At 40.6% G+C, this 53,332-nt stretch overlaps 1 protein-coding gene across 8 annotated transcripts; it reads left to right on the forward strand.

Annotated features, from left to right (window-relative positions):
* The first annotated feature begins 952 nt into the window (after window positions 1-952).
* Window positions 953-47,736, forward strand: N4BP2 (NEDD4 binding protein 2). 8 transcript variants are annotated; one of them, XM_076336125.1, is made up of 20 exons: window positions 953-1,120; window positions 9,860-9,974; window positions 10,269-10,441; window positions 12,620-12,776; window positions 16,062-16,401; window positions 18,275-19,505; window positions 20,331-20,455; window positions 21,655-21,743; window positions 23,531-23,607; window positions 25,436-25,591; window positions 26,760-29,074; window positions 30,499-30,584; window positions 31,312-31,354; window positions 32,357-32,601; window positions 34,233-34,351; window positions 35,709-35,847; window positions 35,953-36,138; window positions 39,911-40,079; window positions 41,915-42,038; window positions 42,885-47,736. In XM_076336125.1, exons 5-20 carry the CDS (start codon window positions 16,185-16,187, stop codon window positions 42,928-42,930), a joined length of 5,367 nt encoding a protein of 1,788 aa, XP_076192240.1. In that variant the 5' UTR covers window positions 953-1,120; window positions 9,860-9,974; window positions 10,269-10,441; window positions 12,620-12,776; window positions 16,062-16,184; the 3' UTR covers window positions 42,931-47,736. The 8 variants fall into 8 exon arrangements, with proteins under 8 accessions (XP_076192240.1, XP_076192238.1, XP_076192241.1 ...); XM_076336123.1 differs by lacking the exon at window positions 12,620-12,776; XM_076336126.1 differs by lacking the exon at window positions 12,620-12,776 and having other exon boundaries at window positions 10,356-10,441.
* The last annotated feature ends 5,596 nt before the right edge of the window (window positions 47,737-53,332 follow it).

Below are 53,332 nucleotides of genomic sequence, written 5' to 3' on the forward strand. Positions count from 1 at the left end.
AGCATGTCTCTCTTCCCTTTCATCTTTCCATGATCTTCCATTGTCCACCTCCATCAAATGTCCGTTGCTTGTTGCACATAATGAAGCCCTCTCCCAATCAGTTGCTCCTCTATTCTCCTGTTGCGGCTCATAACCTCCACTGCAGTCACTGATGCCAGATCCCACCAGACTCTCCTCAGCTTCCTTAAAAACTCTTGGATCTGTTGTCTGCCGCTTACATACCATTTCTCCTCCAGCATCAGCCCGCAGATCCACTGCATCATTCTGGACTGTAGGAGCTTTCTCTTATGCTGCGGCGTTAGAAATTGCTTAGCACAACAGGGCAGCGGCACCAGAAATTAAACATTCATCCTTTTTGTTACAAATCTGAAACCTGTCACTACATGTCTAATAGATTTCACTATACTCTTCTCGACCCCTGTAATCTCCAGTTGTTTGCTGAACTCACCTACGTCCTATAGCTAGCAATGTGCCCTCTACAGGCAAGGTCTGTCTTTTCACACTGGTTTTCCCATACCGGTAGAGCATATAATTACCCCTTCCGAAGGTGAACACGTGAAGCCGTATCGACAGTCGGTTTTATCGGTAACCACTGGAAAAGGTGGCGAGGGCCGCCTCCCGGGGAGGAGAGCTGCCCTCAGCCGGTCCACAGCCGGGCCGGGCCGGCCCTTAGCTGGCAGGAGGCGGCACCCCCCCCCCCACGCTCCCAAGTTTCTTCTTTTCCTTCTGAAACGACCCCTTCGCAGCGGGGGCAGGTGCCGGCCAGTCCCCGGAGGACGCTAGAGGCAGGGCCCCGCCGGCAGCCCGCCCCAGCCGCCCGGGGCACCCGAGGCCGGGAGCGGCCCCTGCCCCCGCCCACTGCGAGCCCGGCCTCCGGGGCGTCCCCTCGGGACGCGGCGGCGGGTGCGGCCCAGCGAGGCGCGCCGGGACGGGAACCGGCCGGGGCGGCGCTGCGCGGAGCCTCCTCCCGGGCTGTTCTTCCCCGACCGGACGGAGAGCGGCACTGTGTCCCCGCGGCGCACGCTCCACCGGAGCCTCCCCCTCTCCCCAGCCGCCGCCGAGCAGCTCCCCAGTCCCTGCGTCCACCGCCGGCGGAAGCGAGCGAGCCGAGCGGCGGGAGGTAAAGGCCGGCGGGGTCTGGCGGGAAGCGGCGGGACCGGGGAGGAGCCTCGCCCTCCCCCTGCTCCCGATAGGGCGCGGGGCCCGCGCTGTTCGCCGCGGCCTCCGCCATCTCGGGGGCGGGAGGCAGCCGGCCCCCCGCGGCGGTTGCAGGCAGCTTTCTCCCGCCGGCGGGCGTGCGGGGGTCCCCCTGGCCGCGTCCCCGCATCGCGGCGGGCCCGGTGCGCTAAGGGGCCCGTCCTCGGGCGTCGCTGGAGAGGAGTTGCCTGGGGGTGGGAGGGGAGGTAGCGGGGCGGGTGCTGCGCGGTGGGCCCGCCCGCCAGCCAGGGGCTCGGCCGTGGGTCACGGGCCCCCGCTAGCAGGTTCCCTGCGTGAGGAAGGGGCCGGGAGAGCGTTGTCGATAGCGGCGGGTGGGCCCTTCCGCCGCCGGGCTGCGGCCGCCGCTCGGGCCTGCCCTCCCCAGGGGCCTTCCTGTGGGCCTCGCGGCTGGAGGTGCCACTGTGTCGCCGCTCCCCGTCGTTGTGGTGAACACTACGGGCGCTCCTCGGCGTGAGGTGCCGCCTGCCTGCCCTGTCCCACCGGTGGCTCTTCCTCGCCCGTCACCGTGTAAGCGCGCTCGGCGGCGGCCGAGGTGCTCGGCCTTCCTCTCAGAAACATTGAGTCCTGCCCCCGGCAGCCGCGGGGAGGGCCCCGGCCTGCCCTGCCGGCAGCTGTGGCCTGTGTGGTGGCACCGGCCGCTGGAGGAAGGGTCAGGGCTGGCAAGTCGGTGGAAACGCTTTGCCCGTTTGTCCCGAGCAAACGATATGGAGTGCACGTGAACTTGAAAAGCATCTCCCAAAGAGTAGAGCCCCGCAAGATAAATCCACCCCGTGCAAAATTAAATCAAAAGGTTTTTAGTACTTTAAGGGGTTGTTTTGAACAGTTGAGAACTGCTGAAACGTGTTTATCGTGTGGTTATTTGTGTCCTTCGTAGTGTAGTATTCCCACGTGCTTTGGACACGGTCTGCAGTTTTGCTGATCAAGGGCCATAAGGTCACTGGGGTTTCAGAGGAGCCTGACTTAAAAGGAGAGGAAAAAAAATACATATTTACTATTACTTTTCTTAACTCTTGTTCTAAATGACTAAGAACAGTTTGACTCTTAAATGACACTTAACATGTTTTTACACAGTGTCTTGACAAAGTTTAGTATGCATCTCAAGCCTTTCAGTAGGACCTTCCAGTGAAAAGATGAGAATAATTCATATAGAACTTATGCAAAAAACCTCCAAAAGTATTTTGGATATTTCAGGTAAAGCAAAAGAACAGAGAAGGTAATCAGGTTGCTCTCCATCCATGTCACCTTCACTGGAATAAGAACTTCAGATAATATGTCTTGGGATGTGATTGGAGAGCCGAAGGTTGAGATACAAACCTGAAACAAATTAAAGAAAGAAAAATTTAAGTATGGTATACATTTGTAAGCATGAGAGTTTTAGCCCTGATTCATCCGGGTACAGTCACCATGACTAGGGCAGGGCTTGCTTGTGTCATGTGTTTGCAGCACTTTCAAGTTGCAATAGTTTGTGTTCCTACAGATTATGTGAAGAGCTTGTGAAGGAAATTTGACAGCATCAAAGCACCTCTTAAAAATCCTTTAATTTCTTCTTTCTAGGCTTTCTCCCGTTGTGTTTTGTTTTGTTTTTAACTGTGGAAATGCCCTGTATTTTTTTGTGGTCTTGTTTACACTTTTTTTTTTTTTTTTTAAGAACTCTGTTGTATTAACATTAATGCATTTCAGCTGGGGAAGGCACTGATGTAGAGGGAAGCAAGGTTCTTAGTGTTACCAGTGTGAAAGTGCAGTAGTACCTGACAAAAATGTTAGCCTAGGCATGGTGTTAGGAAACATCCATGGTATACTTACAGCTATTTCACTTTATGGTGTAGATGGATTGTTACCTGTGACCTTGTCCATTTTACAAAAGAGAATTATGTTGTCTTGAATTAGTGTATAAATATGTTGTAATAGGGACTTCGGGGGGTTGTAGTTCTGAGATGTTCCATGGTCTCTTGTCTTTCACTCCTACCTGTGTACTGATCTGTAGTCTATGCTAAATGGCTGACATAATCAGTCTAATTATTATTTTAAATAGAGTTCTTCTGCATGTGAATTTAGCTCTGGTAAAAGTTCCTGAATTATTAATCATTGAGTTTTAGGAAGTTGCTGCCTTTGTTTTTCTTGCAGAGGCTCTGCTAGTATAAAAATGTCAGTAGGGCATTAATTAGCTGTCGGTTACACTGCCTCTCAGAATTAGGTAAGGCCGTACATTGATATTTTCTCCTGAATCCAGCTGTGGTTATGGAAGAGGTTAAGTTTTCCAGCTGTTTCTTCTCACGACTCCACTGGGGATTTTTGGTCTACCTGTGGGTTGGTTTATGTAACTGATCTGTGTTCCATCTCAAAAATTGCCTGTGTTAACTCAAACTACCATTTAAAATTATTTCAGTGGAACTGACTGACATTTTTTACAGTCATTTAAGGTGAACTCATGTGAACTACTTTCTGAAGATAAATGACAGGTTTAAGTCTCTATCGAGTAAGTAATGATAGTCATTCGGAGGCCATAAGCTTTTTGTTGATGTAGCTAGATCAGGATGAGGTCATCTATCTGTGGTTTACATTAAGCTCAAAACAGTTTTTATCTTTTTAAGAGCTGTGTAATGGCTGTATGTGTGCTATGTTCAACTGGCCTAGTGGCTTCAGCAATGGAAGTGCATTTGAATGTATGAAGTAGATATAATTGCCTTGATAAGTCTGTGTAATGCAGTTTCCAGCCTAGGATCTGATATGTGATTCCCCCCCCCCAAATATTTAGGATGTCTACATGAATAAGCTGCTCTCATTCCTATCTTGCTTTCTTTATGTCATTTGGTTTCTTGCTTTCTTTTTTAAGTTGTAATTGTATGATGCAACTTGAATCAGTGTGAGTTGGCTAAGTGTATTATGTGTCACTATAGTATGTTCCTGTTTGGGAAATTCTGGAGTGGTTCTCATGTTGCTGTTGTAAGTGGACCACCAGCAAAGTTCATAAACTGCTTTATATCTCTTTCCAACCTGACGACTCAGCTTCCTGATGTGGCCGTGTAGTGGTTTAACCCCAGGTGGCAACTAAGCACCACACAGCGCTCACTCACTCCCCCCCAGTGGGATGGGGAAGAGAATTGGAAGAGTAAAAGTGAGAAAACTTGTGGGTTGAGATAAAGACAGTTTAATAGGTAAAGCAAAAGCTGCGTGCACAAGCAAAGCAAAACAAGGAATTTATTCACTCCTTCCCATTGGCAGGCAGGTGTTCAGCCATCTCCAGGAAAGCAGGGCTCCATCACGCGTAACGGTTACTTGGGAAGACAAACACCATCACTCTGAACGTCCCCCCCTTCCTTCTTCTTCCCCCAGCTTTATATGCTGAGCATGACGTCATATGGTGTGGAATATCCCTGTGGTCAGTTGGGGTCAGCTGTCCCGGCTGTGTCCCCTCTGAACTTCTTGTGCACCCCGAGCCTGCTCGCTGGTGGGGTGATGCGAGAAGCAGAAAAGGCCTTGACTCCGTGTAAGCACTGCTCAGCAGTAACTAAAACATCCCTGTGTTATCAACACTGTTTTCAGCACAAATCCAAAACATAGCCCCATACTAGCTGCTATGAAGAAAATTAACTCTACCCCAGCCAAAACCAGCACAGGCCGCTTACTGTTCTGAGGGCACTGGTTAATAGATAACACCTTGATGAAAAATACGGCTTATGTTCCAGCGCACCTTGTGCTGTGATGCTCTGGCAGTCATGATCATCTCATCAATCTCCTGTTCTTGCAAGTGCTTTCTGCAAACCTGAACACGTCTTCATTTTGTTTCTGTATTTGAGCCCATGCTGAAGTTCAAAAATTTCTGGTGCTTCAGTTTTGTCCCAGTGTGCAATAAGCCTTCATTTAGAGTCACAGAACTGAAAGCTGTTGATGCTGTTAGGAGGGAAGTGGCAGCTGGGGATCACCAGAGTGCAACACTATATGCATCACGTACTTGAAGGTCTTAAACAGACCTTCAGGTAGGAAGAGATGATACTGCAGAAAGTTGGCCAGGCAGTGCTGCCTTTGATTTGTTCTGTGTATCACACACAAGGGAAAGGTGTGGAGCTGAGAAGCCTTTGTATGTGGAAGCACCAGAACCAAGACCTGGTCACATTGCAGAAGCCCTGTTAGGTGTCTACATACTTCTGAAGATTGATGCTCTGGAGTCTGAGTCTTTGGCAGCCCTTTGTTCCCAGGTGTGTTAGAGTTGCAGCATCATCCATAATATCTTTAATATCTTTATCAATGATCTGGATGAGGGGATCGAGTGCACCCTCAGTAAGTTTGCAGACGACACCAAGTTGGGCGGGAGTGTTGATCTGCTTGAGCGTAGGAAGGCTCTGCAGAGGGATCTGGACAGACTGGATCGATGGGCCCAGGCCAGTTGTATGAGGTTCAACAAGACCAAGTGCCGGGTCCTGCACTTCGGCCACAACAACCCCATGCAGCGCTACAGGCTTGGGGAAGAGTGGCTGGAAAGCTGCCTGACGGAAAAGGACCTGGGGGTGCTGGTCGACAGCCGGCTGAACATGAGCCGGCAGTGTGCCCAGGTGGCCAAGAAGGCCAATGGCATCCTGGCCTGTATCAGAAATAGTGTGGCCAGCAGGAGTAGGGAAGTGATTGTCCCCCTGTACTCGGCACTGGTGAGGCCGCACCTCGAATACTGTGTTCAGTTTTGGGCCCCTCACTACAAGAAGGACATTGAGGTGCTGGAGCGTGTGCAGAGAAGGGCAACGAGGCTGGTGAGGGGTCTGGAGAACAAGTCTTATGAGGAGTGACTGAGGGAACTGGGGTTGTTTAGCCTGGAGAAAAGGAGGCTGAGGGGAGACCTTATGGCTCTGTACAACTACCTGAAAGGAGGTTGTAGTGAGGTGGGTGTCGGTTTCTTCTCCCAAGTAACTAGCGATAGGACGAGAGGAAATGGCCTCAAGTTGCGCCAGGGGAGGTTTAGATTGGCTATTAGGAAAACTTTCTTCACCAAAAGGGTTGTGAAGCATTGGAACAGGCTGCCCAGGGAAGTGGTTGAGTCCCCATCCCTGGAAGTATTTAAAAGACGTGTAGATGTGGTGCTTAGGGACATGGTTTAGTGGTGGACTTGGCAATGCTAGGTTAACGGTTGGACTTGATGATCTTAAAGGTCTTTTCCGACCTAAACGATTCTGTGATTCTATAAGAAGAAAGCAAACCTGTCTTCATTTGCTTCAACAGCTAAAGCAAGCCAAGATTTGGAGAAGTAGCATTTGCATTTATTGCCAGCCCTGACTGCTGCCAGTGCAGAAAGCTCTTAAGTATTCTTTTAATGTTCTGCTTTTCCTTCCTCCATAATGCCACCTGCATGTGTGTGCCCATAATAATAAGCATCACCCGTGATCTTCAGTAATACTCCTCTTTTACAGTATCTTCTCATCTTGATGGAACCAGTCCTCACCCTTGCTGCTGCCCTTTTGCTGGCTTTTCAAGCACTAAAATAAATGCTCATCCTTTGGCCAGGGGAGACTGTGACTTTTTCAGTCACAGAAAAAAACCCTCCCAAAAATCCTTAAGAAACAGGAAACAGTAATATAGCAGAATACATTAGTATTAAAATTAACCTCATTAGGAGAGTCTGCTCAGCTTTATAATGTTATATTTTCCTTTTTTTATCAGCCTCAAATATTTTGTGCATTAGACTATATCGTAGCTTCTTAGCTAGATATTGCCAGAGTTGCAATTTATAAAAGATTACAAGCTATTTCCAGCAACTCAGAGAGGCATCAAGTCTTGAATTACAAAATCCAGACACTGCTGTCTGTATGACAGCTTTTCAGAGACAGGTATGAAAGTTCATCTGGAGAGGATGTGAAAGGAAATTCTGTTCTGCTGAGGAACTGTAATTCTGCTGAGACGTGTTACTTTTATTCACTGCTCTTCAGCCTGACTTTTGGACAGATCCTCTGGAAACATGATGTGGGCAAGTTACCCACAGCTCCTGCGACATCTGTCAGGAGTTCTCTTTTCTCTTTCCAAATACCTCTGTCTCTCTTGCTGTTTTATAATGTGGAGCAGGAATACAATCTTAAGCAATAGTACTGATTGCAGGTGTGAAACTGCAGGAGCACCACCATAATCACAAGTCTGGTCTCCTTCGTTGCGGCCTGTTACATTGCTCTGGGGGCCGGGCATAGGTCACAGCAAAGCAGCTGAGCTATGTGGGGTCTGCACTGGGGACAGCCCAGGTAGCCTGAGAGCTCTGCCTCCTGGAAGATCTCCCCTCAAAGCGGAGTTCAGCATGGGCATGGGTAGCCCTTACTTCAGCATGCTCGAGCAGGGCTGTGAGCTGTATGGGAGGCTACCAAAGAATGTAGGAGGGAAGCTATAGAAGGATTTGATATCTCTAAGCTCTCCTAGGGCTGGAAAGACATTTTGCAGATACTCTTTATTTTCTGGGGAAAAAAAAAAAAACAAACCCCAAGCAACAACCCTTTCCACCTAAACAAGGAAAACAACTTTTTCTAGCTTGTCAGGCTGTATATAGAAGCTATAGAAGCTATAGAAGGATTTGATATCTCTAAGCTCTCCTAGGGCTGGAAAGACATTTTGCAGATACTCTTTATTTTCTGGGGAAAAAAAAAAACAAACCCCAAGCAACAACCCTTTCCACCTAAACAAGGAAAACAACTTTTTCTAGCTTGTCAGGCTGTATATCTGCATGCTCCATAATCCCAAGGCCGCTTGTTTTTTGCCACGTCCCAAGCTTTGACCTTTAGCACACAGCAAAAAGAAGGTGGGTACAAAAGTAGTTCTTACCAAGCAGACCTGGTGCTGGAGAATGTGCTTACTGGTGGCTTTCCTTCTCCTACCTCACTCCTTTAATCGTGCACCCAGCAGGAGATCTGCCCGTCTTTGAGAGTCCACCTTTCTGGGAGCTTGTGCTCACCTGTACAGAGGGCCTCTAGCAAGAGCAGCTTCCCAGCTTAAAAGGAAACCACATGATGTGGAGTTCGACAGCTTCTGTTGCCTGTCGGACATCAGCTGACTGCCACTGCAGGTTGACTTCTTGTGACGTGGCATGTGGAGAAGAGCCTTTGAGTCCTTCCTAGCAAATAGGGCTCTGCTCTTCCTGAAAGTTGTATTTACTTCCCAAGCATCTACTTTGGATGAGTTTGTGCTGGTTTTGTACTATTGAACTGTGTGTGTAGTTGATGGGCAAAGTTTTTATTTCATATTCAAAGCAAGATTTATTTTTTGCAGCTGCCTCAAAAGAATCTGTCTCTGGTCCAGGCCATACACAAGGCTTAAAAATCACAAAAGTGGAAAAAAACCCTAGCAAAGCAGATTGCATAAAGCAAGTGTATTGAGACGTATGTGTCAGTGTTTTGCACTTTGACAGAATTTGATGTGAAAAAGACGACCTTCGTTAAAACTGTTGAAATAGCCAAAGCCATTGGAACAACCAGTGGGAATAACACTGAGTGGAAGAAGGAAAAGGGCAGAAAAGATGCTCGAGGTGTTTTTAAAAGTGCTCTGTCTCTAGCTGGGTATAGATTTTCACATTCAATAACAAAGTGTTTAGGTGGCCTGTTCTGTTGCTGACTGCTGGCAGAAATGGAAGAACGCAAAAGGCTCCTGAACTGTCGTCTTTTGCTACCCTTATGCTTATTGAGAAAAATCTGCTGGAAGGCATTTCCTTTTTTTTCTTCCCTTTTTTACCTTCTGGTTTTTAGAGAGGGGGCTCGAATGTTGTCCAAAAAGAAAAGCTTCTTGTTTTACAAATACAGCTAGAGAGTACAATGATTTGGTCTCAGTTTGATTTCATTGGCTGCTTTTTTCTCCTGTGCTTGTATTTAAATACTTAATTGTTTTGCTCCATTTATGAGACTTCAAAGTGCAAGTGAACAAATGTGGAAATAACCTTTGTATTTTAATATGCGTGTTAGTAGAGCCTGATTCAGAAAGCAGATATCTGAGTAGTGGAAATCATGTAGCATTACACTGTTACCAGGTACACTTCAGCCTTTTCATTCTGTTCTAGGCTGAATTTATATTCAGAGATGAAATGTTCTGTAAAATTGCTGAATGGCTTTTCAGCCTTTCCTGGTGTGGTTTTTTTGAAGCCACATGTTTGAGAGTGGGGTGAAGAGTGTTCTCTGCCTGCAGCCTGTCCTTTACTTTGTAAATTTGGATTCTCATCATCAAGTTCTTGCTTATGTGAAGTGCTCTGTATGTTTTGATGGCAATTCTAAATGCTTTGGAGCAGTGGAATGAGGTTAGATACAAAATGGGAGACAGGTTTCTCCATCTCTTGTGAAGACTACTATAAAGTAATTGAGCCATCAACCTGCCATGTTAGGAGTGTGACAGAACATTTGTTCCAAATTCTTTACCTGATTTAGGTGTGTATGCTCATAGCCTGTGGGTTGGGTTTTTTTTAAATTTATTTGATTGAAAGCACAAGACTGTTGTCAGGAAAGTGAGCTCTAGGCTAATACGTACACTAGCATTAAGTCAGGCTTTGGGTAGAGCTAACATCTTCGGTGTGTACACAGTGGACTAGGAGTTTGCAGCCTCTCTGATGAACAGAAGTGCAGTTTTTTAGCATCGGTAGGGCATTGCAAATTAGTGGTGTATCTGTAAGTAACATGTTCTGATTTTGATGTACTAGGTTTTCTTCGCCTAATTCCCCACATGGTGGAACAAATCTTTTCTTGACCAGCATGGATATGTAACCCTTTTCAAGATGGTTAAGAACTGTGGTGAAGAACCAAGTGGAATGACAAGTGAGGAAACTTACTTTTACTCTTAAGTAATTCTGCTGCCATTATGTTATTTCTTTACCTCATGTAAGTCAGCTTTTTTAGATGAGAAATCAATAGCTGAAATCAAGTAGGTATTCTTATCCTTAGGAAAACTTACATTTGAACTCAACTTGGCATGTTGGGTAAAATATTAGCTGTGCTTAATCTACTAAAAACAATTATATGTATTGCTCAGTGTTAAAACTTTGCTTAAAGTTGTATGGTCTGTGAGCAAAATACCAATTCTAATTTCTGTTCTGATCATTCCTTTGTCAGGAGGGAGCATCCACTTCTGTTGACGTCTAATTTGTGTGTTTGAAAGTATGGTTTCCTGACAGAAAAGTGCATTATATTTTTTAACAGCGGATCTTTATTAAATGTGCCATCAGTGGTGGTTTTGGAAAGATGAGAAGGGACCTACTGCGGGGCAACTCAGTGAAGCGGAAAATGTAAGTTCTATGCCATTACTATTTTATTTGAATTGCAAATACAGATTTTTTTTTTTTTTCAGTCTCCAGCATGTCAGTATATATGTGTGTTTTTTAAAAGCCAGAAGATTCAAATGACCATTACATGATAAATATTTTATGTAGTTTGAAATCTAAACATTGTTTAAAAACCCCAAAAAGCAAAACCAAAAGCAAACCAAAACAAACAAAAAACCCCCAACCCAAACCCAACCTCTTTTATACGTATGGAGTTAACTTCCTTAAATTGATCAGAGAAATTTAAAAACATATACAAATCAGGCAGCTTTGGTCATATTGGTTGAATGTTACATTGTGTCAAGGCTGGAGGCTTTCTTTGTCCTTAAAAAAGGAAGAGAAGTAATATTGATAACTTACTTGTCCTTTGAACTTGATCACAGTTAAACCAGAAATGTTGCATGCGGCTGTAAACCTTGAGTAGTGGTTAGAATGTTTTTCTGGTCTGTTTGCTTAAAAAATAAGTTCTCGTAATGACTTTGAAAAAATATATTTACTGCTGATTGTTTCCCAGTGCAGTATCTCTGATTTAAAGAGCTTTGTGAATACTTTGGTATCAACCATCTAACTCACTTAAAAAGCAGTTTAGTATATTTCTTCCTTTATTATGTGTTCTGTCTCTTCTTGAATACTACCTGTTTCCTTCTCTTCCTATACTTGAGATTGTATGTGTAATGGACTTGCAGTCAGTCCACTTGAGAATTTTGACACATCTTGAAAATGCAAGCTACCATGTGTGGTTTCTAAGATGACATCTCAGTGTAAAAGACGTATGAGATGTGTCAGGTGTTAATCAGATCTTTATTCAGCAACTGCAGATACGTTTTCATACTACACTGAAAATAAAACAATAATGCACATCTCAAGCCTCAGACTTACATTGCTTTTCCAGAAATTTTTGAACAGTCAGATGGTGCCTAATACTGTTTTACAGTAGCTTTTGTTTGATTTTGTAAAAATACAGTTCTTCAACAATATATAGCGGTTCTTAGAAAGCAGGGGGGAATTTCTAGCTTTTGCTATGGAAGACAAAAGATGTTTAGCTGGACAAATTTAATGTAGCCTCAGTGTAAATATGACTCATGCCTTTTAGCTTAATTTTAGAAAATGTATTTGTAGCCTGATTTTTTTTAATTTCTTCAGAGTTCTAGGAGAATTCTTCACAGCAAGTTTGCTGACAGAACAGTACTGGTTAGCAATGTGATGGCTTGTGTATGACAAGTCTATGTTAGCAATTATTTCCTAACATAAATGAAATCTTAGAACTTTTAAAAATAACAGATTTGGTTTTGGAGGGTCTTGGGGATTTTTTTCCCCCCTTAGATTTTTTTTTTTTTTTTGTTTGGATGGTTTAAATGTTTTGAATTCTTTAGATTATATGTCATAAGAAAGAGTACACTTTGAATTTTTCTAAGGACAACTTACAATTAAGTTAAAGTAAAGTTACAGTTTGCTTTACCTATGTTGGAGCCTGGAGGGTTTGGGTTTTTTTTTTTATATTTTTTTTCCCCTTAATGTGAGGAGTCTGACCAGAATGACTATTATACTCCCGCTATTTTGGATTAATTTCTTTTATGGACAGTTGTATTAATGAAAATAAAATGGACCCTTTTGGAACATGTGTCTGCAAGGGAATGACTTGATTTAAATTCACTCCATGCTTTATGGAAGAATTTTCTTATATATTTTCCTTGGACTGTAATGCTGTATCAATTAGTTTATCAATTTAGTTACCAGAGTGCAAAAACTGGAGAGAGAGGGGGAAAAAAAGCTTGCATATTTTTCCTCTTCTGTATAACCGACAGACACTTTGTATTTGTTGGAAACATTGGTCATCTTTCTTCCTTCCCCCTAGGAAATTATAAACACGTTCTTAGAACTCGTTTATGAAATGTTTGGTTTTCCTTTCACTGGAAAGGAAAGTTGAATGTTGTTAGTAAGATGCTGGGATTGAGACTTGAGATCTCGGTCCGTCCTCTGTGCCAGGTCAGCCACTTCTCTACACTTCATTGTTCTGTCTGTCAAACAGAAAAGAAGAATGTGTTGCGTTAGGTTGATTACATCGGTGCCTGCCTGTTTCTGTAGTGACTGGCTTTCCTGTAATGGATGCTGATCTCTGGCTATGTGTGTCTGTGCCTACAGAATGTCTGCGATGCATCCATTTAGTTCCTTAGGGGTAGCAGTACTGGAACAGGCAACAGCTGAGGCTCATAATCTACCATCAGAAATAAACTGGCCAGCTAAAAAGATGATGATGTTAAAGCACCCTGACCTGACAAGTCTACTTTTTCTCTTCTAGGTTAGTAGGGTTTGAAAATTACATTATTTTGTAGAGAATGCCGGTATCTTAATAGCTCTTTTATTTCTGAGATTGCTTAATTTGGAAGGTAATTTTCATACGGGCAGATTTTTGTACATATGCTTGTTTGTGGTAGTTGAAATAAATTGGGAGGAGATCCTTAATGTCAGGAGATGTATATTTCTGAAGAACTGTGAGTGAAGAGGTGCTTGTGGGTTTTGTTTTGCTTTGTTTTTAAAGGTGAAGTTGAGACTGCCACAGGAGTATTGTTTTTCATCAGTGCTGAAATGAAACAGCTGTTTGCTCTAATTGGATGTGTGTCCAACAGCAGTACCCAGAATTGACTAGCGAACCTCCGAGTATATTGCAGCCTCTGGCTAATTGTCTAGAATTCCCTTTCAGTGTGTTCAGCAGAGCCCTGCTCTTCTAAATCATTATGTTATTACAACTCAATTTTCATCTTGGGGGAGAAAAAACCCCCTCATCCACAGCAAACTACAGGCTGATTCATATTGTGTTATCCAGAACCAATGAATATAGCTGACCTGCAAGTCTGGCTATTGGGTTATTCCAAATTATTTCCTCTTAAATAGTAAACTAATTTTCAAAAAGAGAAACTTGAATATCTGAAAAGGTAAGTCCCTAGATAAAATCCTCTGTAAAGTTCAGGGCATGCTCTTAAAAGCAAGTGAAAATTATTCCTTTCAGTTGAGCATGTTAGTGTTCTCTCTTATGTAATACAGTACAGTGTGCTTTGTATGTGCGCAGGCATCTATTTTTATATACTTTTATTGGGCTTGGTAATATCAATGGAAGATATCGCCCAGGAATCTGTCCAGGATTTTCATTGAAAATACTGTGGTAAACAAAGGAGATTCTGCCAAAATATCTGTCTGCAATACTGGCCATGGTAAATACCTTTATTTAAATGAAATCCTGGGCAATGCTGATATATCTTTTTGATACGTTTAACAATTTCTATAATTTTACTAAGACTTTAGATGGAGAGATGGGACAAAAGGTGGATCTGTGCATTGCCTTAGCAAACATGGATGTAGTGGGAGTCTCCATGGTTTTGACCTGTGTGTAAATTCTGAGGTGACCTATGTCTTTTTCCCTTCTGCCTTCTTTTCCCTTCTGTGATTAATTGTGATAAATAGTTTAGGCTTCAATAATCCTGAAGCAGTGCAGTGTAAATTCACTGATTGACATTCATGCAGACTGAAGTGTGTGGCTTCGTTAGGTCATTAGAGTAAGGCATCCTAATATATAGTGGGATACACAGCCTAATGCAGGAAATACTTCACTATAGGATATTCCCTTCCCAATGTAAGGCAATTGATTGTTGAAAGTCCTAGCTACAGAGCATGTTTTTCAGCAGCAGGTCCTTACAGGATTGATCATTATAAGAGAGTCAGTTTAAAACATTGACAACACTTGGAGTGTTCTGCTTAAAGTCTCTTGGTGCTCAGTAATGTCAAGGTGCATGAATACCTTTCTCCCTTGCAGGATCTTTTCTTTGTCACTGAACCTGTTTCAGTGAGGAGCAATCACATTTTTTAGCACTGACACATTGTGTGAAGTTAGGTCTCAACCTGTTTTACTGGCTGGAGGATGAATCAATTACATATGAGTTTGAAAAACATGACTTGTTACAACTTTTTTTTTAATTGTTTTGCTTGAATACTTTTTCGTGACAGCAAATGGTGTAAGGATGGCTAATGAGAGAGGTGAACCAAAAAAAGTGTAGTGAAAAAAACCATCTGTGATTGTCCCAGCTCAGTCTGGCTAACTAGCCTCTTCCACTGTTGTTTCTCCTTTATTTTTGGAAGTCCACTTCTTCCTTTTCCTGTGTATTGTTTTCCTTGTGCATTTCAGACTTCCTTGACCTCTTCATTGTTTCAGACATCTGTCTCGTTTGTCTTTCTAAGGTCCATGTACATATGGTAGCAACTCATGGGATCCTGGAGTTGTTTGTTTTTCTTACATAAATTTCTATGACTTGGGAATGTAACAGTCCACGCTTTTCTAAATGATACTTCTCTTGGTTGCTGGAAGAGATTGCTAGAGAATAATGGAGAAGTGCTGTCCAAATCTGGCACTGATGTGGCATCGTCATTTGTGTGCCAGTGATCTAGGGAGGGAAGGAGTAAGTGAACTTGGAAGTGCTGCCATTGATTTACCTGCACATGTTATGAATTGGTCATGACTGGCAAAATGATCTTTATATAGAAACAGGTATTTTATGGCCTACTCGGTAACTGTTATCGCTAAATAGTGACTCTTTGCTATAATTAACTTCAGATTCTCAGCCTTATCAAGGTTTGCTAGTCTTCTGAATAATTATTTGTAAAAATTATAAATTAGTTTATTATGAGCATCACTAGAACACAACAGAGCTTTCATGTTATTTGATAAAAAGTGAGTTCACGCCATACCCTGTGCTTTTACTTCAATTAATAATCACTTTCCTTTTCTATACAAGATTAATGCAGTAATTGCAGTTATTATAGATGCCATAATGTTTTGACTAGATGTATTCAAAGGCTTTATGGCAGAAGTGGTGGGGGGGTGGACAGAAGCCTCTTCTTGCTTTATGGCTTATAAAGCTGTAAAATGTTTTTAACAATTTAAAAAAACCCCACACAGGCTGAGGTTGTGACTTCTGGATGTCATCTGGTTCAACCCACCTGCTCAAGCAGGGTCACCTTGAAGCAGGTTGCTCAGGGCCATGTTCAGTCAGGTTTTGAGAATCTGTATGGTTGGAGACTCCACAACCTCTCCGGGCAACCTATGCCAGTGTTTGAACATTGAAGAATCCAACTGTTTACTCTTAAAGACTCGGGGGGGGAGGGTGCGAGTCATGAAGGACTTCTGGAAGATTTGGAGATGTCTGTTATGTTTTCCAGTACTTTTGTAAGAGGAGCAAAATTTCTGAATTTTAACAGAATATAAGCGTTCCATAATGTTAACTGTTGTCAGTAGGTGTTAGCAGAGGAATAGTTGTGAACTGGCTGCCTTGCATTGCTTCCTTTACTTTTCTGGATTTTTCTTTTAAACTCCATTTTATTTGTTCTCTCTTCCAGATGCAGATTCAATATCTAGTTAGTTGGAAAATAAGGCTGCTATTTAGCTGTCAGCCATTTGAAAAGAAGAAAGGCAGCCTTCTAGAAAATGCCTTCCTGGATGCTTATGTATTTTTTTTATCTTTTAGCTATCTAAATAGGAGACATGGAAATGTGACTGTGTATTTTCCTAAAATTTCTCTGTTCTCTTTTTTTCCAGGTCTGCTATTTCTGTTATGCGTATCCCAGATATGAGAGGTTTTTTTGTGATTTCTGAGCTTGGTGCTATCAGCCTCATGTGAACAAACTAAAACGAAAAGCAAGCTGATTTTTAGAAAACAAAATGCCACGGAGAAGGAAAACTGGTGGGAGTCCTACTTGGAAGAATGGCAATTCTGACAGAACTGCTGTTGCTGTATCCCAAGGGGACCCAAGCTGCTCAGTGTCACCAGCAGTGCATAGTGTCAGTAAGGAAGAGCTCTTCAACAGCATGTCAGAAATGTTTTCTGACCTAGATCCTAGTGTGGTTTATATGGTTCTGTCTGAATGTGATTTTAAAGGTAAATAATGTACAGTTGGCATTACAGTTTTGTTCCATACACAGACAGCTCTTAACTAGGGTGACTCCAGAAAAGTTGGTGTGGGTGTTGCAAGTGTATTTGTGACTTCAGCTTTTAATGTGTAGGTGAGTCATAATATTTTGAAATTTTATAGCTCTTTCCATGCAAGATTCTCCAAGTTTGACAACGTTTCTGTGAGGCTGGTAATTTGCAGTAGCAGTGTGCTCCACAAATGGAGGTACAGTTTAAGTGGCGTGTTCTGTGACACAGAGCAGGCGGTTGTAGAGTTGTGAGGAGAATCTGTTTTTTCCAATTAGTTTCTGTGCCATATCTGCTAGATGCATAAACTGTTTCTTGCAGGAGAGGTATTTTATGTTCTAGATCACAATTTTTTAAGACAATAGTACACCGTATGCGGTCCTGGCAGCATTTGCTTTTCCTTAAATACTTGAATTGAGCTTTTGTTCTACTTTCTATTTTGCACTGTTGTCTTGTCATCTCCACTGAGGATTAGTTTTTGCAGGATAAATTGTGTTTGTCATGTTGAATTCTCTGCAGCCTCGCTTGGACTGTGTTTCTACCCCTGTATTCTGCCAAGCTACATACCCACCTCTCCTGACAGATTGTTTTCATGTCTGTGCCCTGTCCTTCCAAAGCTTTTGTGGTTTTGAAATTCTTCTATATACAAGTTCATTTGCTTATAATAAAAGTAATGGATGAGATGCTGGATAGCAACATCTGAGGAATTATTTGGCAGAGGAATAAGTCATATATGGAGCATTTTAATCAATCTGTATTCATATGATCACATGTGATTAGCTGAGATTTTTCTAGGACTATTGGCAAAGAAGGCAGAGTTTGGCATTTTTTTATATGTATGAAAGCTAGGTAGCCATTAAAAAGGACTCCTTTTATTGCCGTTTTTATGGCAATAAATTGTATGGAGTTTATAACTTAATAGCTCTCTCATGTTTGTTGCTATGATTGTTATTCCTCTTAAAATTGAAATTGATAGAAATACTGATTCATGCTTTTAACTCAACAAGATTTACCTTTATCAAAATAACAGATTTATCTAGAAGCTTATTGGAGAATTCAGTAAACACGCTGAGTTCATTATTGTGTTGTACTATTAATAATAGTTTAAAAATTGAAAGATTAGCATCTTTTCATATAGGTAATAATAAGTTGCTCATATAGTAGAGAAGATCGAAGGACAAGGAAGATTTTATTTAACGTGTGCAGAAATAGTTGCACTTCAATGGACTTAGACTTTTTGCTACACTGTCTTTCAGGAAAACAGAAACATAGCTTTAGCGCTCAGATGATACTTGTGCCAGGTTTTCATTTTGTTCATGTTGATCACAGGCAACCTATACTCCATTTAGTAGCTTTACAAAGAATTAACGCAGATACTGGATTTTTCAGACTATATTAGGTGTGACATTTTCTGTTGGGCCTAGCCATAACGAACGTATTTTGCATACTTTTATTTCTTTACTCCAGTAGTGTTTTTCAGTTCATTTTACACTATTTCGCCTATATGAAATAGGTTAGAAACGAGTATCCATTTAAACACTGAGTTCTGATTTTTTCCAGTTAAACTTAATAATTTTTAGACACTATTTCCTTAGTAATTTTTATGCTTGTTCGGTTATTATTTTGCCATATGTCTGTACTGAGTTCTGCCTTTACCTCTAATGAGGAACAGATCAAGGAGTTGCAGAAGGTGTGTTAAAAGATGAATTGGTGAACTGTCTTTTGGTTGTCTCTTTAGTTGTGATAAATACTCCTTCAAGTAAAAAAATTGCATTCACATCAGCTTGTGTGTGTTCAGTTGACCATGCTTTATTCTCTTTACCTTATTCAACAGTAGAAAACGCTATGGATTATCTGCTAGAGCTGTCCACCCACGCCAAAGGAGTAGCATCTTCAAAAACCTTGGGTTTTGATTCAGTAGCATCATCACTAGCTCTTGTTAATCAGGAAAGATCTGTTGCAAATGAAAGAATGGGGGAAAGTACTGCAGAACAAAGTAATTCTGAAGAAGAAAAAGAAAAGGTCCTACCACCTGATGTGCAGCTGACTGAAGAACTGGGTTCTTTAATAGAAAATCCCTTTCAGAGTTACAGCTTGAGTGATGAATTGCCTAATTCTGCAAATTACCAAATAGTACATAAACACTCTGTGGAACATGATGGCTTTAATGAATTTCCTGAGTGGGAAAAATCTGATTCAGGTTGCAATGTCCTACTTTTTCCACAGCAAACAGGGGCAAATAATGAGGTTTTAGAAAACTTCTGCTGTTCTCAGCCACCAGTGAGTCAGCTGAGTGTCCAGACAAGCTCACCAGCTGCATCAGACACTTTTGCACAGATATTGGAAGATTCTGATTTGTCAGAAAAATGTGTTCAACATGATGTAGCTTCAGAAGTCTATAAACAATCGAATGGAGAAATATCACGTGGAAATTCTGAACAGACACAAGATACTGTTTTGGATCAAAAAAGTGTGACTGCTGCTTCTGGTGAGTCCTCCCAAAGACCTCTGGAACTTGGAGTAGCTGTCGCTGGAAATCCTAATTCAGGGTGCCTGGAACAGCACGAAGAGGTAGTGACTGCCTTTAACAGCCATGAGAGCACTTCTCTTCCAGAGGCCTATGTCTCTCTTGAAACATCCAGTTTCAAAACACCCAAACCTGCAGATTTTCAGCAAACTCAGCAGGGTTATAACTTAAATTTTTCTACACTATCATGTCAACCTCAACAACACTGGAATCTCATGGCTCCTGTGTTTTATCCATCCAGTGGAAGTCACAGCTTTGTAGCTCCTGTGGTTGTCAGTCCAGGGCAGTGGAGACCTGTTTCAGACTATAGGACTTTGGAAAAAGGACTCTTTTTTTCCTCTCCAGTGGTTTCAAATGCCTGGGATAGCAACTCTTCTCTGAAGGTATGGGGAAATCAAGATAGAAACTCAAAATTGAACCTCTCGCAAGCACAGCAGCCACCTGTTTGTCACATGATGAAAAAAAAGATGCACCTTATAGGTCAAGTACTTGTTCTTCTCAGAGGTGTTCCAGGATCAGGAAAATCATATTTGGCAAGGTAGAACATCTATATTGTAAGCTTCTAAAAGAAATCGCTTAATTGTGTACAGGATTTAGTGCAGGCAGAGGCAATTTTCTGACATTTGTAAATAGTTATGCTTATACCCTAATTGCCAGCTACATGGTACATGCAGCATGATGAGTAGTAATAATTGCAGAGAGCTGAGTTGCTTGCAGCTCCTTGACCTCTAGTGGAAATTGAAATAGGAGGGGTTAGCTTTAACTTCTGTCACTAGCCAAAGGAGTTTATGTCAGCAGAGGATTATTGCAGTAGTATTACATCTGCTGTGTTCTTTCAGTCCCTGTTCATTTCAGGTGTTTCCTTCCAATAACATGGATGGAAATATGCCAGCTCTTTAAAGGCAAAAATTCCCCTTCCACTGTTGGATTTCTTTTGTGTAAGTAGTACGTGTGGAGCTTCTTGGGTTGAATTCTTGATTTCTTTTCTAACTCTCCAAAAGCCTAGATTGAGCTTAGACTCCTTTGGCTAGCACCTAAAATATTTTGTGCAATTAAGACTGTATGTGTGAAAGTATGTCACTAGATGTAGATGGAAGAATACCTCCCTTGTTGTTTTGAAATGAGACTTGTAGGGAACCTCTGTCAGCTCTTTCCCCTAGATATCCTCAGCCTTTGGAAATGGAGTGAAATTATTATACTTTGCCTGGAGGGTGATTTTTTTTCCCCTTACCTAAATTTGCTGCTTCCATTCCAAATAATCTTGGTTTTGTGCAAGAAACTAAATACATATATGTATGGTAGCAAATATCAGTGCTGGGGAGGAGAAGGGGGGAAAAGCTATTTACTTCTTGATCTTTCACAGGACTTTGCTTGAGGATAACCCAGGTGGAATCATTCTTAGTACTGATGATTACTTTTATAAACATGGACAATACCATTATGATCCCGATTGCTTAGGGGAAGCACATGACTGGAACAGGAAACGAGGTGAGAAATAAATAAGGGATTAGCTTGCTTGTTTAAAGTTCAATGCTTGTGTGCTGTTTAAAAAGCTGCCTGTCTTGTAATGCCTGTGTCACAGGACAAGCATTTATCCCATCATAGAAGTATTTTTTAATATGTGTGTGGAAAAAGAATATGAGCACAAACTCAGCAGTCATCTGTCCGTTGTGTGTTTTGCAATTAAAAATGCCAGTGTCTTTGTGAAAAGATTGTCCTCAGATTTTGTCATGGTATGTATTATGGGTTGTGTCCCATTTCTGGAGTGGTAATCTGTACCATCTCCCAGAAATATTTCTTCTGAGATGAGCCATTATATATGCATATGCAGTAAGTAATGACGATGTTGCTACAAATAACAGTTACACAGATATTTTCCTGTTCTTGATTATTTTTTGTCCTGAGCACTAAAGTGTTGGCAAATGTAAAACAAAATTATAAGAGCAAGACAGAATCAATGATTTTTTTTTTTTTCTTCCCCATAATTGGTGTATTTTTTGGTAGTGGCTCCTGCTAAGCTCACCATAGAACAACTCTTTTTAAGCTTGTACTTGCTAAATTTGAACCATGATCGCTTTTCTACTGTCAAATTTCTAACCAGTGGAGAAATGGGTTAGTAAGAAGTGTGTGATTCCACGATAACTGTGATTGTTCAGACGCATTGTAACTTAGCTACAGAAACATGGTGCTGTATCTCAAAGCTAGTGATTCTAAACATTTCATTACTATGTATTTAAATTACAATAATTCTTTTGATTTTTCATATTTTATACAGTTTACAGAGTGGACTAATCTTAAGACTGTTATAAAGCCAAGAATTTTGTATGCAACAAAGAAGTCCACTTTAAGGTGATCATGTAGTTTTTTTTAGTTTAATTTACTGGTTGATTAGTCATCTTGGTGCATTTTACATCTGCATTTTCATTCCTTGATTATCATACATACATTAATTCAAAAGAATAATGCCATATCTCAGTAGCTTTACATGTGAGGGGGGAATTTCTAAAATAAAAGCGGGCCTTGAAACAGATCAAGCTGTGGTAAGAGTTTACACAGTGGTTAATCGTTATGGATTATCTACTTAAAAAAATACTACAAATTTAGAGAATTAGTATAAATGTTACGTGTCCACCCTATTATAACGTAATTAACTATATCACATTCTTTTGTACATGTGTGTCTTTCAGCCAAAGAAGCATTTGAAATGAGAATCTCTCCTATAATAATAGACAACACAAACATACAAGCATGGGAGATGAAGCCTTATGTTACTTTGGTTAGTATTACAATTTGATCAACGTGAAAAGGGATTATTGACCAGCATGGCAACAACATATGTTTTAAAATGAGATTGTCTTTCTCAGTCTAGCTGTTGTTCCAGACGGAAGTCTGGAGTCAAAAAAAAAAAAAGTGTTACATGGAATCATATTACCCAGTGTCATACTCTGTGCACATCTGAGTATTGACCTGGCCTAGTTTCCAGGTGACAAAGCCAAGTGCTTTGCACTTGGGAGCAAAAAAAAATATTGTTGAGGAAACTGAATTCTGTTCCTCTTTTATATGATCAGTAAAATTATAAGCTACTTTTAAAATATAATCAGCACTAATTAATGAGTGATGTTTGATGCTTCATGAAACTTGAAAACTCAGTCTTAGTTTCATCCTAAATATGACATAGAGGCAGATACCAGCTGATGAGTTGGAGGGCTAGACTTATCAAATGTTGCTAGCTTGCTTGAAGTTATGCAGATTTACTTAATAATTTTTATTGAAGTGATGTAATCAAAATAATGCACCTGCACTATTTTATGTTAGTAGTGTAGTGCTTTTATTTAGTGACTAAAAGTGACCAGCTTTTATTTAGTACTAAGTAAATGCAATCTACATTTAAATTCTGAAGTTATGTTTAATGATTTAAATAACTTGGTGAACTCTGTTATACGTTTCTCATACTCCAGTTTTCTGGAGCTTCTCACCTTTTTGCTTAATCATTTCTAGATGGGCATCAGCACTTTTAGACTCTAGGTCTTACTTTGCTGTTGACCATTCATCATTTTGGTTGGTAGTTTTAATAATTTATTTATGTTTACAGAACTGCATTATTTTATAAAATGGGTTCTGATTAACAGAAATAATATATTGGAAGGAATATTATAAAGTAGATCTGGGATTTCTCCTACCATGGTATAGAAACACATCAGAGAGTCTAGTGTATAGAACTGACAGCTTTTGAGCAGATAGTCTACATATGCTGCGTGTGGTAATGGATTAGTGAGCAGTGGGACTTAACACAGATCATTTTTATTAATAAATTTTTTATTTTATTATCCTTGCATTTATTAACAATTGTCAGATTAATTTCATAAATTAAGTCCTTGATTTTGCTGTATACTGAAATAAAGATACAACAAAAGTTCTTCTAGGAAGTGCAGGGTTTGGTAAGGTGATAAGAATTTTTTCTGAAAACAGGAACGGGGAGAAATGGCACAGTACTCACAGTGTTTGTCCTGATCAGACTTTGGGCTCCTTTTCTGTCATGATGAGACTAGACCATATAAGGACCATTTACTTGCAGCCCACTCAGGTTTCCCACATGGCAGAAAGGCTGTCCACAATAGCTGTGTTAATGTAACTGAATTGCTTGTTTTGGAACTGGCTCACATCTGGTCAGCTCTGAATGTAAGCAGTGAGCTCTTTGTCTTGGAGAGGCTGTGTAGACATGTGCATACAATACCTGGAAGGAGGAGATGTTCTGCAGTCTTGACTCAGAGGAGGTAGAACATTTAAAGGGATGAAAGAAAACAGTGATTTTTTTTTTTTTCCTGTGATCATGGCACACATTTAATTTTGCAGTAAGAGATGCATATACATGTTTTTAAAAATCTCCATTTATATAATCAGAAGTGAAACACTGAACAAAAGTACGTTATTCCAAATGTTTAATTGGTTTCAAAAAATACAAAAAACATCTTTAAAGAAGCGGGCTATACATGTTGTGTGCTTTTTCATAGAAATAAGAAATGGGTGATGTTGCTTGTTCTGTTTTATATCTGTTTTATTCAGGCTCAGCAGTTCAAATACAAAGTCATGTTCCGAGAACCAGACACTTGGTGGAAGTTTAAACCAAAAGAACTTGAAAGGTAAGAATGTAAAGGAAAATTTCATATTAGATTGTATATCTTTCACAGTCTATGAACTATGATTTTTAAAAAGGTATTGCTTAGTACAGTGGCTGGTGAAGTAGCAAGATATCAGTCAAGATTTTTGCGATAATAAGTAGCTTTTTAATTTTTTTTTCCTACAATATTAACTTTTGTGAGATTTTATATGTACTATGACATTTTTTTTCTGTCACATTGTTCTAATCACATACAAAAGATACTATTAGCAATAGATATTATGTAATGTTTTCATGATTGCAGTTCTTTTGCATTTAAGGTACAGTGACTGCTCCTTTGGGTTCCTGAGGTTGCAAAAATGATGTCAGTTTGGGGCTGTTTTTGCATCTGGCTGGTCTGTTGCCTTACTTGAAATGTTTCTGCTGTCACTGAGTTTAAGGCAATAAGCACCTCATGGCCTGAGAGGGACAAACCCATGTGCATCACCATTGTTGTTTACCTCTTCTTTAGCAGGACCTTCTACAGAGTCATCAAGCCATTACTTAGAGCCAAAATAGGCAAGACGTAAACCCTATGTAAGTGAATAATAAAGTAGCTAGAAGATTGGCTGGATGCCAGGTTCAAAGGGTTTGATCAGTAGTGGTTCAAAGTCCAAGAGGAGGCTGATATCCCTCTAGGATGAATAGTAGGGCCACTACTATTTAATGTCCTTTTTATGACTTGGATGTTGGGACAGAGTGCACTCTCAGCAGATTTGCAGATGATACTGAATTGAGCAAGAGTAGTTTGTTCAGCCTTAAGAAGAAAGGAAGAATTGTATTGTTGTCTTCAGCTACGTTTTGGGAGGTTATAGAGAAGACTAAAAAGATCTCTTCTGAGAATTGTGCACGGATAGGACAAAACAAACATAAGCAAGTTGGAACTTGGGAAATTTTGATTACATAAAAGAAAAAAACCCAAACCTTTTCTTTGAAAGGATGGTCAGGCACTGAAAGAGGCTGCCCAGAGAGTTTGTAGACTTTCAGTCATTAGGGCTATTCAGAATTTGACAAGACAAAGCTCTGTACAACCTGATCTAGCTGTACCTCCTCTGAGTAGGAGGCTGGACTATGTGACCTCCAGAGGTTCCTTTCAATGTAAATTATTTTGTCATTTCATAATATCTGTTGTCATCTGAATTTGCATGCTTAGCTTAAGGTTGGCCACTTTTCAAGCGAGGTAAGGAAGATTATTTTCTTTCCTGAAATAGAACTTACACATTTTCTCCTGTACCTTCAATTTCTGTTTTGCCATCTTTGGCAGGATTCACTTGTTCTGGGTGGAACTGCTGCAGAGCACATTGCTAGTTGGTGTTTAACAGAGTCAGTGAAAATTCCTAGTCAAAGGGTGTCCAGAATAATAGGTGAATAGGTTTTCCTCAAGACTCAAGGAGTTCTTAGTTTAGCAAAACCAGAGAAGGAAGACTGAATTCAGAAATTTTCTGTACCCAGTTTGATATCCTGCATCGCTGTCAGGATCTGATATGGTGTGTTTCTGATACTTGTTTGAAGAAGATGCATTATTGGTACAGTTTTAGATTTTAGTATTAGGCAAAACATCCTGTTGCACAACAGGGCCACCAGGTGCGGTGGAGAAGTCAAGTGGAGCCGCGATTTGTCTGAGATTCCCTGTTTGGAATGCCTTAGTGCACTGATACAGAAAGAATTGCTGTTTCACAGCTTTTGCCCTGGCCCCCTGAATTCTCTGGTTAGTCTTGCTGTAAACTTACTATCATTAAATTATTATTAAATTATTCTCTTCTGTCATTGTAATATACAAATCTGAAATGTTTCTTTTTTTTAATTTGTAGGCGAAACATTCATGGTGTATCTAAAGAAAAGATCAAAAGAATGTTGGAACGGTATGAACGCTGCCTTACTGTTAGTTCAATATTGGATTCTTCAGTCCCAGACAAATCAGAAGCTGCTGGATGGAGTGAAGATCCTTGTCAGGAGGAAAGCCATAGGTTAGATTCTTTTACTAGCTTTGTAGTCTCAAATAAAAGGCTAAAAATGCAAACTTCATAGCAACGGAACCTGGATAATGCTGTTCAACAGTGCATGCATTAAAACAATCAGTTAAATAATAAATACACTACATAGTTTTCTTAATTTTTAAGAATTTCAGGATTTCTAGAAATGAGCAGTCAAGGGGTCTAGTCAACTTTCCGATGCTTTTTGAAAACTTCCCAGTATGGCTGTGTGTTACTTTTCAATGAGCCAATCTTGACTGACTTTCTCTTATCTTAGAAATGTGCTCTTGGATGTATGTTGTAGATACAAAACACTTAAAATCTATAAAATGGTTTTCAGAAGAATGTAGTCCCAAATACGAGCAAATTACTATTTCTGAGTCTGTGTTTTGGTATTAGATGATGTCTTTGTGGTAGAACGTGGATTCTTCGTGCAGTAGTAATGAGTTATCTACTTGCTCTTGAGTATATTTAATTTAGACTTGTCTGCATTTGTGTTGGTTGTATACACTACTATTTTGTAGTGGCTAATCTGAATAATGTTGTATATGCATTATAACAATGCATAGGAAATCAGATTTTATTGTAGTTATTATTTCATTTGTTTTTTGCATGCTTAATGTATTTGAAATGAAGTGGGCACTGATAATTAATGGAATGTAGTTGATTGTGAAAAATGGTATGACAAGAAATGGCACATCCTCTCCTAGTTAACTTCTAGACTTTCTTTAGCATTGAGCCATCAGGAAAGAGCAACAGTCATTAAATAAGAGCATATTTACCAGGTTTGCTGATCTGAAGGAGGAAATGTCTGGCAGCAGAGTGCTTCAGTGCATGACTGAATGCTGGGAATGGGGGAAAATAGACTCCTGAGAAAGTGTTCTTAGCCCCATGCTGAAGTAAAAAAGGGATACTTACCAAGGAAAGTTCTGCTTTGCTTAGCTGCTTCTTTTTTATAAAGGAGTGTTGAGGTTAGGACTAAGTCATCTTAAATTTGTTTTCCTCTCACTAGAGTTCCTCAGCTGGATGATTAGTGTCCTAAAAGGTGGTTTCTGGTCTGTAATTTGAAAATATTAAATAGTCAAGACAAAATTAAAAATGTGGACAAGTGCTTAAAGAAGGTTTGAAATGGGTTTATCTTTCATTCCAATTTGTCTTTCAGAAAGAGAGAGGCACATTCTGATGTAAAGGAAGAAAAACCTTTTGCCTCTGATGTGGAGCCTCTTGAATTAGCTGAAGACGATAAAACTTTTCCCAGTACTTCTCTAACATTAGAGAGTAACTGTGATCCTGAACGTTTTCAGAAAGAGGAAAAAGAAATGGAAGATATCTCAGTGGAACACAATTCTGAGAAAAGTACTGTTCAAGATGACTTGGATGTTTATTTATCAGATTGTGTAGAAAAAGAACTGTCCTTGGAGAAGAAAGAAGAAAAGGGAGAAAAAGTAGAAAAAAATACTGAAACAGATATGGATGAGGTTGATGTGACCATGACTGAAGAGACTGTGTTCTTGCATACAGGAGGAGTTGAGGAACACCGTGATAACAACATTCTCAAAGTTCAAACTGAAGTTGAACAATCTGGCGAAATACGTACAGAACCAAAATCAACACAAAGTAGAAACATAGTGGAACCAAGCAGCTCAGCTTTTGACATGTCAGGAAAACCAGAACTACTGAACTTTCTGGGTGACTGGCCTATAGAACAAACAATGGGACAAAGAGTCAAAAGAGCTAGAAGACTAGAAAAGTCTTCTCTGAAGAGCGATACAGAAGGTAAAACTCCCAGTCAGCAGCATCCCGAGTTAGGTAAAGAGCAAACGGGCCTGCCTGGGACCTGTACTGTTGAAAAAGGACGTGAGGAAGAAAATCTAGCCTCTAGCTGTTCCTCTGTTAGTTCAGATAAAGTCACACCAGAATTGCAAATGATAGGACATTGGCCTGTCTCAGGTTCATTAGAACAGAGACAACAAAGATCAAGGAGAATGAGAAAGACAAGTCTAAATCAGTCCGATGAAGGTAGAAATACTGAAGGTGACATTAATAGAAATGCTCTTGAGACTGTAGATGTGCTTCGTGGGACACCTGTGAACACTGCGGAGCAACCAGATACAAAGAGTTTGCATATGCACCAACCTGAAACAGTAGCTAGTGAAACAGTAGGTGAGAAAAAACCCCAGCAAAATAAGAGAATAAGGAAACATCACAAATTAGCCCTCACTTTTACAAACAACAATTTGCTCCATCCCAAAGAAGAGGAGCACTTGTCTATGCTTAATGCAGCAGAAGAGAAACATGACACATGCTCACATAGACAAAAAAATAGCCATTCACAGACTGAATCACAGGACTTTGCTGTCCTGTGGAGGTTAGAAAAGAAAATGCTTTTTCCTGAGACTACCAAAGTATTGCATGGCAGACTAGACGGCTTCAAACCCAAAGATGTAGATAATGCCTTAGATTCTCAGGAAAAAGTACCCTATCGAGTTATGTATGATAAAAGTACACTTGTGGAAGAAAGTGAACTTATCAGTATTGATGAGTCTGAAAAGCTAAATATGCTATGTAAGCTCTTTGAGTCTGTTTCATTTGAAGCTCTGAAAGATCTGTATGAAAGATGTAACAAAGATATAGACTGGGCCACAGGTCTGCTGTTAGACTCTGATGAAAAGTTATGCAAAGATGTTGATACTGAATGCTTTCAAGTAAGAGAAGCTGAGCCAGTTGTTGCAGACCTTGATTTCAAGGCAAGTACAAACTATGGTGAGAATCTCAAAGACTGCAAACAAATGCCACAAATAATTGGGGCTGGTGATATCTCTGAGCCTTCAGAAGACAAGAACTCATCACTCAGCATTGCAGAAAGCAGGGCTACCAAGTCAACTGTGACAGATGCTGATGTGTCTGACTTGTTGACTGCTACCTCATTGAATGATTCGTTGGAACTGAAAAATTCTGGAGATGCAGCCCTTAGAACTGATGCAGGCAGCTCAGCAGCAGGTATCATTGAGCCATCCGTTTCAGGAAAGCAGAAGATAGAGTCTGAGAGTCCTGTTGAAGAAACTATAAATAAGCCATCAGTCTCACAACTTGATGCAGGTTTATGTATGCCCATGACTTTGCCTCATGGTCCTAACACAACTTCTACCAATTTGAAATTTGAATTAAATAACGAAAGTGACAGTAACCCTTCAGAAAGCAATGCAGAGAATTCCAAAGTGACTGCTTTGTTACTGGAAATGGATCATGTACCTCTGGTGAGTCCTAGGAGTGATAAAGAAACCCAGGGGAGTTCCAGGGAGATATGTGGTAAAGAAGAAATTGAAACTCCAAGCTGGGATGAAACTAAAGCCAAGATACAAAGCCCTATACCAACATCACGTGAAGCCTTCAATATAGATTGCCTAGAACTAACATTACCTCCTGAACTGGCACTCCAACTGAAAGAAATATTTGGGCCTGTTGGCATTGATGCAGGTATGGGCATAATTATATCCATATTTTTATGAAAAAATTCAGTTTGGGTAAGAAAACTTTTCTTCCTTTGCCTGTGCTTTTTTCCCTTCATGCTTGATTTTTAGGGAACAGATTTGCACAATTCCTCGTGATATTGTTGTTTGCTTTTGTTAATCCAAAAATGGAACTGAACTAAGCATGGCAAAAAATATAAATGCAGTAGTGCTACCTTCTGCCTTTATCTTTCTGTATATGCGTGTACTTTAAAAGCATAAGAAAATATGTTGGCTTATTTGCATTTTGAGGAACAGGCCTTTGAGCCTATATTCAGACTCTGAAGGGATATTAAGATGATGAAGAAAATGCAAATTATGACTGGTTAGGAAAAAAGAAAAAGAAAGCTTTAGGCATCAGTTAAATTGCGGAAGGAGAAAATGAATGGTTTAGAGAGAAGATAAAGTGCGGCTGTACTTAAAAGATGAAAACAGGCTAGTCTGCTGAGAGACTATGATGAAGGAAGCCATAAGCAGCTTGAACATGCATCACAAAAGTTAAAGACTGATAAAAAAAGGAAGAAAAGAAAACACAAGGAATATATGGCTTGTTTGTTGTCTCTCTTTTTTCCTTTTCTTTTTTTTTTTTTTTCTTTTTCATCTTTTCTCCTGAAGATTACTTGATGTGAAACCCTGGATGCCTGATTTATTGGTGGGTTTGACTGCTGGCCTCTTTGCCTTCCATGCCTACCTCCTCCAAAAAAAAAACCCGTTTGTTTTTGATAGCAGAAAGGTGTTTTATTGTGTCTGAAATATGCCCTGCCTTTTTATTTGATATATATATGTACTTCTTGCCATTTTATTTTTGAAAGGGTGAGAAACAGTATCAGAAAGATCTTTTAGGAAAAAGCTGTATCATTATGATACCATGATAATTCCTGCTGTTTCCTTTAGAGTTAGAGGGGATACTTGGAGTTTGCTTCTCTGAGTCTGTGTGTTTGAAAGGAGGGATGTGACTGCTGTTGGGCAGTGGCGAGTATGTTGTGTTACATAAAAGCAGTTGCCTGTGGATTGCAATAAAATAGGAGGAATCACAGTTTCACAAATGAAATTGTGGTTGTAAATTAACAGGGGCTTTGTCAAAGGAGGTTCTGCTAGAAAAATGGAAAAAAGGAGGAAAAATGTAGTTGTTCAGGTAGTCATATTTCAACAAGCTACAATTAATGTTAACTTGTTTTTCCTACCCTTTCTGAGTTTTTGAACACCAGATGATGAATTCTGTGTGGCTTTTTTTTTTTTTTTTTAACTTGGCAGTTGCTGAATTTTTTTCCAGGAATAAGTTTGTGCAGAATCTCCGGAATTCAAATTAGTAAGTCTAGGCTACTGTACTTTAATTGCTTAGATAAATTTTTATAGAATGCTTTAATGAATGTATTTTCTTTCTTCCATAAGGATCACTAACTGTTGAGGATTGTGTGGTTCATATTGATATGAATTTGGCAAGAGTGATTCATGAAAAATGGAAAGAATCTATTCTGGTTAGTAGATTTCTTGCTTATGATATGGTATGGCATGCTTGCGCTTTGCAGACCATTTGTCTCCTTATGTGTTGGTCTAAATGTGTAAGATATAAGTATCTTTGCAAGAACAATGATAAAATACAATAGTAGTTTGTAAAATATGTGGAGTATATCAGCATGTCATAATCATCAGAGCTGTTGAAAGACAGGTTAAAAGATGAAGAAACTGCATGTCATGAGTGCCTCATCACAAAACCAAGATTCTTAAAAAAGAATGATCATAATGCCCAATTTCACTACAAGATTGATCAAAAATTCCACTGGCCAAAAATCATTACTGGCTTTTTGACATGTAAGAAGAGTTATTTTATGAATAATTATGTATACAAAACATCTCTATGTACATTAATTGAGAAGAGTTCTCTAACCTCCGTTCCTTCATAGCCTTATGAAACTTGGGATGCTTTTTGGCAAAATTTTTGTTTGGTTTATTTAATTAAGGTTATGAAAACTTAGCAGTGGGGCATGTTCCTCTAGTTTCATGTGTTTTCGGAAAGATAGTTCTATCAAACTTCACTTCGTAATTATTTTTCTTAAATATATTTCTTTTAAAATATCCAATCTTTGAGAAATACTGTGAGACGTTATTTTGAAGCTGGTTTACTTAGAAGCTAACACTTGCGAAGCTTCACTGCAAAATTTATACCTTACTTATAACATTCATGGTTTTACTATTTTTATTTAGAAGCGTCAGAGGAGAGATGAATCATGTAAGTTGTTTGCAGAAGGTATGTTACGTATTTCTCTTAATTGTAAAAAATACTTCAGTAAGGTTGCAAATATTCTGTCTATTGAAAAATGATGGATTCATTTATTAAGCTAAGCCCTTGGTTCTGTTTACCATTTTCTTACGGAGGTGTGTGGGGAAAAATAAGTTAATTATAAGCAGAATCACTAGTCCCAGGTAGATACAAGCAAAAAGCCTATCATTTGTGTACTTCAGAGAACTTAAAGAGACGCTCTGTCTGCTCAGTAGGACTTCTGTAATCTCTGCAGCAAGAAAAGGTGTGGCCAGAGAATTACTAGCAGAATAAGATTTCTGCAGGTGAGGGAAGGAGGTCAGGAATACAACATTCACATGTTGTTGTCCTTGTCAGAGGAATTGATTGTAGCAGGAGGATGTCCTTGCTCAAAAAGTATTAAAATCTCTAGCAATCTAGTTTTCATTCAGCTCCCAGAAGAAATGTCCCTCTACAGCAGAACCCCACTACTCTTGCATGGGACCTGGGTGAAGACTTCGATTGCAATGTGGGTGCAAACTCTCCACTCGAATGGCCAAACAGTGCTCTTAGCATTAACACGTAGAAGTGTAAAACCAGATTGTTAAGCATCTGTCCTTAAGTTGTAGAGGAAAGGCAGGTAAACGTGTAAACACGAGTCAATAATTCTCTTATAAAAGCAAACAAACCTCCCCACTTAACGTATGTGCAAGGTAGTTTACAGCTGTAAATATGTCTTGGCACGAAATTTTGGCATGAAAATTTGGTGAGGGAGTCTGATGGTTTTGCTTTTGTTTTACAAAATAGATAAAGATGATCAGACATTCTTTGGAAAATACAAGTGAGGAAGGTGAAAACAATTTGTTGTTTTCTGTTTTAGCATTAATAATATTGTTTTAACAAAACCTAAACCATCTAGGTTGAAAAACTTACCTTAATTATTTTGGCTTTGCTTGTATAAATAAGCTAATAATTGTTTTATTTGTCACCTCATTTTTATTGCTTTTGAAGGTCCTACTGTGATTCAGCAGATAGATACAGATGACTCAGAAATGCTGTTATCTCAGAATGCAGACAGTAAAATACAGAAGAAAAAAACGAGCTGGGTTTCAGGCTCATCTAATGACATACAGACTAAAAAACCAGCAACATCAGACGTTTTTCCTTTTATGGATCACTGGAATGCTCAGATTCAGAAAGTTTCTCTCAGACAAATAATTTCCGAAGAAATAGCTATGCAGGAGAAACAGGACCTGGTATGGATAGCACCAGTTTTTTATGCAGTTTAAATTAGTTACTATTAATGAAGCAGAATATATCTTACCTGGTGACTCATCTTTGTGCTGCTGATTACAGCCTGAATTCATGAGACTAATGCATGCCAATTAGTATTGTTGATTACTGTGATACAGGAGTTTGCTTGTGGTAGATGTTTCTGTTTTAAAAATATAAATCTCATTTTAAAATGTGGTATTTTGATTGTTTCACAAACAGATCATGGTGCATTTCACTATACAGGTTAGCATTTGTGTTCGGTTGAATTGTTTTTTGGATTGCTCACCTAAAAACGAAGATCAGTGTGATTTCCCACACTTTTTATTGGGAAAGCGATATCAAAAAAAGTTCTTAATTAGCTCCATGCCTTGTTTGTTTAGAAGTGGATTGAATTGACGTTAATATTTTTTGTAAGGAGAACCCACAACATTCCTAACAGATGACACATTAAAAGAAGTACTTGAGGTTAATCTCAAACAGGTTTCTGTACCCACTTGTCAGAAAATAGTGATTTTTTAAAAGACTTTTATCAATACTGTATCTTCCACACAGTTCCCATACCCTGTCTGGTTGGCGTGTGCATAATACTGCCCTCTGCTGCCCAGCAGTTGTTCTGAACAGGCATTTTTATTTGTAATTGTCATAGAATCATAGAATCATTGAGGTTGGAAAAGACCTCTAAGATCATCGAGTCCAACCATCGACCCAACACCACCATGTCCACTAAACCATGTCCCCAAGTGCCTCATCTACACGTCTTTTAAATACCTCCAGGGATGGGGACTCAACCACTTCCCTGGGCAGCCTGTTCCAATGTTTGTCTCTGCTAAGTAGCTGTCCTAAAAAAGAGGAGCTTTGTTTCTACTGGTATAGAAAGTTGGATGGATTAGCCTGTCCTTTGAAAGAATGGCTCGTGAATTCTTTCTTTGAACTGCATGTATGTGGCTTACTGATAATAACAAGCTGCTGTGATGTCCGCAGCTTTATTTTCAGTTTGGATCCATGGAGCTTGGCTTTATTTTGACCGCTTTTTTTTTTTTTTTTTTTTTTTTTTTTTAAATCTGAGTATTGGAATGATCAGTCCGATTTATTCTGGGCTGTAATTATGTTTTCTTCTTAGCATGACTTCACAAATATGAATATTTATTACAGTACTGCTTCAGATACACCAAAACAAAATTATTTATGCTGTTTAATAATAAAATGTTGGTTCAACCCCAGGCCCTCAATGTAGAGTAGAGAGGTGGACTTTACACAAGCTCAACATCGGACTAGATAGACTAGCAGGGAATACATTCCAAAACTTAAAATTCCTCCTAAAAAATCCTTGGTTTGCTTTGTCCAAGTTATGAGGGAGCTCCAGCTGAGTTACTTCAAACAACTGCAGAGTACTGCAGTGGTGTATAATACAACTCACCTGTCCCTACTTTATTCTCATCAAATCAGTGTGGCAAGCTGATACTGGCATGTTGTCACTGCTGTGGGTGCATACCTACTGAGTAGATATTTTTTTAAATCTTAACAAATAACGGTAAAGTTGGAATGGCTTTGCTGTTACTATATTTTGTTCTAATAAAAAACTTGTAATATTTTTCCTTTGTCTTCTGGGTAGAATCGTGTTCCTTCTATGGCTAGAAAAGACTGTGCCGCTAAACTAAAGGAGAAGCAACTTTTTGAGATGTTTCCAACTATTAATCAAAGTTTCTTAATGGATGTCTTCAAGGACAACAAGTAAGAAATCTTTAAAGTTCTTTGTAAAAATGGTACTCAGTAACACTCTGTAGTACACAGTTACTGTCTTAAATATTGAGTTAAGATACTGCTAAAGAATGGGTTTTTCCAAACTAGCACACTTTTTGTAGATCTAAATAAAGGCAAAACTAGCTGGTCTTAAAAGCAAAAAGGGCATAAAAACTCTATGCGTAGACTTGTTTGGTTTTTGGGGGAGTAGGCAGTTTCTCTCATTGGGAGAAGAATGTCTCTGGCTATTGACGTCAGACTGACTGTCAGTGGAACTGTGTATTTGCTCAAGCTGAGGTTTAAATCAAGTGGGATAAATTAGTGGGGATGGTAATAGTGGGTTCACAGAAAATGGCATCCACCCAGGAGGAACATCACCTGATGTTAGCTGTGAGTACTTTCAGGGTTACTATAGCAGCTCTGAAGGAATGAGCCATGTCTCCATCTCTTCCTGCTGACATTCTCTTTCTCTTTTCTGCATTATATTTCTGGGGTATGTGGTTACCTTCTTAAATCCAAGTTCCTGAGAACTGAACTTTTTTTCAAGAGAAACTTCTTTTTTTTATCCTTAGCCAACTGAATATCTGTCTCTACATATGGATTTGCATGCCTGTTTGTCAGTCTTTCTGCTTGTCCAGCTTGTTATCAAAACCTTTCCTTGTGGGATGTTTAAAATACGTCCTTCATCCATCTCTACAGCTCTAACATTTCACCATCTCTTGTTTTTCACATTCTAAATTCTCTTCCTAGTGTTGCCTTTCCCAAAATCTATCTTTACTTTTGATCAGTCTTCCTCTTGTCTGCTTACTGAACAGCAAGAAGAATAAAGAAGAAAGAGGGCTTATTAGAAATCTGATGGCAACTGATGTCCTATTCTTATTTCATTAAATTTAATAACAAAGCTTGACTGGAAATAAAAGGATTTTCCTGCATAATGGTTTCAGAAAACTAGCTAGTTTTAAACTAGTTTGTACTGTCTAACCCTGACGAGAGAAGATTTAAGATGAAGTAACTTATCCAGCCCAAAAAGCAGTGTTTACTTCTAAACTAATTTCTGTTTGATTAAGGTAGGATGCAATTTACTTCAGTATTTCATTGTCCTTTTAATATTCAAGTGCCCCTCAATTACATTTCCAAATCAACCAAGACTGCATGTGTGTTGATGCCAGTAATGCAGTACGGTGAGTCTGCAAGCCTTTTTGTAATAAGGTGGAAAATTCCATTCCAGTGCTTTATTTCCATTGTCATCTATTTCTGTAACAATATCAAGGTTTGTAATACGCATTTTAATAAATGTAGCAGCTATTAATGTATTTGTAAAGTCACAGATTTTACTTATCCTTTACAGCTACTCTTTAGAACAAACTGAACAGTTTCTGAACTGTGTTCTGGAGGCAGATCCTGTAAAAACAGTTATAGCTCAAGAAAGTGTTCAGCAAAATGAAATTGTTTCTTCCTACAGTGCTGTAAAGAACCGGGAGAAGAAGGTATTTTTATTTTTTTTTAAATAGTAGTTACAAACATATCCAAAGCTATGTTAATGAAAACACCCTACAATGCATACTTAGCTTCAATGTTGCAAATTCCTACAGGCAAAAAAAAGTAAGGAAGAGGATGATCCTTTGAGGGAAGTATTTCAAGATTTTGAGTATCCACAATATGATGATTTAAGAGCAGAAGCTTTTTGTCACCAGCAAAAGAGACAGGAATGTTTGAGAAAGGCTGGGGAGGCCTATCGCATGGGTATGAAGCCTGTGGCAGCATTTTATGCACATCAGGTAAATGTAAATATTGTGCTTTTTGCTTGAATTTAGAGAGGTACTTAAATACTGAATTGGAAGTGATAACAACAACATTGTGCCTACTAGAGTTGATAAATTTGCTCAATTGCTGTTCCCTGTGTAAGCATTATGTCGAGAATCACCTTACAAGTAAAATCCCTTTCACTAGTAATGATACTGATACAGGAAGCTAATGTAACCAAATTCAGTGCGAGACCTCATGAAATGAGATCTATCCGCGGGTCCTGAAGGAACTAGTGGATGAAGTTGCTAAGCCACTATCCATCGTATTTGAGAAGTCGTGGCAGTCCGGTGAAGTTCCCACCGACTGGAAAAGGGGAAACATAACCCCTGTTTTTAAAAAGGGAAAAAAGGAAGACCCGGGGAACTACAGGCCAGTCAGTCTCACCTCTGTGCCTGGGAAGATCATGAAACAGATCCTCCTGGAAGCTATGTACATGGAGGACAGGGAGGTGAATTGAGACAGCCAGCATGGCTTCACCAAGGGCAAGTCCTGCCTGACTAACCTAGTGGCCTTCTATGATGGAGTGACTACATCAGTGGACACGGGAAGGGCTACAGATGTCATCTATCTAGACCTCTGTAAGGCCTTTGACACGGTCCCCCACAACATCCTTCTCTCTAGACTGGAGAGGTATGGATTTGATGGGTGGACTGTCCGGTGGGTGAGGAATTGGTTAGATGGTCGCATCCAGAAGGTAGTGGTCAACAGCTCAATGTCCAGATGGAGACTGGTGATGAGTGGTGTCCCGCAGGGGTCTGTATTGGGACTGGTACTGTTTAATATCTTCATCAATGCCATAGACAGTGAGATCGAGTGCACCCTCAGCAAGTTCGCAGATGACACCAAGCTGAGTGGTGTGGTCGACATGCCAGAGGGACGGGATGCCATCCAGAGGGACCTGGACAAGCTTGAGAAGTGGGCCCCTGTGAACCTCATGAGGTTTAACAAGGCCAAGTGCAAGGTCCTGCACCTGGGTCGGGGCAACCCCCCAGTATCAATACAGGCTGGGGGTTGAAGGGATTGAGAGCAGCCCTGCCAAGAAGGACTTGTGGGTACTGGTGGATGAAAAGCTGGATATGAGCCAGCAATGTGTGCTCGCAACCCAGAAGGCCAATCGTATCCTGGGCTGCATCAAAAGAAGGTCGAGGGAGGTGATTCCGCCCCTCTGCCCTGCTCTGGTGAGACCCCACCTGGAGTACTGTGTCCAGCTCTGGAGCCCTCAGCAGAAGAAAGACACGGACCTGTTGGAGCGGGTCCAGAAGAGGGCCACGAAAATGACCAGAGGGATGGAACCCCTCTCCTCTGAAGAAAGGCTGAGAGAGTTGGGGTTGTTCAGCCTAGAGAAGAGAAGGCTTTGGGGAGACCTTATTGCAGCCTATCAGTACTTAAAGGGGGCTTATAAAAAAGATGGCGGCAAACTTTTGAGCAGGGCCTGTTGCGACAGGACAAGGGGGAATGGCTTTAAACTAAAGCGGGGTAGATTTAGTCTAGCTATAAGGAAGAAATTTTTTATGCTGAGGGTGGTGAAGCACTGGAATGGGTTGCCCAGAGAGGTGGTGGATGCCCCATCCCTGGAAACATTCAAGGTGGGGTTGGATGGGGCTCTGAGCAACCTGATCTAGTTGAAGATGTCCCTGCCCACGGCAGGGGGGTTGGACTAGATGACCTTTAAAGGTCCCTTCCAACCCAAACTATTCTATGATAGATGATATTTAGTGCTTAGTCACACATGCTCATTTTCTCATAGATCTCTCTCGCATCCACGTACTTGTAAGCACCAAGATTTATGTCTGTGTGATCTGGCCAGGTTCACTCATGTGTGACATGGACTGCAACAAACATCAGTTTTCGAACCCTCTGTATGTCCCTTGGGTTCATCTTAATTGGCGATGAACTGTTTTTAGACATGTCTTTTGTACTTTTTAGGAGTCAGACAGGTATTAAGATGTGATCTTTTGCCTCAGAATCTTGCTTGCTTCATCCTCCATAAAACTTGGGCAACATTGCTGCCTGTTGTCTTTGCTTCCTCATTCTGACTGTCTTTATGACTACAGTCTGTCTTGGGTTGGGATAAACGTGGTGTGGTATGCCATGCTTTTTGCCATCCATCTGGTTTCAGAGTGTGGATCTGCTGCTGATCAGTCTTGTGTGCTCTGGCCTTGGAGCACAGGCTCTCTGGTCTTGATTCAAGCACATTTCTCAGTATATACCAGTTTGATTACTGTTGATGATTGCTGTTGAACATATTCTTGATTATAAATATCAACTGTTCTTGTAACCGTTCCTGTACTTTGGTTTCTCGGTGCCTTCACAAGACACCCTTCCAAACACACTTCATTCAGACCACTCTTAAAAATTCTGTTACAAATATCTTCAAAGGCCATAGCTTTTCCCTGATCTAATAGCATATAAAAAATTGGTAAGAATTCACATTATAGAAGCATTTAATTCTAAACTATGAGTTGCATTATGACAGAACAAAAATGTAATAATGAATCACTTGAATTTGCTTATTATCTTAAAAAAGCTTTCATGCAGTTGGTATAACATCACTCTAAATGTTTAGATTGTTAGTATGCATGTAGGAAATATTGATTATCGGTCTTTATAATGAACTCTTTATGTTCTTTGTTTATATATTGTTGAAGTTTGGAGAGATTCTAAACAAAGGTCTGCATGATTTTAAATAGAAATGTAATTTCAAGTCCTGTCTGTCTTTCATTCTTAGCCATAACGACAAGTACAACCTGGGAATTTATTATATATTTTCTTTTAGGTAATAAAAAGGCAAACTAAGCTACCTTTATTCATGAAAAATACTTTATGCTTGGTGGCCTTAGCCTGTCTTGGGAATCCTCTGCAAGTGAGAGTTACGGGACTGGTGTCTCTGGTCTTACACAGATACACTTTCTTAAAATGGATCCTCTGAAGTGTAAGACAGACTGTCACTTCTGTTCTCTTGAGCCCTTGTCAGTCCAATACCTGGAGTTAAGTCTTCCATTCCTTTTCAGACTGTGCCTACAGACATCTTCAAAGACATAATTTGTTGCTTCAGATACTATCACTGCAAGGTTCATGGGAAATAGTTGGTACTTGTTCACTGTGTAGTGTGAATAACCCTGTACTGCTCCTTGCCCCTAATTCCAATAGGGACTGTGTTGACCTTGTCAATCATAAAAGATCTGTCAAAAATATTAGGAGAGATAATAGGCAACTATTTAAAAAAAAAAAAAAAAAAAGTGTTTGCCCTTGGCTTGTCTGACTTTTAGGGATTGCGTTCAGAAGAATTAACCTCAGCTATAACACTCAGCAGGTTTTTCCTGGGCTGTTGGGCAGTTTCTCTGACATTGTTTCATTAAATATTTAGCAAAATACTTTCAGAAAGTAGAATTCTATTGTTAGGATAATAAATCTGAAAATCAGCATGGAGTGTAACTTTTTAGCTTATGTAAAGACCTTATGGTTTTGTGCCTTTTCTGGCTTCTTTTCTTTCTTGTAAGGCTTTTGTTACAATTTCTTCTTTGTGCCAGCTTTGAGTAGTTTCTTAAGAAAAGATTTCATGAAATCTCCTTGTGAGTAGGTCTCACTGAGCCTCTTCCAGAAGTTCTGTTGTGATTATAAATTTTACTGCTTCAAACTGTGAGCTAAAAGCACCCTGCCAGTACTGTCGTTTTGAACCCAACGACCAGTGTGGAGCTTAGATTATGTCTCAGTGTGTAATAGTTGCTGTGCTTGTGAATAAAGGGTCACCTTCATGAGCAGAAGATGAAAGAAGCCAACCATGCTGCTGCTGTGCAAATCTTTGAGAAAGTAAATACTTCCTTGTTACCTATGAATGTGTTGGATCTGCACGGTCTCCATGTGGATGAAGCTGTGAATCAGTTGTCCAGAGTGCTGCAGGAAAAAAGTGAAGGTAGGAATAAGCTAATAATTCCTGCCCCCTAAAAGTTATTCTCCTCTTTTTCTACTAAGAAATCACGATACATGGCAATATCAGAGGGAATTAATGTAATTTAATAACATGTAAAAGCAACTGGCCTTTGTGTTGTTTTATTTTCAAAGCTTCCCCATGGAATTCTTTTTCTTTGACATGGCAATGATTCTTTTTGCTCTCTGTCTTGCCCCCCCCCCCCCCCTTTGTGCTTCTTTGTAAATCTTCCTTTTCATTTTATCCTTTACTTTTATTTTTCTATTGAAGACTTGATCTATCCTTCCTCGCATTTTTAACAGAGGCAGTAATGCAAACATTTGTGTCATCTTTGCATTGCTTTGTCAGAACTATGTTGTTGTTTTAATCTTTAAAGAAAAATCATTATGCTGGAATTCTAACCACAATGATTATATTGTCTTCAACTTTTACATGAAAGTGTGTGATTTGAGCTATCTTTCAGTAACTTCCGTATCGATTTGTCAGCAGGATCTCTTGAGATCAGAATAGTGCTGCTTCCATAAATGTCATTTTGTGCAGTTTTGCTTGAGGGCTTGTTTTTTCTCCCAGTGAAGTGTTCAAGTACTTTATGAGTGTTCTTGCTCTAAAAAGATACGTTTTCTGCATTATTAGTTTACCTTATATATTTAAGCACACTGGGAATGCTTTTATAAGAAATATTTCTTATACAAGGTACCACTGCACAAACCTAATTTTTTGAAACAGCTACTCCACACAGGAGAAACCAAAGTGTTCAGTGGGACGTTCGATAATCCTTTTCTTTCAACATACATCAGAGATAATTAAATTGCATTATCTTGTGCTATTCCTAAAATGACATTTGTATACTTTAAGCTGTAACCTAATGCTTTTTAGAGCTAAATTTCCTGAGCTGCACTTACATCAGGAGTCCTGGAATGATGGTAGGGGCTCTCCATTCAGTCCATTCACCTAAATCTAAAAAAAAGTTCATTTCAGTGTGCATACATGGGAAAGGGATCAATATGGGGCACTCAGTGCTGGCAGAATTAACTGTAAACTAATATAAAACCCAAATAAAGTTAAGCAAGAGAGAGAGGGAGGGTAGTTGAGGAAAAATGTCATGTGAACTGATAATCTTGAACTGGTAAATCTTGGCTTTGTGAGAATCCAGCTTAATTTGTTTTTCCTCTTTTTTCAAACTCTTCATCAGTTTACGTTGCTGTGATCTCTGGGAGAAGAGCAATTTCTTTTGTTATCAGGGCGAGGTGCCCTAATAAAGCTCATGTGATGTGTTGATCTGTTGATTCACATGCTCTGACGTAGCAGAAATTAGTTCAAATAAGTGTGACTTAAATGTCAAAAACTGTGTGGATTTATATTTTCCTCCTTCTTCCTTTCTTTATCCAATAAAATGTTATTTTTTCATTCGTATTAATTTAAGATAAAACGTGAAACAATAGAGAAGTGTCACTTAAACTGAATTACACCCACCTCTTAATTTTGCAATTTTAATTTACATCACAGGATGTAAATTCCAAGTGAAGATTAGATGATAGAAACAGTAAAGCTGCTATGAAATTAGAAGGATTTTGTGATGATCACAACATGCATATTGCAAGCAATCTAGATTTAAAAAGCTTGACTATATTTTTTCAGAATATCTTTTTCAGAAAAGGGGAAAAACGGCTACGTTTATGTAAAAGATGCATAGCCAGCATGGGAAAGCGCAGTTCTAAATCACTAGTGAGAGTTTTCAGAAGAACGGATGGAAAGGTTATACTGAATGCCAAGTCTCTGCTGAGGGAAAATTTTAACCGTTACAATCCCTGCTGTTACAGAGTACCAGCAGACTGGTGGTAAACCATATCTCTGTGTTATCACGGGAAGAGGAAGCCATAGTCAGGGAGGAGTTGCTCGCATCAGACCAGCAGCTATCAGATACCTCACAAGCCACAACTTCAGGTGAGTTTAGATTTTTGTTACTGATACATTTTTTTTTTCTTAACCCACATTTGACTAACTGAAAATTGAAGTTAGTTTTAGAATACTGTTAAACTCCTAAACAGATTAAGGCAGGTCTGCTGTTTCAGATTAAAGTAGGTCTGCTGTTTTATAAATCCAATGCAATTGTGTGACACAAAACCATCTTATACGGGGCACTGATTAAATGGTAGGTCCTTCCCTCTGAGATAGATTAAAACACTATAAATTAAACTTATCTAACATAGTTTAATTACATATTTCCATTCAAGGTTGCTAGCTTTACTGCAAGAAGTTGTTAATCCTGCTTTTTATTGATCTCCAATACCTGCTTTAGTTCTCAGCTTCTTATGTGGGACAGCAATCTAGCAAGTCTGGGCTGGCATCAGTGTATTTGCTGCTTTTTCTTTACAGGAGTGTATGAAGGTGACTGTGAAGGTGGGACTCGGAAATAGCAAAGACTTCCCTTCCCATTTCCTTCTTACTTTCTACAGAAGACGAGGGAGAAAATCTGTTTTGAAAGAAGAGGGAATGAAAGGGAAGCAGGAAAAGAGGAGCAGAATGAATATAACCAAGAATATTGGGCGGCTTTTTTTTTTTTTTTTAATCTTCCTCTTAGTTCCTGCTGTTTCCAGCTCTTCACCTCTCCAGACCCTGTAAAATCCTCCTTCACTGTCACATCCAGAGGACATGATGCTGATTTCCTGACTCTCACAGGCACACATACTTGACTGAGAATCTTACCACTTTCCATGTTTGATGAGGGCTGAAGGAGATGGCATTGCACATAGCTTTCATGTTGAAGCTTCATCTTTTCTCGTTTCACAGGTTCACAGAAATAAAACCAGGCTGCCTGAAAGTCATGCTGAATTGAAGGGTTGTCAAGAAGAGAAGAGGAATATAGAAACTGAGGTGTCAGATTACAGCTAAAAACTTTTTGAACAACTGCAATAGTATTTTGTAATCTGTTTTAAAGGACGGATATTTTATTAGAAATGGTCTCAATTTACAGCAAGTGGTTTTGTCAGTATGTTTCCAAGAAAATTCTTGTGTGGAATGGATCCCTTTTTGAACCTGCAAAAAGAAGACACAGTCTCAGAAATGCAGATTAAGAATTCTGCTGAGCAGTATATGATGTTTTAAAGGGAAGTTAAGGTACGATTTTTAAATATAACTGTCTTCTCATCATACCCAGTCTGTCTTTTGACCCTGACACATTTTAATTGCTGTGGATTCTGTGCTTTTAAAACACAGAGACATAGTACCTTGTACAAAGTTATTTTGTGATTCAGAACTTTGTGCTAAACTCTTCAGAAGAGCACAGGGGAGGTGGAAACTCTGCAACTACTAATATTTCAAACCCAGTTACAGCTGAGTGCTGAATGTTTCTAGGTTTCTTCAAAAGTCGGATGTATTCTTTTTAGTGGTTATTTTGTGATGGGTTGACCAGTTCTGTTGTCCTTATTCCATTCTAAACTTCCCCTGATATTGATGGAAGTTGCATATAAAAGACTGTATATTAAGACCAGCTGTGTTTTTGGTAATTTTGCAGATTTACTGTGATCTGTTAAAGGGAAAAATACAACACTGTAGTTCAATCTCTACTTACACATAGCTAATAATTTTGCAGGAAATGCCCTTACTTTTTTCAACATCTACTGGATTAAAAGTGTTTCTTCCTTTATGGCTTTTTAAATGGAGCAAATTGAGTTCTGTTTCACTTTGCAGGTGTCTAACAGTGACGTGTCTTCATTCTGTGTATTAAATTTGGTGATTTCCTTGTAGAAAATATGATTGTCTGTGAGACATTTTAAATGTATTTTTAACATCAAAGTGAATGCTAATACTACAGTAGTAATTGCCTAACTGGAAAGTCTGGGAGTACAAAAGTTGTTCTGTTGGTGGTGGTGTTCCATCAGCATCTAGAAATACCTGTGTAACAAAACCAAAACAACAACAAAAAAAACCTCCCAAAACACCACCCCCCCCATTAAACATAAACACCTGCACTTTGACAACTGTTTCCAGTAACCATTCAGAACTTTTTTTTAATATAAATATCTTCTAGAATGCATTACTACTTTTAATTACATCTTTGCCTCTTGAAAGGCATACGAATTTTTTACTAGAAACCATTTAATTTTTGTTGTAAGGCTTTTTCAGAACAGGTATGAGTTGTGTATTAGGAATAATATTAATAGGTTAAAGATTAATGGGAGGGTTTTTTCATTTTAAACCACTTTTGCAGTAAATTTTATCCAGGAACTACATGCACATAGAATTTGTGTATGAATCCGTATGTGTGTGCAAGTTCTGCCATTTGTGTGCATGGGTAGTAATAAGCAAGGAACTTCTGTGAGAAAAGCTGTGCACAGAAATAGGTTTCACTTGAAAATGTGTCTGTATAAGTTGCTGACAAACTGAAAGACATGTTTCCTCAATACCCATATTTACTGTAATAATACAGTGAATGCAATGTACAGTAGACAAAATGAGTTTGTCATGCTTCAAGAGATAATTTTTTCATGGTGATTTCAAGTGGAAGAATAGCTTGAATAATATTTAATCAAAGGGACTCTTACTGGAATAACAGACTGTCATAATAAGTTTTATATTTTTTGTGGGTACTTAGTTCATCTGAATTGTGTCCCTTCTCTTTTTCTTTCTCTCTGGGCTGCTCTGGTAACCAGTGGGTGAAATACAAAAGATCTGTGCTCCCCAAACAGCACTAGCAGAGCTGTTTCTGCCACCGCACGATGTCCTGTGCGGTGAAGCCCATGCTCTGTCCTCTGCGACAGTGCCTAAAATGGATTGAGAGGTCATTTAGGCACTTGGACTTGAGACAGCAGTTCAGACCGTCAGCTGTCCAGGGTTGCAGATGCTAGAATTGCCTCAGCGGAGCTAGGATCTTTCTTTTGGACCAAGGAACTTCCTTCTGCTCCTGAACAGGTTTTCCTTAGTGCTACTGTTTATAACGAATGGAGGGGCAGCTCTTTAAAGCATAGTCCCTGTTGGTTGGCCCGGGTGGCTGAGTTGTCCAGCAAAAGTCCCAGTGTATGCTCAGAAGTGTTGCGTGTTGAGCTGCTGGGTGCCAAGCCTTACAGCAATGTGCTTGTAAACAGGGAAGTGCCAACACTTCTGGTTGTTTTGGGAGGGGGCCTGATTCACTCAGCATGTTCACACCATTCCCGACATGTTCAAAAGATGAGCTTAGATTTCAGTTCAAAAGATGAGCAGAAAAAGTGGTTGTTTTGCTCATCTGTTCATCATAATCTAGTTGTTGACAAGTTTACCCTGGAGATGAGAAACACAGCTTTTTACCTTCTTCTGGCCTAGCAAGGGGACGACGATTGCGCTTGACTCTCACTTCCCCAGAAAATGCTCTAACCAGTGTGCTCAGCAGTATTCTTGAAGTCGCCACTTCCTGAGCCTCTTTCAAAATCACCACTGCAAGCTAAAAAAGCAAGATCAAGGGGACAAAAGAGATTAAAGAATGAAAAGTGCATAAACAGTCTCTGGAAGGGGCTAGGACTCTTAGAAAAGAAGCCGTTCCCACTGAGCTTCAATGTCCCTCCATATTATTTTTTCATCTCTTAGTCCTGTTTGGATGAATGCATTAAAAATGTTCAGGGCAAAACCTCAGCTCCACTCCTTCCTAGGAGAGTTTGTTTTCTCCAGTCTGTCAAAGTCAGCAGAGGAGTATGTAGCTTAAGAGCAATTTGGAGTACTTCTCCCTCTCTCTGTTGCCCTTTTGGGTACAGGTGGAGGTTCACTAAGGTACTCCGAATACCCTATCTGGTTATACATTGATCATTCGCCTAGTATAAATTGTTTGATTACAGGCTGAACTTTGATGGAAGACGGTGGTTTAAAATTGTAACATGGGCAGAACCGGTCTTGCCTCTATTGAAGTTAGTGACAGAGCCTCCATCAGCTTCAGCAGCTCAGGGTGAGGCATTGCAGTTCCAACTCAGAGAAAATATGATGAGCTCAGCCTTTTTCTTCCATAGGAGCTTAAGCACGTGCTTAGAAGCTGTGCTGAGCTGGATACAGAATGGAGCAGAAGATCAGTGCACAGAGAGAAAGAAAGTAGACTTTTATTAGTAAGGATCTCCATGCCTTCAGCTACTTGCCAAACTGTCAGAAAAAAACCACTGGACTTCTTGTATTTCTTTGACTGTTTTTATAATGTATAGTGGGATGAATTACATAATTGTTTCCAAACGATATTTCAAAGTAGGTTACATTTTAGAACTTCCAGGTTTTCTGATGTCTTCTGCAGTTACATCAGTGAGAATCCTTGAGGCATCATGTAAATTCTGTATCATCTTATACTTTTGATTAAAGTAGCACTTAGCAGTATTGCCACCAGCACTCTGAAATAATGTGCGACTGTTAAAATACCTATTTTGTGTACCACTTTTTATTCTGTTCTTCAATAGCATGTGGTTGTGATGACTGGTAGCCTTTAATACATGACTTCTGGTTTCTTTTTTACAAAACATTTTAACATTTATCCTAATTTTTAATTTAGGAAAATTATCTTTTTTTTAATACAAATTTTAATGCGTGTGTTAGCATTGTTGAGTAATCTTACAGTAAAGAGGAAAAAAAAAAGGCCCAGAGGTGCAATGAAGACAGTTGTTTTCCTAAGTAATGTGAGTGTTCAAAAATATATTTCAGTTGATTGTGAAAGTAGTAGGGCAAAAGTGATTTTTTAAAAAAATATTTCAAGATACCTTGATAATACTTTAATGACTTTGGCTTTTGCTTTTAATAGTATATAGTACCATTTTAATTAAACTTGAAGTTTTTGTAGGCCTGTTGAAGGACACCTCAGGCAAAGTTAACTGGCATTTTTTGTGGCTGTTGGAAACCATTGTGACTTGGGAATCCCCATTTAAACAATGTCCAGATGCTCTAGGCATAACCTAGAACATCACTAGAACTAGAACATCTGGAACATCACTGTTGTGAATATGTACAGTGTCGGGGAAGTTCTTTATATATGCTTAGCAGAATGTGCATTCTAGAAGGTTTTACTCGAGGTGAAATGTAACCAATTTGTTATTTAATCTTGCCACAAAATATGGTGGGTAGACAAGAGAATAATTTCATTGTTGGTAATGGCAAAGAAGGATCATCATAAATGTAATATGAGAAATTATACATAGACTTTACATTACTGATGGTTATGTCTTCAAATGCAATTCACATTTCCAGAATAATATTGCCCTCTTTGCAGAGCTAAGGAGATGATAGAGTATGAACACTGTAACAAAGAAGAGTTCATTGGCTTACCACAATTCCCAAGTATCATGTTCTCTTAAAAAAAAAACAAAAAACACCACACAAAACCCAACCAAAGCCCAACTGTTCATGCTATTTCAGCTAAATAAACTGTGCAGAGGATTAAATGACTTATATGTGAATATGCCTGTGAAAAGACCTAGTGTTGCAGCTACCAGTTGTAAAAGCTGTTAGGACCAGTACATTGGAAGATATCAATGTCTATTTTTAAAGTAAAAGAAAAAATGATTTTTGTATATGTATAAAGTTGTAATTTTGCTGTTAACTATAACTTTCATTTTTTACTGAAATACCATTTTGTAATTTGCATTTAGAATTTCTAATGTGAAAAGGAATTTACAAAATCTAGTTTAATAAAGGATTTTTGCCACAAGAATAGCCTTCTGTCTTTCCTTGGAAGGCTACATTTCAGCTTGTATCAAATTTTGTCAAATAGTATAGAATCATAGAATCATTAAGGTTGGAAAAGACCTTCAAGATCATCAAGTCCAACCATCAACCCAACACCACCATGCCCACTAAACTATGTCTCTAAGTGCCACATCTACACTTCCAGGGATGGTGACTCAACCATAGAATCATAGAATCATAGAATCATTGAGGTTGGAAAAGACCTCTAAGATCATCGAGTCCAACCGTCAACCCAACACCACCATGTCCACTAAACCATGTCCCTAAGTGCCTCATCTACTCGTCTTTTAAATACTTCCAGGGATGGGGACTCCACCACTTCCCTGGGCAGCCTGTTCCAATGTTTCACCACTCTTTCAGTAAAGACATTTTTCCTTACATCCAATCTAAACCTCCCCTGGCGCAACTTGAGGCCATTTCCTCTCGTCCTGTCACTAGTTACTTGGGAGAAGAGACCAACACCCACCTCGCTACAACCTCCTTTCAGGTAGTTGTAGAGAGCGATGAGGTCTCCCCTCAGCCTCCTTTTCTGCAGGCTAAACAACCCCAGTTCCCTCAGCCGCTCCTCATAAGACTTGTTCTCCAGACCCCTCACCAGCCTCGTTGCCCTTCTCTGGACACGCTCCAGCACCTCCATGTCCTTCTTGTAGTGAGGGGCCCAAAACTGAACACAGTATTCGAGGTGCGGCCTCACCAGTGCCGAGTACAGGGGCACGATCACTTCCCTACTCCTGCTGGCCACACTAGTTCTGATACAGGCCAGGATGCCATTGGCCTTCTTGGCTGCCTGGGCACACTGCCGGCTCATGTTCAGCCGGCTGTCGACCAACACCCCCAGGTCCTTTTCCGTCAGGCAGACTTTCCAGCCACTCTTCCCCAAGCCTGTAGCGCTGCATGGGGTTGTTGTGGCTGAAGTGCAGGACCCGGCACTTGGCCTTGTTGAATCTCATGCAGTTGGCCTCGGCCATCGATCCAGCCTGTCCAGGTCCCTCTGCAGAGCCTTCCTACCCTCGAGCAGATCAACACTCCCACCCAACTTGGTGTCGTCTGCAAACTTACTGAGGGTGCACTCGATCCCCTCATCCAGATCATCGATAAAGATATTAAACAAGACCGGCCCCAGTACTGAGCCCTGGGGAACACCGCTCATGACTGGCCGCCAACTGGATTTGACTCCATTCACCACAACTCTCTGGGCCCAGCCGTCCAGCCAGTTTTTGACCCAGCGCAGAGTACACCTGTCTAAGCCGTGAGCCGCCAGCTTCTCTAAGAGAATGCTGTGGGAGACGGTGTCAAAGGCCTTGCTGAAGTCCAGGTAGACCACATCCACAGCCTTTCCCTCATCCACTAGGCGGGTCACCTGGTCATAGAAGGAGATCAGGTTGGTCAAGCAGGACCTGCCTCTCATGAATCCATGCTGGCTGGGCCGGATCCCCTGGTTGTCCCGCTCATGCCTTGTGAGCACCCTCAAAACCATTGTATACCTCAAAACCATTTCCCTGGGCAGCCTGTTCCAATGTTTAACCACTCTTTCAGTAAAGAAATTTTTCCTCATGTCCAATCTAAACCCCCCCTGGCGCAACTTGATGCCATTTCCTCTCATTCTATCGCTTGTGACTTGGGAGAAGAGACCGACACCCACCTCACTACAACCTCCTTTCAGGTAGTTGTAGAGAGCGATGAGGTCTCCCCTCAGCCTCCTTTTCTCCAGGCTAAACAACCCCAGTTCCCTCAGCCGCTCCTCATAAGACTTGTTCTCCAGACCCCTCACCAGCCTCGTTGCCCTTCTCTGCACACGCTCCAGCACCTCAATGTCCTTCTTGTAGTGAGGGGCCCAAAACTGAACACAGTATTCGAGGTGTGGCCTCACCAGTGCCAAGTACAGGGGCATGATCACTTCCCTGGTCCTGCTGGCCACACTATTTCTGATACAGGCCAGGATGCCATTGGCCTTCTTGGCCGCCTGGGCACACTGCCGGCTCATGTTCAGCTGGCTGTCGACCAGCACCCCCAGGTCCTTTTCCTCTGGGCAGCTTTCCAGCCACTCTTCCCCAAGCCTGTAGCGTTGCATGGGGTTGTTGTGGCCGAAGTGCAGGACCCGGCACTTGGCCTTGTTGAACCTCATACAATTGGCCTGGGCCCATCGATCCAGCCTGTCCAGGTCCCTCTGCAGAGCCTTCCTACCCTCGAGCAGATCAACACTCCCGCCCAACTTGGTGTCATCTGCAAACTTACTGAGGGTGCACTCGATCCCCTCGTGCAGATCATTGATAAGTAGTCTTGGAGTTCTGCATGAAAGCCACTTCCCTTGACTTCAGGATACCATCTGTAGGGAGATGAAGCGATCATCTGCAGGCGTAAAAAGGAACAGATTTGTGGTCTGATTTTAAGTGTTGCGAGTGGGAGCTGAATGCTCACATTACTGAAAACGGGGGTCATAGTTTCAGATTTTTTTTGGCCTGAAGTAGCTGAAGAGATGCTGTTTAGGCCTGGCTTATTTTGTGGGAGAGTGAGGGCAGTGGTGTATGTCAAGGGGAGGGGAAGGTATGACCACTGTAAAGATGAGAGCTGGGGGGATGGAAGTGTTCTGGATAGACCTCATTTAGCAAGACACCTTATGTCAGAGGCAGTGACAGGTCGGATCCTGAGGAAGCACAATGGCTGTATCATTGTGGGTTCAGGGCTAGAAAGCCTGGCTTTTCCCAAGCCTGCTCTGTGCAGCTCAAGTGCAGATATTCCTGTGTCATGTTCCTGGAAGTGTGGAAAGACACCTGAGAGCAAAGTGCTGGCTAGAGTCCAGTTTATTTTATTAGCTCAGGTTGAGGACAACTGGCTTCGACCCGAGTTAACTCCTGCAGTTATTCCTATGACTTCATTGCCTTGTAGCTTGGATAGACTGCAGAAACAAGCCAGGTTTGTGCATTTGCACAGCAAAGCTCTAACTAATAAGCTGTTCAAGAGAGCAGGGCAAACAGGTTTTGGGAATATATGAAAGCTTCGCAGATGCTGGCTTAGATTTGACACCGCTGATTCTGAGCCACAGCTTCTAGACCACAGAATCGGTGAAGGTCTGGTTGACTGTGTGCTCCTTACTTACAGGACTCCCTGCTCTGGCAGTGGCTCAAGGTCCAGCTTGGGGATTAGTCTCTCAAATTGTGTTTTAAAGTGGAGGTACTGCTACTAGACTTGCCTTCTCTTTGGGGGCAGGACAGCAGTTCAACGTGGAGACACAGCTTGACTCCTACCCTTGCTAAAACAAACCGTTTTCATTCACTAGCTTCTGTTTCAGTTCATGCCCTTATTTTGTCTGTGTCCTGGGCTAGCTCCGAGCTCCTCTCTGCTTGCAGCTGGGAGTTTTCTCCTCGACAGCGCTCTGGGGTTTTCTGAGAGTCCTTCTCCCTATTTAAATATGAGAAGTGGAATATTTTAGTCTGTCCTTACTTACGGAAATGATTTCCATAGCTGAATATTGAAGTGTGGTAAAATAAAAATATTGCTTGAGGCAAACAGAAATTTTCAGCCCAAATCATTAAAGTACAATTAAAGGTTTTGTCTGCTGGTGGAATGCATCGGGTAGCTTGACAATAGGTGGTGCCCTTGCCAATGGCATAGAGTGATGGTGGCAGCAGCTTTTACTGTGCCCTTACCAGAGCTGTTGTTTCTCTGTATGACGTGCACTAAAGGATGTTATTACACATCACGTGCTGTTCATTTCTTCCTCAGAGGGAGAATACTGTATTCGAAGTATTGTTTTGGTGACTTTTTTTTTTTCTTCTTTACAGGTGGGTGGGGTAGAGTTTGTTTTCAAAATATACTTGCTGCTCTGAGCTAAAGATGGGCAAGACAAGTTCATTTTGCACTCAGATTTGAAGATAATAACATTGGGGTTTCTCCTTTAGCTACCTGTGTTGTTTTTTGTAGGTTAGTTGTCTGGATGCTTGGGCAAATCAGTCTGTTCAGAGACTGACACAAAGACATTGTGCTGTTTGGTGAAGTGGGTGTTGCTGGTGACACAAAGTTTTCTTGAAAACCTTTGTGGGGAAGGATCGTCTTGATGTTGCTTGACTTTCTGCATCATGGGGCCTGGCTGGGCTAGCAATGGCTTCTCATTAGTTGCCATCATTACTTGTGCAGGATAGGTCAGGAGATAATGTTCCCTTTTCCCTGTAGCCTGAGTGGTTTCTACATGGCATGGAGCTGGGAGGTGCTGTCTTTTGAGGATTAGCTCAGAGAGCCTTTCCCATAAATAGGGCCTGTGTTTGTCCTGAATGACAGGAGCTTTGGCTTTCCAGGAGTGTGGCATTTAGCAGCTGTCTCTTGGTAAGGAAGGGCCTTCCTTAACAAACTCATGGTGTCCCTTTCCCCTCTCCACTCTTCTGCCAGATCCAGGAGTCTTTACCACCCCCTGGGCCGGTCTGCCCTGTGTCCCTGAGTGCTGGAGAGCCCTTGGGATGCTGAATCAGGTCTGCAGCCTTTCTCTCCCACAACACAATGGAAAATACATCAGGGAGATGGTGAGGGAAACTACGGGGCACACAGATACCCTGTAAGCTGTAAGAATCTTTTGGGGAAGATCTATGGAGGCATGTGGATGGGCCACGTCTTAGGGGGCATGTTGCCAGGTGCAGACACAGGCCCTGAAAGAGCTGTGGAGAAGGTTGGCTACTGGATCCAGAGGTCAACCTGTACCAAGAGACTGCTGTGATGAAGAAGAAAGGCCTGTTATAGCATAAGGGGCTTTATGTCAGAGGATGGATGGTGGCATGGAGTGGGGGCATGCCAGTGAATTGAGAGGATGGCAAATACTGGAAAGGATCTGCAAAAGCTGATAGGGAAAGGTGTCGTGTGGCAGGTGGGCAGCGCAGTGGTGTCTGGGAGACCCTGAGGCACTGCAGGACCATGTAGTAAGGTACCATGCATGGATGGGGCACTACTGCTGGGGCAGCCCATTTCCCTCAGCTCCAGCAAAGCAGTGCTGGTGTATCCAAACCAGCATCTCAAAGCAGACTGTCGCTGGGATGCACCATACGGAGGTCTTGCTGAATTAAATGTAGTAGATAGGGCTCAACATCCTGTGAGGGACTTGTTTTGTACCATGTTCAGGTTTTGGGGTTTTTTTTAGCTTTATTTATGCAGCTTTCATATGTTAAGAATGCTACAGATCTTTGTCTTGACTGAGACAAAAACTGTGTTGCAGACTTTGGGGGTGGGGAGGACTTGCAGTTTTGGTAGCTTTTTGGCAAACAAATGGGGCTTTTGGCATCCATTCCATGATGAACATTTAGGCAATCCCTGCCACTTCAGGGTTTGAAAAAGGCAGCCAGGTATCCCCAGTGCCACCAGAGGTCCCCATGGCCTGAGACCCTTGTGCTGTTGTGCTACGTGATCTTTAACTCAAGCTGCAAAACCAGAAAGGACCGAGGGGGAGCACAGGATAAAAGCCACCATCTTGCTTTCCTCCCTATTGTCCTGAGCTGTTTCGTGTCCTCTGTCATGGCGTTGGGTCTAAAACTAGATTCGTGCACTCCTTGTGAGTAGGGAATGTTTTTTTCATA

The sequence above is a fragment of the Aptenodytes patagonicus genome, chromosome 4, assembly GCF_965638725.1.
Source record: "Aptenodytes patagonicus chromosome 4, bAptPat1.pri.cur, whole genome shotgun sequence".
NCBI lineage: Eukaryota > Metazoa > Chordata > Aves > Sphenisciformes > Spheniscidae > Aptenodytes > Aptenodytes patagonicus.

Coding starts and splice junctions, on each gene's coding strand:
- N4BP2 (XM_076336125.1), top strand. CDS start 16,185: ATGCCACGGAGAAGGAAAACTGGTGGGAGTCCTACTTGGAAGAATGGC. Junction 20,456..21,654: donor TGACTGGAACAGGAAACGAG/GTGAGAAATAAA, acceptor TGTGTCTTTCAG/CCAAAGAAGCATTTGAAATG. Junction 30,585..31,311: donor AATGGAAAGAATCTATTCTG/GTTAGTAGATTT, acceptor ATTTTTATTTAG/AAGCGTCAGAGGAGAGATGA.